Genomic DNA, 70,581 nt, shown 5'->3' with positions numbered 1-70,581 from the left:
GCATGACATAGCTACTCTGGTTGTAGAACAAAGGGATACTGTTACCAGTTTCAGGGTACTGAAACCTGTATGGAGGACATGTACACTTGACTTCACAGTATATAATTCCAGCATGACATAGCTACTCTGGTTTGTAGAACAAAGGGATACTGTTACCAGTTTCAGGGTACTGAAACCTGTATGGAGGACATGTACACTGGACCTCACAGTATATAATTCCAGCATGACATAGCTACCTGGTTGTAGAACAAAGGGATACTGTTACCAGTTTCAGGGTACTGAAACCTGTATGGAGGACATGTACACTTGACTTCACAGTATATAATTCCAGCATGACATAGCTACTCTGGTTGTAGAACAAAGGGATACTGTTACCAGTTTCAGGGTACTGAAACCTGTATGGAGGACATGTACACTGGACTTCACAGTATATAATTCCAGCATGACATAGCTACTCTGGTTGTAGAACAAAGGATACTGTTACCAGTTTCAGGGTACTGAAACTTGTATGGAGGACATGTACACTTGACTTCACAGTATATAATTCCAGCATGACATAGCTATCCTGGTTGTAGAACAAATGGATACTGTTACCAGTTTCAGGGTACTGAAACCTGTATGGAGGACATGTACACTGGACTTCACAGTATATAATTCCCAAAGCATGAGGACAAAAATATAAGAAATATTTCCTAACACAGAACCTGAAGAACGTTATGCCTTTTGCCCCAATTGGATTATACTGTTTAAATCTTAAAATACACTGTTTACTGTATTATGTCATGACCCTCTGAAGAAGAAGGATCCACCTTTAAAAGTGATAGGGTTTTATCATTTTATATCAAGACTTATTAAACCTACATATTTTTATGACTTTGTGAAAGTGTTACTGTGATACGAGTTAGTGTTGCTATTTTAATTTACAAATTAATAATGTATCGTGATAGGTTGTTTGTAGAACATGTTGGTTTGTGTAACATACAAGGCCCTAAGATTCTATTGAGAATGTTGTTCAGCTTATGAATGACTAGAAGAAAATATATAAGTCATGATGAGGTATATCAAACCCATTTAAAATGATAAGAAAGTGATGCCATTTCTTGACATCGTTGAAAAAGTATCCGAAGACTGAGTCCTCAAGGCGAGAAACAAGTTGAAAAGAAAAGTTGACTATTTACACAAACTCAAAAGTTAAATATTGACAAATAAACCATTTTAGCTGTTGTGCTTTCTTTCTCCATAATAGCCCAACAGCCAACGTAAGGATTATATTAAAAAATTCGAGGTTCATTCTCTACAATATATCCACACTGTAGATAGTCCATTGTGCATGAAGAAGAATGATATGAGAATCATGGTGAATTAGTGTTACCTATTATGCAAGAAATAAAGTCATTAGTTAATATTTATTCTAACTCTAGTTTGATAAATACATATTATTTGTTTATTTTATGTTGTATTCATTCTACAGGGTGTTTGGAGAGTCACTGTGCAGTTTTGAAAGCAGTGATAACAGCATTCATTCAGTCTATTTCAAACCAGCAACTGATAGCGGTGTTTAGAAACAAAATAAGAAGGATCCAAGCCTGTACTGATGCCAACGGGGGTCACTTTCAACATTATTTAAAATTGTCATTCATATTTACCTCCTGTATTCTATATTGAAACATGTCTGTTAATAAATATATAAGTGCACAGTAACTTTCCAAACACCCTGTAGTTGTAGTTTCATAAATATAATTATTAATCTTGTATTCATTCTAGATATAGTTTGATAAATGCATTTATTATTTATGTTGTATTCACTCTAGATGTAGTTTTATGAATACATATATTATTATGTTGTATTCATTCTAGATATAGTTTAATGTTTATCTAAGTTATAATGACTTTTTAATTTAGTACTTTGTGTTGTTTTTTTGAAACTGGGATGAGTGAACTGTTGTGAAAAACAGGAATGAATGATGTTGGAAAATGTTAAGATACACTGAGCTACACGGTTCATAACTCTACAAACTGGACTTCAGTCCCTATGATAGGAACAGTTCACACATCCCATTGTTTATTTATCACAAAATATACACACAAACACGTACATATATACTATCCAAAAACTGATAACTCACCTTACTGTAACATCAACATTTTAAATTTAACTGTATTATAATTATTTATAATATTAATTATGTGTATTTATTATCGCACTTAATTTATTAAATAATTATAACTACTAATCTATGAACGGCATATGAAGTGTTTTCAATGTCGTGTATAGCACAAAACGTACTAGAAAGAAAAATATCATAATTTGGTTTTCAAGAGGGTACACAAATATCTTGTTTCTACAGGGTGGCTCGTATGTCCCTACCCATTCATATATCTTATGTATCCAGTGCATCTGTGTGCTGTCCCTCATTCTCGTTGCATAATATTATGCGACGCCATGTTCTGTGAGACATTTTCCTCAACATGGGCTTACATCGGCCATATTTTCTGCAAAAAAGAAACAAATTTATAATACATGCGTAATTGAATATAACATAATAACATATAGATGGGTAGGGACTTACGGGCCACCCTGTACATTGATTGTCTGCTTCCATGAAATGAAAGAATAACCCTGTGGCATGATGACTGTTTATAGCTATACATTGTTTAATAGAAATTCACAACTATACCTACGTGCACATCTATTCAATATGAACTTGTAATGAGCAAGGATAATTAAGTCTGTTGTTCACACTGTCTTACTTGTAATGATCAGAATGTATGGTTTCATTCGTGAGGTATTCACGCTGTTAACGACAGTAAATTTGTGCACAGTTTTTGACAAAAGGACTTGAAATTGTGGTGCTTAAAACCACCAGTGTATGCAAGCGGTAGACTACGTTGTAGGAAGATGAGTTTTAATATACGTATTAACTAGTCACGAGATAACCATAACGATGAAACGGTCTCTATCAGAAACTCCATTTTGACATTGTTTAACATTTTGTAGGTAACGTGTTTCCACCGAAAATCGTTTACTTTTAGAAAGGGTGTGTACTCAGCGGATAATTTAAAATTTACAAGACAGAGGTATTACTTTTAATTAGTGGTATGGTAAACAAATAAAAGCAGGCCCACTTTGAGGGAAAGGACCATACAAACGGAGACCTTGTACACGTCGTACCCCATAATGTGGCGACTAATGGTAGATTAGAGTGTACACTGTACAAATACAGTGGGAAAAGATTTCCACCTGGGAAAATGATACAAGTTATTTCTACGACATATCAGTTGAATCGTTGCATACCTAGAGAATGAAATGGATATTAATGTCATTCTTTATGAAGTGATGAAGCCTTTCTCATATTGCAGATCTTATTTTATCACACCCGTTTCTATTCTTGCCCTCTAGATTTTCCATGGTTCGTGATTTATCGTGAAAAGTCTTTTTTAAGTGATTTCGTTATAATTCTTTTGAAGGTAACAGACTGGGTCTACCTGGTGGAAATTGTGAGCAAGTCGAATGTAATCCAATAGGAGAATCAGTGATATATTGCCACTGAGAAAGTAAAGCCCAATCTTACGAGCACCTAACAATAGAGATAATTTAATTTTTGAATGTAATTTTACACTGACCTGAGAAATATATTTTGTTAGCTTACAATTTTAATGTCGTCCAGTTCTGATAGTTTAATGTTAGAATTCATAATCTTTTCTGAGTGACTTCTCTTGGTTTAGTTAACTATAAAGACTACGATGTTACAATTTGTTTAACACGTTAGGTAATGCTTTACGAATTCTGAAAGTTACCAGAAATATACATTTTATATGTGTAGACAGTTATCTAGTGGTAGAGCCATCATATTCCTCTGAGCACGAAGGAAAAATGCAAATTTGTAAATAGTAAATTATTTTATCTGCCATGGTCTGGTGGTTATAGTGCTCGACTAACACTCTGTGTGTTGCAGTTTCGAATGTAGTTACCAAACATGTTTGTCCTTTAAGTGGTAATGTTACGGCCAATCTCTCCCACTATTCGTTGGTAAAAGATCTGTCCAGAAGTTGGCGGTGGTTATAAGTGGTTATAAAACACTTATACTGAAGCCAGACCAGTTAAATAAAAACAGTTATCGCTCGCTATACTTGTAGATTCGAAGGAGGCTGAATATGGATACTTCATATAACCCAGAATTTAATCTTCAGAAAACATAAAGGATGTTTGTAAGATGTATTGCTATGGAACAGGCCCGGCATGGCCAAGCGTGTTAAGGCGTGTGACTCGTAATCTGAGGGTCGCGGGTTCGAATTACCGTTGCACCAAACATGCTCGCCCTCCCAGCCGTGGGGGCGTATAATGTGACGGTTAATCCCACTATTCGTTAGTGAAAGAGTAGCCCAAGAGTTGGCGGTGGGTGGTGATGACTAGCTGCCTTCCCTCTAGTCTTACACTACTAAATTAGGGACGGCTAGCATAGATAGCCCTCGAGTAGCTTTGTGCGAAATTCCAAAACAAACAAAATGCAATGGAACATTTCCCACCAGCTTAGACTGTCAAAATAACCAACTGGAAAACCTTCCACACCTGCCATTCAAAAAGAGCTAAATTAGTTAGAGGTGTAATTAAATATTCTTATTCATTCGGTATGTCATATAATTTACTTGATATCTTTTCTACCACAAGCCTATTGCATGTCTTTAAAAATAAAATAATACAATTTTTCTTTTATCTGTTACAAAAATTGAGTTGCTTTCGTAATATTTTATTCAAAATCAAAAAGCTAATAGGAATAGCAAAAGAAGCATTCCTTTAGATGAAGACAGCATTCACTAACAAAGAAACTGACAGTTGAAACACAGCTATGAGTGCCACAGTGCTTTGTTCATTCAATATATCTTTATGGTAACGAACGTTGGACTGTACCATCAACAATGGAGAAACGCATCAATGCAGTATAAATGTGGTTCCTAAATATGGAACAGATTGAGAAGTAAAGAAATCGTTTTAAAAAAAAGGTCAAGACAAAAGGAATGTTATGAGAAAGTTTCACAAAAAGACAACATAATTTTATATCATGAGAAAGGAAAAATTGAAATCATCTTATGACAGGAAAAATCCCAGGAAAGAAAAACAAAGGCAGACAAAGACAGATAGTGCTAAGGTACTAGGAATTACAACTATAAAAATCATGAGAGCAACGGTAGAAAGGGATGAATGGAAGGCCACGCTCACTAGATGAACATGTTAGTTAGAGAGAGAAAGAAAATGTTTCGCTAAATAACTTCTACATTAAGTGTGATTTTGACTATAAGAGAAATTTCTCAGGAAAGATAAAGTAAATACTAGAAGTTTAAAATTTTTCGAACGAAAACTTTGCTTATTAGTTCTTTATTTGTTAAAAAGAAATAAGTTAAAAAGTTCTTCAAACTCTTCCATATTTTAGTTAAAAAATATACTTGATAATGTGTTGTGAGCTGCCAGGCATGTCCAGATGGATTAATCCGTAATCCGAGGGTCGTGGCTTCGAATCCCGGTTGCACCAAACATGCTCGCCCTTTCAGCCGTGGGGGCGTTATAATGTGACGGTCAATCACACTATTCGTTGGTAAAAGAGTAGCCCAAGGGTTGGCGGTGGGTGGTGATGACGAGCTGCCTTCCCTCTAGTCTTACACTGCTAAATTAGGGACGGCTAGCGCAAATAAGCCTCGCGTAGTTTTGGGCGAAATTTAAAAAAAAAGAAACAGTTAATGGATTTCCCGCTTTCTGATGGACATGGTCACTTGTTAAATCAAATTTGATAATTCAGTAAAGCACTTAACGAACACAGTACAAAAAAAATTTATATAGTAGTTCAGGAAAACTTACCCATTCTTTTCTATTGAATAAGGTACACTATTGGCCAAAATCTTAAGGCCAATAAACATAAAGAAAAGGTTATCATTTTGCGTTGTTCGACTCAACTACTTATTTCACTAGAGCTTCGAAAGACGAAAATATGAAAAGGGGAAACTGTTGTTGTTGTTTTGAATCAAGCACAAAGCTACACAATGGGCTATCTGTACCCTGCCCACCACGAGTATCGAAACCCAGTTTTTAGCGTTGTAAGTCCGCAGACATACCGCTGAGCCACTGGGGGGCAAAAGGGAAAAAAAATCGTGTTTAATAGGGAAAATGTGAACACTATGAAATTAGTCTAAATACTAGCTGGGGAAAAGTTTAAGACCATACTGAAACGAAGCGTTAATCGGTAAACACGTTACGAAATTCAGTCATTTATGTTCAAGCATTACTGTTGTCAACATCTCCCACTGACATTTCCTGTGTTACATTGGGTAAAAACCATTAATCAGATGACTAATAAAATTTCGTCTATTTCCTCTGTAGTATTTATTCTTTCATCAACATGCGTGTGTAATAATTTATAAGTTCGAAATACGATATCGAATGTTCTGGCATCATTTTAAAATAAACCAAAGGATTGCAGTTTTTGTTTATGAATATTTAATATTTGAAGCCAGAGTACCTGTGGGTTCTAATTTTTTTTTACATTCCTTTTATAAATGTTTTAAATTTGTCAAATAGAACAATAATGCAGGTAATTATGTTTTTAAGATTGTAATTATCCCAATTAAATTACTCGTTATTCATGAATTATAAACAAACAAAACTCAATTGGTGAATCAACGTAACATGTATAATCTTTTCCCTCCTTTGTCCTGATTTACATGTTGAGGTATGCTGTATTTATAACTTACCTACATCTTAAGTATAATTTGTCATTCACACTATGCTGAAATAGCTAGATAATGTAGTTCATTTAACACTTTAATCATTTGTCATTCACACTATGCTGAAATAGCTAGATAATGTAGTTCATTTAACACTTTAATCATTTGTTATTCACACTATGCTGAAATAGCTAGATAATGTAGTTCATTAAACACTTTAATCATTTGTCATTCACACTATGCTGAAATAGCTAGATAATGTAGTTCATTTAACACTTTAATCATTTGTCATCCACACTATGCTGAAATAGCTAGATAATGTAGTTCATTTAACACTTTAATCATTTGTTATTCACACTATGCTGAAATAGCTAGATAATGTAGTTCATTAAACACTTTAATCATTTGTCATTCACACTATGCTGAAATAGCTAGATAATGTAGTTCATTTAACACTTTAATCATTTGTCATTTACACTATGCTGAAATAGCTAGATAATGTAGTTCATTTAACACTTTAATCATTTGTCATCCACACTATGCTGAAATAGCTAGATAATGTAGTTCATTTAACACTTTAATCATTTGTTATTCACACTATGCTGAAATAGCTAGATAATGTAGTTCATTTAACGCTTTAATCATTTGTCATTCACACTATGCTGAAATAGCTAGATAATGTAGTTCATTTAACACTTTAATCATTTGTTATTCACACTATGCTGAAATAGCTAGATAATGTAGTTCATTTAACACTTTAATCATTTGTTATTCACACTGTGCTGAAATAGCTAGATAATGTAGTTCATTTAACACTTTAATCACACATTTTATTTACTTGTATTGAGAAATTTTACTTCAAATTTTGGGGGCGAAAAATTTTGCCAATTTACTATTTCGATCAAAATACAAAACTTAAGTCTAGAAATAAATTTAGGAAAGATCGCGAGGTGACGATTTAAAATTTCAATATCTTGTCAGCTCAGAGTTGTTGGAACGCTATATATAAGCAGCCATCTCATGTTAGTTCTTTCTGTATGGGGTTTTATGTTTCATCACCATAAAATTTTTTAAAATTCACTTCACTATAAGCAAGATTTTAATATTACAGAGTTCATTTAATTTAACCCTACATCATTGTTTATAAAGTAGCAGTGGTTAAACTGGGACTGTAAAACTCCCTTTTGCGATCCACAAATCACAAGACCAGGAAGGCTAATGACTTGTATACGGGAGAAGCTGGACTCTGTTGTAGATTATTTTGCTTCAGTTTAATCCATGGTAACTTAGTGAGTTTCACATTTCATCTCTTGAAAGCAAAAGTACCTCGCATACGTTCAGGAAAATCTATACAGTTATAGATATAAACACGTGGCCAAGAAAACTGTTAAGAATACTGAGTTTTAGTTGCTTTTGTATTTGTGTTCTCTATAGCCAGTTGTATTTACTTTATCCGTGGGAACACAACCGTAACATCACTCAAATGGTGAAATGTTCAATAAACGTAATGTCCTTTAATATGCTGAGCAGGTTATGCCTGTATCTTGCAACAAGCAAATGGCAATATAAAATAACCAATGTTGTAATAATGCTAAGTAAAAAACATTAAAAACACGTAAGGTGTCTTGCTAGATCAAAACAGATACATTCTCCTAGTTTTACTTATTTTATATCGTGTTTAGTTTGATAGAGATCCGTTTTCAAAAATAGAGAGCTGGCAATTTATTAAATCAACCAATGAAAACAAGCATCCATTTGTCTATGAAAGTACGTTGGTTATTGTAGTTGAATGATAAATATTGTATTAATTTGCTATGAAAGTACGTCGGTAATTGTAGTTGAATGATAAATATTGTATTAATTTGTTATGGAAGTACGTTGGTTATTGTAGTTGAATGATAAATATTGTATTAATTTGCTATGAAAGTATCCATTCTATCTAGCTCTCAGTCGAGAAATAAAATTGAAATTAATCTTTCAATTTCCTGTTCGATCCTTCCATTATTAAGCCGAACTATCTGATATTTACGTATAAGTCATTTTATCTGAAAATATCATACTATGAATTCCTTCCTTGACAATAACATCCTAATCTTTTACTTTTTTAACTCCAAAAATGTATTTTATGTGTCAAGTATAATCATCACTCTGAAGTTTGTATCCGTATACTGAGGTTTTCTTAAAGCAAATGTCTATAATAGCCTTGATTAATTGTTTATTAGAACAACTCACTATTGTTTTATTTATTTGTAATTCGTCTAAAGTTGTATAGATGAAAATCTGTAATTGTGTGACTAAATAAAATTAATTAACACTTACATTTTGTGATTACGTGCACATGTGATTTTGTTACTTCAACAACAAGAGATGTGACAAGTAGAATCGTTGATTTGAGATTGCAAACACGTGGAGCAGGCATTTTTTTGGCGAAAAAGCTGACCAGTTTTTACTAGCTTAAAAATTGTCAGAAAACTGGGACACTTTTTGAAAGAAACTCAAATGATAATTTTGTTTCGAGGTTCGCTACAAAAACGTGTTTTTTACTTAAAACATTTGTTCCTGGCCATGAATTGCCATATTTACGTATTGATCTTGTATTAGTTTAATTTTAAACATCTGTAACAATTTTATTGGCTTCCTTTGGACTTTACTCTCCGGAATGAATTACAAATCAAGTAAAGCAGTTTCAACTGAAGTTATGTCCTGTGAATCCAATAAAAATCGCAAAGACTCACATGATGATGTTGAAATGCTTTTGGAAGATGTTCTCACTACGAGTGATTATAACTCAACAAGCGATAACTGGTTTCAAGGTTTGTGTCATTTCGAGATTTTGAATTTCGTCAGAGCTTTACATTAAAGTTATGAAACTTTATTTCAAATAAACGTTAATAGAGAAGCAAAGCTGTTGTTGTTTTTGTTTTGAATTAAGCACAAAGCTACACAATGGGCTATCTGTGCTCTGCCCACCACGGATATCAAAACCCGGGTTTTAGCGTTATAAGTCCGCAGACATACCGCTGAGTCACTGGGGGGCTAAACGCAAAACAAATTGTTTCCTATTATTTGTAAAAAACAATCCCTTACAAAATCTAATTTTTGCACTGTTTCAAAGCTATATTTTTATAAACTTTTTCTAAAGCCTCAAAAGTTCTCCAAAACCCGAACTTTTCAAACTGGAAATTTACGAAAAACTGAAAACGATTATTTGAAGAAACTCAATCAAGACAAAATTATTGTTCCTGAAAATATTGTAAAAAAAGATTTATACATATATATATGACATGAGCATGTTGATGATGTATTTTAAATGGTGTACTCCATTAATTTAAATCTGTGTTGGTAATCTCGTAGATGTTGTGTGTTTTTCAAAATACCTTGAGGGCGTACTTGACAAGTACTTTTGATTGGTCTTTGTAAGTTCTTCTGTGGGTTAAGTTTAGTAAATTAGATTACATTCCTCTTACATCTTGGCAAGTAAATTTTAATTATATCTTGGTTCAAGCTTAGAAACTAATGGGAGGTAAACTTTGGTTAGAACTTAGCAAGTGCTCTTATGGATGTAATTTGGCAAGTAATTTTATGAATAAATTTTAAAAAAAATAATCTTTGGGGATGAGTTTGGAAAGCTATCTTATGGAAATAATTTAAAACGTAACCTCTGAGCTTTCGTAAATAGATTCTGAAAATTGTTAAGTAATTCTGCAGGTAGAGTTTCACAACTTTTATTGTGGTTAGACTTTCTTACAGTGAGATACTAGCAAGTAGCCTTATAGTCAGACCAGCAGCTCCAAACTTGTTTACCGTAAACTACATACCTTGATTTGCACAACACCCCTGCTGTCACATGTCATCACTGCCCACAACCAACCCTTGGGTTACTCTTTTCCCAATGAGTAGTGGTATTGATCGTCACGTTATAAGGTCTCCACGGCAGAAAGGGCTGATATGTTGGTGTGACGGAGATTCAACTCCGCCATTCTCATATTACGAGTCGAACTTCCTAACCATCTGGACATGCCAAGCCAACTGGATTACACCTCAGCAAGTTGTGTTGTGGACAGAGTTTGGAAAATAATATTTTAGTTAGACATCAAATAGTAATCTTATGTGTTAAACTTGACATCTTATCTTGTGGATAAAATTTGGCAATTAATACCGCAAATAGATTATTACTATCAGTCGTTTTGGACTTTTTCAATCTTGAAAAAATATTTAAAAAAGGAGAAAACAAAGGGATATTTAACTTAAGAACGGTGTACCTTATCCATTACTTAAGAACGGTGTACCTTATCCATTCAGTATTTGGTAAATTATAGTCACATTTGGCAATACTTCCGAAGTAGATATTTAATCAACTGGTGTGTTACACATTCATCACAATCTCAATTGAAAGATTGATATATATATATACACGAATAAGGCCCGGCATGGTCAGGTGGGTTAAGGCGTGCGACTCATAATCTGAGGGTCGCGGGTTCGCATCCCCGTCACACCAAACATGCTCGCCTTTTCAGCCGTGGGGCGTTATAAAGTGACGGTCAATCCCACCAACTCTTGGGCTACTCTTTTATCAAATTGTGGTAAATAAGGGACGGATGGCGCAGATAGCCCTTGAGTAGCTTTGCGCGAAATTCGAAAACAAACAAACAATACACCTATAATAATTGACATACGTACCAGTATATCTTGATGTATGATATATATTATCTTAATAGCTGTTCATGATAAACTGAAATTATCAGCTTCCACTGGGATATGTGGTGAATATAACCGGTGGTATTCCTTTCTTTCAGTGGATAACTACATAATGATGTCAGTCACATATCCATTTGTAAAATAAGAACAGAGAAACTTGTAGTTCACCTACGGACCCAAGATTCAAAACACACATAATGTGCATTTGTGAATTAACTTTGCTATAGTTTGTAAATAAAACTTTAATATGATAACATATAGAATCATCATAATGTTCTGTTAGCATAGTTTTAAGATACATTTCTTGAACATTAAGATTCTGAAATATCAATTAATTATGTAATGGTTTGTTTGTTTGTTTGGAATTTCGCGCAAAGCTACTCAGGGCTATCTGTGCCAGCCGACCCTAATTTAGCAGTGTGAAACTAGAGGGAAGGCTGCTAGTCATCACCACCCACCACCAACTCTTGGGTTACTCTTTTACCAACGAATACTGTGATTGACTGTCACATATAATGCCCCTTCGGTTGAAAGGGCGAGCATGTTTAGTGTGATGGAGATTTGAACCCGCGACACTCAGATTACGAGTCGAGCGCCTTAACCACACAGTCATGCCGGACCTTAAGTAATGGAACAGGTTGATATCTAAAGCAATTATTGTCATGTTTGGGAATGGGGTAAATATGGAAAAACACTGTCTTGACCTTCTGGTCATCAGAGAGTTGGTTTATTAATCACATGCGTGTGGGCGTGTATTTATGTTAGAATCTTGAATATATATATAAGGAGAGAGACGATTCTTTTTCCAAAATATATTAGAATTTTCTTTTCTACGCAGATAATATATTTACATTAAACCAAATGTTTTGTTTTTAGTTATAAGATGGTGGATCATTTGTTTACTCCCTTGATATATATATAAGTGTCTGATAAACTTGAAAGTGATAATGTAATTTATATTTTTACTGTTACTTTATTAAGTATATAAAGTTCAGTTCACAATAGTTAATAAAACAGAACATTTATTTGTGTATGACAAACAACAACAACAAAATACTGTACAGTTGATCTCTTTTATATTGTTTCTCATACGAATAATTCAACGTTTTATTGAACAAAATCACAAAATCTTATTTATAAACAACACAGTAATTTGTTTATCTTTCTTCTTATGTTCAAACACCTTGAGACTTCTTCATCCATTTTATAACTCGACAAAGATCGGCAGGTTTGAGGTCAGGTAGAATGGTGACCTCAAAATTTCTTTTATCAAAGGTTAATTCCTCAATGTTACCACCTACCTGAGGAAGGTCCGGATGTGAATTTCTCCTGAAATAAATAATGTTATTTGTAATAACTACTGGAAGGTACACTGAACTTTTTGTCAATGGAATCCTCATAACATTAAGTACAATTTAAATTTTAAGAGCTTTATGTCCTATTTCTTAATGATTTTGTAATTTTCCTTACTCAGTTCAATAACACCTGTAATCGTCTTTATACTGTTATAAAGTTTATTATCCATTTGAACATTGTACATCTGTAAATTAGAAAGTTCTCATTTGTGAATTAGTTTCTCAACAATTTACTTTGCGCCTTACAATTAACTTGTAAAAATAAATTATTTGATCATGAAACAACTGAGCTACTATAAGTTTTATAGTAAACAGTTGTGACAGTTTTAAAATCGTATGATCTGTTTGATCATGAAACTGAAACAACTGTGCTATTAAAAGTTTTATAGTAAACAGTTGTGACAGTTTTAAGAACGTATGATCTGTTTGATCATGAAACTGAAACAACTGTGCTATTAAAAGTTTTATAGTAAACAGTTGTGACAGTTTTAAGAACGTATGATCTGTTTGATCATGAAACAACTGAGCTACTAAAAGTTTTTTAGGAAACAGTTGTGACAGTTTTAAGACCGTATGATCTGTTTGATCATGAAACTGAAACAACTGTGCTATTAAAAGTTTTATAGTAAACAGTTGTGACAGTTTTAAGAACGTATGATCTGTTTGATCATGAAACTGAAACAACTGTGCTATTAAAAGTTTTATAGTAAACAGTTGTGACAGTTTTAAGAACGTATGATCTGTTTGATCATGAAACAACTGAGCTACTAAAAGTTTTTTAGGAAACAGTTGTGACAGTTTTAAAATCGTATGATCTGTTTGATCATGAAACTGAAACAACTGTGCTATTAAAAGTTTTATAGTAAACAGTTGTGACAGTTTTAAGAACGTATGATCTGTTTGATCATGAAACTGAAACAACTGTGCTATTAAAAGTTTTATAGTAAACAGTTGTGACAGTTTTAAGAACGTATGATCTGTTTGATCATGAAACTGAAACAACTGTGCTATTAAAAGTTTTATAGTAAACAGTTGTGACAGTTTTAAGAACGTATGATCTGTTTGATCATGAAACAACTGAGCTACTAAAAGTTTTTTAGAAACAGTTGTGACAGTTTTAAAATCGTATGATCTGTTTGATCATGAAACTGAAACAACTGTGCTATTAAAAGTTTTATAGTAAACAGTTGTGACAGTTTTAAGAACGTATGATCTGTTTGATCATGAAACTGAAACAACTGTGCTATTAAAAGTTTTATAGTAAACAGTTGTGACAGTTTTAAGAACGTATGATCTGTTTGATCATGAAACAACTGAGCTACTAAAAGTTTTTTAGGAAACAGTTGTGACAGTTTTAAAATCGTATGATCTGTTTGATCATGAAACTGAAACAACTGTGCTATTAAAAGTTTTATAGTAAACAGTTGTGACAGTTTTAAGATCGTATGATCTGTTTGATCATGAAACAACTGTGCTACTATAAGTTTTATAGTAAACAGTTGTGACAGTTTTAAGATCGTATGATCTGTTTGATCATGAAACAACTGAGCTACTAAAAGTTTTTTAGGAAACAGTTGTGACAGTTTTAAGAACGTATGATCTGTTTGATCATAAAACAACTGTACTACTATAAGTTTTATAGTAAACAGTTGTGACAGTTTTAAGATCGTATGATCTGTTTGATCATGAAACAACTGTGCTACTATAAGTTTTATAGTAAACAGTTGTGACAGTTTTAAGATCGTATGATCTGTTTCATCATGAAACAACTGTGCTACTAAAGTTTTATAGTAAACAGTTGTGACAGTTTTAAGATCGTATGATCTGTTTGATCATGAAACAACTGTGAAATCATGAAATCTCGTGATATTTCAGCAACATAAAACTTACACAATATTTCATGGGTAACCACTACTGAGGGTAACTAACAAATTTCACTTACCAGAGTTCAATTTCGACAACAACTCACTGTTACACATCATTAACACTGAGTCATCTTGTCCTTGGGTCAAAATCGAAGTTCCTGCCCTACATGTATTACCAGTGGTTTTCGGAGTACAACCTTCTTTAGCTAAGTCTGTGTGGTTCGGTGGTGGAGAAGCAGTAAGTTTTGTCTGTTCTTTTTTGTCTGTTATACAAAGGGAAGTTTGTCTGTGCATGAGCGTTCAAAATTTCAACTTATAATAAACATATTTAACTTAGTTTGTGTCTTAAAACACATTGGACTGGTGTTTAACTCTAGTTTTCTGTGGCAAGGGGATTGAGAAAAGTTTGAACTCCTCTGAACAGGATGCTGGTCCATTTTAGGTAACCACAAATCTTACATCTGGATAAAAATGGCTTATTCAAGGACATATGTGAGCGTGGGTGGGCTTCAGATCTGCAACCTTTTGATTAATACCACAAAATACTAACCACTCGTCACCCTTGTATTATTTAGTCACTGATAAAGTTTAATACGTCAACAAACAATTAATAAACATGACTTCCTAATTTGAATGAATCACTAATTCTAGCTTAGCAGTTATGAATAACTATGACAGAACAGTTCATGTTGAAACAAGCTTTGCACAGAAATGCCCAACATATATACAATTAGGCCTTTACTTCAAGAGTAAGATCAGTGAAGACATACATGAATTATCTTAACTTTTCTAAAAACAACTTGCATATAAATTTCAAATAATTAAGAAAGTGATTGTTCGGATTTGATCCGTTTCTATCCATTCATCTATTTATCTATCTACATCTAATTACAGTAACACTGAAGTATCAGCCTTTCACTAACAATTAAAGCAATTAATAAAACTTTTTACGATATAAAGAAAATAATATTTTTACTAATTTATCATCGATATCACCAGTATATTAACAAAACCTGTTTGATAAACCAACAAGAAATGTCCGAATTCCTAACATGTTAAGAAATTTACATCATTAATTCTGGAAATACAAAATCATAGCTACCTTTATATAAATCATCAGGATATAAACAAAATCTCCCTACAGCTACATTCATAATGTCACCAGATGTCAGACATTCATCGATGTAACAAGCGTCAAATACAGCTACACTGCACCGAAGATACATGTCGCTCATAAACACTCTGTTAAAACCAGAATATATGATATAATTACACAATCAACTTTATTTGATAATCAGATACAAAAAACACCTGGTTCTATAAATATTTGTTTGCTTAGAATTCTAGAAGATTAATTATATAGATAACATCATATTTCTTCGGTCCTTTCTTTTTATTGTCCCTCAGTAACTAGTAGTAAGTACAAAGACTTATAAGACTAAAGTAGGGCTTTAATACCTGCAGAGGACAGAGCAGGTAAGAAAAGCCGTAGTAAGTACAAGGGTTTATAACACTAAAGTAGGGTTTTAATACCTGCAGAGGACAGAGCAGGTAAGAAAAGCCGTAGTAAGTACAAGGGCTTATAACACTAAAGTAGGGTTTTAATACCTGCAGAGGACAGAGCAGGTAAGAAAACCCGTAGTAAGTACAAGGACTTATAAGACTAAAGTAGGGTTTTAATACCTGCAGAGGTCAGAGCAGGTAAGAAAAGCCGTAGTAAGTACAAGGACTTATAAGACTAAAGTAGGGTTTTAATACCTGCAGAGGACAGAGCAGGTAAGAAAAGCCGTAGTAAGTACAAAGACTTATAAGACTAAAGTAGGGTTTTAATACCTGCAGAGGACGGAGCAGGTAAGAAAAGCCCTTTATGTAGCTTTGTGGTTATGAGGACAGAGCAGGTAAGAAAAGCCCTTTGTGTAGCTTTGTGGTTATGAGGACAGAGCAGGTAAGAAAATGCCCTTTGTGTAGCTTTGTGGTTATGAGGACAGAGCAGGTAAGAAAAGCCCTTTGTGTAGCTTTGTGGTTATGAGGACAGAGCAGGTAAGAAAAGCCCTTTGTGTAGCTTTGTGGTTATCAATAAAACAAACAAATCTTTAACCTTTACAACGAACAACATCTTCTATTTTGTTCAGCTTTTGCCATCTATTGAACAAAAGTGACAATTCTTACATACTTGTGAAATATAATTTCTAACCCAGTCACGGTTAAGTTTATTTTACACATAAAAACAAATCAAAACGGGCAAATTTTAACTGTTTGCTTCACTTTATAGCTTAGTTTATATTTGTATTGTATTGACAGAAACAGTGTTATTTGGCAATAATTATTCAATGAAGCGCTTTAAAACAGTCCTGACAAACATACGTGTGAGAATGACAATAGTGGTTTTATTTTATAGAAAGCCACATTAAGCTGTGTCCCCAGCGAGGAATCTAATTCCGGATTCTAGTGTTGTTAGTCCGTAAAATTACTGCTGTTTCATAGAGACATTTTGTTTTGTAATATGGCATATGAACACCACAACAAGCTTTTCTGTTACTATAACCAAACATTACTATTACCAAAAGTTACTATTACCAAACGTTACTATTATTAAACGTTACTATTACCAAACGTTACTATTACCAAAAGTTACTATTACCAAACGTTACTATAACCAAAAGTTACTATTACCAAACGTTACTTGGGTTGAATGAATGTCCTTGAAATGTCTTCTTTCCTTTCTGCAACAAATGGCGTCATTATCAAAAAGTTCCAATTATTCTTACTTGAAAATGTATTATTTTTCGTTTTATCCTAAATGTATACATACATTTAAAGCAAGAAATTAGATTTTGTAAAGATCTCTAAAATCTGATACAAACATATACCGATAAAAATAGTAATTTCTAAAATAAGCCAATTTCGTTATATACTCAGTGAATTTCGCCACTTCATAAAGTTGACTGGAATAATAGTTTTAATTTTTATTTATTACTACGTGTCCAGCCTCCTGAAAGACGCAGCTAATTAGACACAAGATTTTGCAGCCTATATTGGGAAACTAATATAATAAATATCTATATAAAAATCCCTCACATTTCACTCTTTCAAGATGCACATATATAAAAGAGCTAAAACTAGATGAACAACGCTTATAATCAGCATTACCTATTTAGCTACCGTGTTTTCATTCTGTTTACCCTCCCCTCAGTGTTTTGGTATATTTTAAAGCTTAATGGGGAACAATATTTAAATGATGTCTTAATTTATTTTCAGTCTTTGTAGAAAGATGTTCCAGTGACTCCAAATTTTCCGAAAGTTACCTGACGTTCATCACTGTCTTTCCAAAAGGTAGTGCACTGATTAGCCAATCTCAAATGGCACAGTCTCATATTTACGTTCTTACAACGCTAGAAACTGAGTTTTGATACCCGTGGTGGGTAGAGCACATTGTGTAACTTTGTGCTTACAAGCAAACTGTGCTGATTGAGGAAACGTTTTGTTTTTTCGTTCGAACAGAATAGCTCGAAACATTTTAAGATTATCAATTTGTAGCTCTTTGCTGGTAAAGTCAATCTCTATACAGTGAGTTGTGCTGGTCAATCTCTATACAGTGAGTCCTGCTGGTCAATCTCTATACAGTGAGTCCTGCTGGTCAATCTCTATACAGTGAGTCCTGCTGGACAATCTCTATACAGTGAGTTGTGCTGGTCAATCTCTATACAGTGAGTCCTGCTGGACAATCTCTATACAGTGAGTTGTGCTGGTCAATCTCTATACAGTGAGTCCTGCTGGTCAATCTCTATACAGTGAGTTGTGCTGGTCAATCTCTATACAGTGAGTTGTGCTGGTCAATCTTATACAGTGAGTCCTGCTGGTCAATCTCTATACAGTGAGTTGTGCTGGTCAATCTCTATACAGTGAGTTGTGCTGGTCAATCTCTATACAGTGAGTTGTGCTGGTCAATCTCTATACAGTGAGTTGTGCTGTTCCACAGCAGTAGGCGTGTATTTTTTGTAGCTGTTTGCTGGTAAAGTCAATCTCTATACAGTGAGTCCTGCTGGTCAATCTCTATACAGTGAGTCGAGCTATTCCACAGGAGTAGGCGTGTATTTGAAACTAAGCATACTGGCAGTGATTGTTTTGCTTTAGGACAAAGGTTTGTTCCACTGGCTCCTATGATAGCGGTATTTTCTAAAGCAGAGACCCCTTCGCATGAATTTATTTGAATGTATGTATTAACAGCTTCAATTCCTTTTTTTTTCCTCTTCATGTGTCATTTTTATCCATAGGTGTGAAGAGCTCCATGTGGCTCCCACGAAGAGTAAAACTTTCATAAACTCTTTAAAAAAGAATGTTTTTCAAGTACAGCTTACTTTACAAGGATCACTCTCTTGCATATCAGTAACATATGTCATCTGATTATTGTTCAGTTAATTATGTCTTTACAGGGGATTGTTCGTTTTGTTTTGAATTTCGCGCAAAGCTACACGAGGACCATCTGCGCTAGGCGTCCCTAATATAGAAGTATAGGAATAGAAAAATAGCAGCTAGTCATCGCCACCCACCGCCAACTCTTGGCCTACTCGTTTAACAACGAATAGTGGGATAGAACGTCATATTACAACGCTCCCATGGCTGAAAGGGTGAGCATGTTTGGTGCGACTGGGATTCGAACCCGCGACCCTCAGATTACGAGTTCAGTGCCTTAACATAAAATAACTAAAATATGTATATTTTGGATTCCTTTGCGGTCGTATTTTCAGAAAACAAAGTGAAAATTAGAACAAACATAAATTTTCAAGTGCTAAACATATTAACATAAACATTGGATGTACCCATTTTAACATTTTATGGGGGTCAGAGCTCACCAAAAGACATACTTTTGGAGTTTTGGGTCAATTATTCTGACATATTTTGACCAATTTATCTGGTATTTGGGACGAAGATACTTTTGTATCATTCCAAGCATCGAAGAAAAAGGTGACATGCCCTATTTTAGTAATAATAGACGGGGTCAAAATGACACAAAATAAATAATTTTAGGATTTTGACAAACAATTATCCTTCTGTGTTTTGAGCAGTTTACATGGAATTTAATAAATATACTTTTATACACGCCCCATACATACGCATATAAAAACATGGAATATACCGTTTTGGTCATTTGGTGAGGAAGGTAAAAATATTAAATAGACCCACAATCGTAGGGGTTTTGAACATTTACTTCGCCATGTTTCAACAAATTTACATAGAATGGGATTCAGAGATCCTTTTCTGCAGGCAATATATAATAATAAACAAAAGTTGAATTTACTTATTTGCAGTAATTATACGGGTAAAGATGACGCAAAAAAGCGTAATTTTAGGATTTTGCCAGTAGTCTTCCATATTTCGGTCATTTAAAATGGGATTTGGTTCAAAATAGTTTTTTGTTTCACAGGTCCCAGACACACATATAGATGAATATGAAAGTTTTAACTTTTACTCAATTGTTTAGCGAAGAAAGCAGAATTTCAAGTTTTATTCAACTATTCATGAGTGGGTGTCAACCAAGTAACATTCAATTCGGTACAAATATACCTTTCTGTAGTGATATAGACAGTGGTGTATCTTACAATTTTGAACAAATATACCTTTCTGTAGTGATAAAGACAGTGGTGTATCTTACAGTTTTGTACAAATATACCTTTCTGTAGTGATATAGACAGTGGTGTATCTTACAGTTTTGTACAAATATACCTTTCTGTGAGTGATATAGACAGTGGTGTATCTTACAGTTTTGTACAAATATACCTTTCTGTAGTGATATTGACAGTGGTGTATCTTACACTTTTGTACAAATATACCTTTCTGTAGTGATACAGACAGTGGTGTATCTTACACTTTTGTACAAATATACCTTTCTGTAGTTCCTAAGTAGTGATATAGACAGTGGTGTATCTTACAGTTTTGTACAAATATACCTTTCTGTATTGATATAGACAGTGCTGTATCTTCCAGTTTTGTACAAATATACCTTTCTGTAGTTCCTAAGAAGCGATATAGACAGTGCTGTATCTTACAGTTTTGTACAAATATACCTTTCTGTAGTTCCTCAGTAGCGATATAGACAGTGCTGTATCTTACAGTTTTGTACAAATATACCTTTCTGTAGTTCCTAAGTAGTGATATAGACAGTGTGTATCTTACAGTTTTGTACAAATATACCTTTCTGTAGTTCCTAACTAGCGATATAGACTGTGCTGTATCTTACAGTTTTGTACAAATATACCTTTCTGTAGTTCCTAAGTAGTGATATAGACAGTGCTGTATCTTACAGTTTTGTACAAATATACCTTTCTGTAGTTCCTAAGTAGCGATATAGACAGTGCTGTATCTTACAGTTTTGTACAAATATACCTTTCTGTAGTTCCTAAGTAGTGATATAGACAGTGGTGTATCTTACAGTTTTGTACAAATATACCTTTCTGTATTGATATAGACAGTGCTGTATCTTCCAGTTTTGTACAAATATACCTTTCTGTAGTTCCTAAGAAGCGATATAGACAGTGCTGTATCTTACAGTTTTGTACAAATATACCTTTCTGTAGTTCCTCAGTAGCGATATAGACAGTGCTGTATCTTACAGTTTTGTACAAATATACCTTTCTGTAGTTCTAAGTAGTGATATAGACAGTGTGTATCTTACAGTTTTGTACAAATATACCTTTCTGTAGTTCCTAAGTAGTGATATAGACAGTGCTGTATCTTCCAGTTTTGTACAAATATACCTTTCTGTAGTTCCTAACTAGCGATATAGACTGTGCTGTATCTTACAGTTTTGTACAAATATACCTTTCTGTAGTTCCTAAGTAGTGATATAGACAGTGCTGTATCTTACAGTTTTGTACAAATATACCTTTCTGTAGTTCCTAAGTAGCGATATAGACAGTGCTGTATCTTACAGTTTTGTACAAATATACCTTTCTGTAGTTCTAAGTAGTGATATAGACAGTGCTGTATCTTACAGTTTTGTACAAATATACCTTTCTGTAGTGACATAGACAGTGGTGTATCTTACAGTTTTGTACAAATATACCTTTCTGTAGTTCCTAAGTAGCGATATAGACAGTGCTGTATCTTACAGTTTTGTACAAATATACCTTTCTGTAGTTCCTAAGTAGTGATATAGACAGTGCTGTATCTTACAGTTTTGTACAAATATACCTTTCTGTAGTGACATAGACAGTGGTGTATCTTACACTTTTGTACAAATATACCTTTCTGTAGTGATATAGACAGTGGTGTATCTTACAATTTTGTACCAATATACCTTTCTGTGGGTCCTACGTAGTGATATAGACAGTGGTGTATCTTCCAGTTTTGTACAAATATACCTTTCTGTAGTGATACAGACAGTGGTGTATCTTACACTTTTGTACAAATATACCTTTCTGTAGTTCCTACGTAGTGATATAGACAGTGGTGTATCTTACAGTTTTGTACAAATATACCTTTCTGTAGTGATACAGACAGTGCCGTATCTTACAGTTTTGTACAAATATACTTTTCTGTAGGTCCTACGTAGTGATATAGACAGTGGTGTATCTTACAGTTTTGTACAAATATACCTTTCTGTAGTGATATAGACAGTGGTGTATCTTACACTTTTGTACAAATATACCTTTCTGTAGTGATATAGACAGTGGTGTATCTTACAATTTTGTACCAATATACCTTTCTGTGGGTCCTAAGTAGTGATATAGACAGTGCTGTATCTTCCAGTTTTGTACAAATATACCTTTCTGTAGTTCCTAAGTAGTGATATAGACAGTGCTGTATCTTACAGTTTTGTACAAATATACCTTTCTGTAGTTCCTAAGTAGCGATATAGACAGTGCTGTATCTTACAGTTTTGTACAAATATACCTTTCTGTAGTTCCTAAGTAGTGATATAGACAGTGGTGTATCTTACAGTTTTGTACAAATATACCTTTCTGTATTGATATAGACAGTGCTGTATCTTCCAGTTTTGTACAAATATACCTTTCTGTAGTTCCTAAGAAGCGATATAGACAGTGCTGTATCTTACAGTTTTGTACAAATATACCTTTCTGTAGTTCCTCAGTAGCGATATAGACAGTGCTGTATCTTACAGTTTTGTACAAATATACCTTTCTGTAGTTCCTAAGTAGTGATATAGACAGTGTGTATCTTACAGTTTTGTACAAATATACCTTTCTGTAGTTCCTAAGTAGTGATATAGACAGTGCTGTATCTTCCAGTTTTGTACAAATATACCTTTCTGTAGTTCCTAACTAGCGATATAGACTGTGCTGTATCTTACAGTTTTGTACAAATATACCTTTCTGTAGTTCCTAAGTAGTGATATAGACAGTGCTGTATCTTACAGTTTTGTACAAATATACCTTTCTGTAGTTCCTAAGTAGCGATATAGACAGTGCTGTATCTTACAGTTTTGTACAAATATACCTTTCTGTAGTTCCTAAGTAGTGATATAGACAGTGCTGTATCTTACAGTTTTGTACAAATATACCTTTCTGTAGTGATATAGACAGTGGTGTATCTTACAATTTTGTACCAATATACCTTTCTGTGGGTCCTACGTAGTGATATAGACAGTGGTGTATCTTCCAGTTTTGTACAAATATACCTTTCTGTAGTGATACAGACAGTGGTGTATCTTACACTTTTGTACAAATATACCTTTCTGTAGTTCCTACGTAGTGATATAGACAGTGGTGTATCTTACAGTTTTGTACAAATATACCTTTCTGTAGTGATACAGACAGTGCCGTATCTTACAGTTTTGTACAAATATACTTTTCTGTAGGTCCTACGTAGTGATATAGACAGTGGTGTATCTTACAGTTTTGTACAAATATACCTTTCTGTAGTGATATAGACAGTGGTGTATCTTACACTTTTGTACAAATATACCTTTCTGTAGTGATATAGACAGTGGTGTATCTTACAATTTTGTACCAATATACCTTTCTGTGGGTCCTAAGTAGTGATATAGACAGTGCTGTATCTTACAGTTTAGTACAAATATACCTTTCTGTAGGTCCTAAGTAGTGATATAGACTGTGCTGTATCTTCCAGTTTTGTACAAATATACCTTTCTGTAGGTCCTACGTAGTGATATAGACAGTGGTGTATCTTACAGTTTTCTACAAATATACCTTTCTGTGGGTCCTAAGTAGTGATATAGACAGTGGTGTATCTTAGAGTTTTGTACAAATATACCTTTCTGTAGTGATATAGACAGTGCTGTATCTTACAGTTTAGTACAAATATACCTTTCTGTAGGTCCTAAGTAGTGATATAGACTGTGCTGTATCTTCCAGTTTTGTACAAATATACTTTCTGTAGTTCCTAAGTAGTGATATAGACAGTGCTGTATCTTACAGTTTTGTACAAATATACCTTTCTGTAGGTCCTAAGTAGTGATATAGACAGTGGTGTATCTTACACTTTTGTACAAATATACCTTTCTGTAGTGATATAGACAGTGGTGTATCTTACAGTTTTGTACAAATATACCTTTCTGTAGTGATATAGACAGTGGTGTATCTTACAGTTTTGTACAAATATACCCTTCTGTAGGTCCTAAGTAGTGATATAGACTGTGCTGTATCTTCCAGTTTTGTACAAATATACCTTTCTGTAGGTCCTACGTAGTGATATAGACAGTGCTGTATCTTACAGTTTAGTACAAATATACCTTTCTGTAGTGATACAGACAGTGCCGTATCTTACAGTTTTGTACAAATATACCTTTCTGTGGGTCCTAAGTAATGATATAGACAGTGCTGTATCTTACAATTTTGTACCAATATACCTTTCTGTGGGTCCTAAGTAGTGATATAGACAGCGGTGTATCTTACAGTTTTCTACAAATATACCTTTCTGTGGGTCCTAAGTAGTGATATAGACAGTGGTGTATCTTAGAGTTTTGTACAAATATACCTTTCTGTAGTGATATAGACAGTGCTGTATCTTACAGTTTAGCACAAAGATACCTTTCTGTAGGTCCTAAGTAGTGATATAGACTGTGCTGTATCTTCCAGTTTTGTACAAATATACTTTCTGTAGTTCCTAAGTAGTGATATAGACAGTGGTGTATCTTACAGTTTTGTACAAATATACCTTTCTGTAGGTCCTACGTAGTGATATAGACAGTGGTGTATCTTACAGTTTTGTACAAATATACCTTTCTGTAGGTCCTACGTAGTGATATAGACAGTGGTGTATCTTACAGTTTAATACAAATATACCTTTCTGTGGGTCCTAAGTAGTGATATAGACTGTGCTGTATCTTACAGTTTTGTACAAATATACCTTTCTGTAGTGATACAGACAGTGGTGTATCTTACAGTTTTGTACAAATATACCTTTCTGTAGTGATACAGACAGTGGTGTATCTTACAGTTTTGTACAAATATACCTTTCTGTAGGTCCTACGTAGTGATATAGACAGTGGTGTATCTTCCAGTTTTGTACAAATATACCTTTCTGTAGGTCCTACGTAGTGATATAGACAGTGCTGTATCTTACAGTTTAGTACAAATATACCTTTCTGTAGTGATACAGACAGTGCCGTATCTTACAGTTTTGTACAAATATACCTTTCTGTGGGTCCTAAGTAATGATATAGACAGTGCTGTATCTTACAATTTTGTACCAATATATACCTTTCTGTGGGTCCTAAGTAGTGATATAGACAGCGGTGTATCTTACAGTTTTCTACAAAAATATACCTTTCTGTGGGTCCTAAGTAGTGATATAGACAGTGGTGTATCTTAGAGTTTTGTACAAATATACCTTTCTGTAGTGATATAGACAGTGCTGTATCTTACAGTTTAGTACAAAGATACCTTTCTGTAGGTCCTAAGTAGTGATATAGACTGTGCTGTATCTTCCAGTTTTGTACAAATATACTTTCTGTAGTTCCTAAGTAGTGATATAGACAGTGGTGTATCTTACAGTTTTGTACAAATATACCTTTCTGTAGGTCCTACGTAGTGATATAGACAGTGGTGTATCTTACAATTTTGTACCAATATACCTTTCTGTGGGTCCTAAGTAGTGATATAGACAGCGGTGTATCTTACAGTTTTCTACAAATATACCTTTCTGTGGGTCCTAAGTAGTGATATAGACAGTGGTGTATCTTAGAGTTTTGTACAAATATACCTTTCTGTAGTGATATAGACAGTGCTGTATCTTACAGTTTAGTACAAAGATACCTTTCTGTAGGTCCTAAGTAGTGATATAGACTGTGCTGTATCTTCCAGTTTTGTACAAATATACTTTCTGTAGTTCTAAGTAGTGATATAGACAGTGGTGTATCTTACAGTTTTGTACAAATATACCTTTCTGTAGGTCCTACGTAGTGATATAGACAGTGGTGTATCTTACAGTTTTGTACAAATATACCTTTCTGTAGGTCCTACGTAGTGATATAGACAGTGGTGTATCTTACACCATATAGATAAAATCTGTGATGTGTGACACCAGTGAATAATCATGACCAATGGACTAATATCTAGATAAAAACTGTGATGTGTGCCACCAGTGAATAATCATGACCATTGGACTAAACACAAATTATAAAGTATGATGTAATTTCAAGAGCAACATGAAACTTGGCACATCATTAAACATCATGGTTACACTTATTAGATGCAGAGCTTTCTTGGTTTCATATATCATGCTACTAAATCTTTATATCTAATTTCTCTGTAAATAAGCCTAGTATTATGCCAGATGTATTTTAGATGCAACTTGTAGAAAGATGTTTTTAGCTATGAAGTAGTTGCCTGTAAAATCAAACAAAATTAATTTACTGAAAATTCGCTTTGTGCAGAACTCCAACATTCTTATACTATATGTGTGATGAAAGATTTAATAGTGTGAAATTTAAAGACTGATATTGAATGAATACCTCTTGGATTGTAGCTATACCATTGAACATAAAAAGTATAAATTCCTTACACCTAAAGCAGTGAGAAGATATATTACAGTTTCTAAAATAATAACTGTGTATAGAGTGAAATGTGGTAAAGATGTCTGTGATTTTGAGGAAAAAGTATTTAGTTGACTTAAGCATGATATAGCTATCCTGGTTGTAGAACAAAGGGATACTGTTACCAGTTTCAGGGTACTGAAACCTGTATGGAGGACATGTACACTTGACTTCACAGTATATAATTCCAGCATGACATAGCTACTCTGGTTGTAGAACAAAGGGATACTGTTACCAGTTTCAGGGTACTGAAACCTGTATGGAGGACATGTACACTGGACTTCACAGTATATAATTCCAGCATGACATAGCTACTCTGGTTGTAGAACAAAGGGATACTGTTACCAGTTTCAGGGTACTGAAACCTGTATGGAGGACATGTACACTGGACTTCACAGTATATAATTCCCAAAGCATGAGGACAAAAATATAAGAAATATTTCCTAACACAGAACCTGAAGAACGTTATGCCTTTTGCCCCAATTGGATTATACTGTTTAAATCTTAAAATACACTGTTCACTGTATTATGTCATGACCTTCTGAAGAAGAAGGGTCCACCTTTTAAAAGTGATAGGGTTTTATCATTTTATATCAAGACTTATTAAACCTACATATTTTTATGACTTTGTGAAAGTGTTACTGTGATACGAGTTAGTGTTGCTATTTTAATTTACAAATTAATAATGTATCGTGATAGGTTGTTTGTAGAACATGTTGGTTTGTGTAACATACAAGGCCCTAAGATTCTATTGAGAATGTTGTTCAGCTTAGGAATGACTAGAAGAAAGTATATAAGTCATGATGAGGTATATCAAACCCATTTAAAATGATAAGAAAGTGATGCCATTTCTTGACATCGTTGAAAAAGTATCCGAAGACTGAGTCCTCAAGGCGAGAAACAAGTTGAAAAGAAAAGTTGACTATTTACACAAACTCAAAAGTTAAATATTGACAAATAAACCATTTTAGCAGTTGTGCTTTCTTTCTCCATAATAGCCCAACAGCCAGTGTAAGGATTATATTAAAAAATTCGAGTTTCATTCCCTACAATATATCCACACTGTAGATAGTCTATTGTGCATGAAGAAAAATGATATGAGAATCATGGTGAATTAGTGTTACCTATTATGCAAGAAATAAAGTCATTAGTTAATATTTATTCTAACTGTAGTTTGATAAATACATATTATTTGTTTATTTTATGTTGTATTCATTCTACAGGGTGTTTGGAGAGTCACTGTGCAGTTTTGAAAGCAGTGATAACAGCATTCATTCAGTCTATTTCAAACCAGCAACTGATAGCGGTGTTTAGAAACAAAATAAGAAGGATCCAAGCCTGTACTGATGCCAACGGGGGTCACTTTCAACATTATTTAAAATTGTCATTCATATTTACCTCCTGTATTCTATATTGAAACATGTCTGTTAATAAATATATAAGTGCACAGTAACTTTCCAAACACCCTGTAGTTGTAGTTTCATAAATATAATTATTAATGTTGTATTCATTCTAGATATAGTTTGATAAATGCATTTATTATTTATGTTGTATTCACTCTAGATGTAGTTTTATGAATACATATATTATTATGTTGTATTCATTCTAGATATAGTTTAATGTTTATCTAAGTTATAATGACTTTTTAATTTAGTACTTTGTGTTGTTTTTTTTGAAACTGGGATGAGTGAACTGTTGTGAAAAACAGGAATGAATGATGTTGGAAAATGTTAAGATACACTGAGCTACACGGTTCATAACGCTACAAACTGGATTTCAGTCCCTATGATAGGAACAGTTCACACATCCCATTGTTTATTTATCACAAAATATACACACAAACACGTACATATATACTATCCAAAAACTGATAACTCACCTTACTGTAACATCAACATTTTAAATTTAACTGTATTATAATTATTTATAATATTAATTATGTGTATTTATTATCGCACTTAATTTATTAAATAATTATAACTACTAATCTATGAACGGCATATGAAGTGTTTTCAATGTCGTGTATAGCACAAAACGTACTAGAAAGAAAAATATCATAATTTGGTTTTCAAGAGGGTACACAAATATCTTGTTTCTACAGGGTGGCTCGTATGTACCTACCCATTCATATGTCGTATGTATCCAGTGTATCTGTGTGCTGTCCCTCATTCTCGCTGCATAATATTATGCGACGCCATGTTCTGTGAGACATTTTCCTCAACATGGGCTTACATCGGCCATATTTCTCTGAAAAAAAGAAACAAATTTATAATACATGCGTAATTGAATATAACATAATAACATATAGATGGGTAGGGACTTACGGGCCACCCTGTACATTGGATTGTCTGCTTCCATGAAATGAAAGAATAACCTTGTGGCATGATGACTGTTTATAGCTATACATTGTTTAATAGAAATTCACAACTATACCTACGTGCACATCTATTCAATATGAACTTGTAATGAGCAAGGATAATTAAGTCTGTTGTTCACACTGTCTTACTTGTAATGATCAGAATGTATGGTTTCATTCGTGAGGTATTCACGCTGTTAACGACAGTAAATTTGTGCACAGTTTTTTGACAAAAGGACTTGAAATTGTGGTGCTTAAAACCACCAGTGTATGCAAGCGGTAGACTACGTTGTAGGAAGATGAGTTTTAATATACGTATTAACTAGTCACGAGATAACCATAACGATGAAACGGTCTCTATCAGAAACTCCATTTTGACATTGTTTAACATTTTGTAGGTAACGTGTTTCCACCGAAAATCGTTTACTTTTAGAAAGGGTGTGTACTCAGCGGATAATTTAAAATTTACAAGACAGAGGTATTACTTTTAATTAGTGGTATGGTAAACAAATAAAAGCAGGCCCACTTTGAGGGAAAGGACCATACAAACGGAGACCTTGTACACGTCGTACCCCATAATGTGGCGACTAATGGTAGATTAGAGTGTACACTGTACAAATACAGTGGGAAAAGATTTCCACCTGGGAAAATGATACAAGTTATTTCTACGACATATCAGTTGAATCGTTGCATACCTAGAGAATGAAATGGATATTAATGTCATTCTTTATGAAGTGATGAAGCCTTTCTCATATTGCAGATCTTATTTTATCACACCCGTTTCTATTCTTGCCCTCTAGATTTTCCATGGTTCGTGATTTATCGTGAAAAGTCTTTTTTAAGTGATTTCGTTATAATTCTTTTGAAGGTAACAGACTGGGTCTACCTGGTGGAAATTGTGAGCAAGTCGAATGTAATCCAATAGGAGAATCAGTGATATATTGCCACTGAGAAAGTAAAGCCCAATCTTACGAGCACCTAACAATAGAGATAATTTAATTTTTGAATGTAATTTTACACTGACCTGAGAAATATATTTTGTTAGCTTACAATTTTAATGTCGTCCAGTTCTGATAGTTTAATGTTAGAATTCATAATCTTTTCTGAGTGACTTCTCTTGGTTTAGTTAACTATAAAGACTACGATGTTACAATTTGTTTAACACGTTAGGTAATGCTTTACGAATTCTGAAAGTTACCAGAAATATACATTTTATATGTGTAGACAGTTATCTAGTGGTAGAGCCATCATATTCCTCTGAGCACGAAGGAAAAATGCAAATTTGTAAATAGTAAATTATTTTATCTGCCATGGTCTGGTGGTTATAGTGCTCGACTAACACTCTGTGTGTTGCAGTTTCGAATGTAGTTACCAAACATGTTTGTCCTTTAAGTGGTAATGTTACGGCCAATCTCTCCCACTATTCGTTGGTAAAAGATCTGTCCAGAAGTTGGCGGTGGTTATAAGTGGTTATAAAACACTTATACTGAAGCCAGACCAGTTAAATAGAAAACAGTTATCGCTCGCTATACTTGTAGATTCGAAGGAGGCTGAATATGGATACTTCATATAACCCAGAATTTAATCTTCAGAAAACATAAAGGATGTTTGTAAGATGTATTGCTATGGAACAGGCCCGGCATGGCCAAGCGTGTTAAGGCGTGTGACTCGTAATCTGAGGGTCGCGGGTTCGAATTACCGTTGCACCAAACATGCTCGCCCTCCCAGCCGTGGGGGCGTATAATGTGACGGTTAATCCCACTATTCGTTAGTGAAAGAGTAGCCCAAGAGTTGGCGGTGGGTGGTGATGACTAGCTGCCTTCCCTCTAGTCTTACACTACTAAATTAGGGACGGCTAGCATAGATAGCCCTCGAGTAGCTTTGTGCGAAATTCCAAAACAAACAAAATGCAATGGAACATTTCCCACCAGCTTAGACTGTCAAAATAACCAACTGGAAAACCTTCCACACCTGCCATTCAAAAAGAGCTAAATTAGTTAGAGGTGTAATTAAATATTCTTATTCATTCGGTATGTCATATAATTTACTTGATATCTTTTCTACCACAAGCCTATTGCATGTCTTTAAAAATAAAATAATACAATTTTTCTTTTATCTGTTACAAAAATTGAGTTGCTTTCGTAATATTTTATTCAAAATCAAAAAGCTAATAGGAATAGCAAAAGAAGCATTCCTTTAGATGAAGACAGCATTCACTAACAAAGAAACTGACAGTTGAAACACAGCTATGAGTGCCACAGTGCTTTGTTCATTCAATATATCTTTATGGTAACGAACGTTGGACTGTACCATCAACAATGGAGAAACGCATCAATGCAGTATAAATGTGGTTCCTAAATATGGAACAGATTGAGAAGTAAAGAAATCGTTTTAAAAAAAGGTCAAGACAAAAGGAATGTTATGAGAAAGTTTCACAAAAAGACAACATAATTTTATATCATGAGAAAAGGAAAAATTGAAATCATCTTATGACAGGAAAAATCCCAGGAAAGAAAAACAAAGGCAGACAAAGACAGATAGTGCTAAGGTACTAGGAATTACAACTATAAAAATCATGAGAGCAACGGTAGAAAGGGATGAATGGAAGGCCACGCTCACTAGATGAACATGTTAGTTAGAGAGAGAAAGAAAATGTTTCGCTAAATAACTTCTACATTAAGTGTGATTTTGACTATAAGAGAAATTTCTCAGGAAAGATAAAGTAAATACTAGAAGTTTAAAATTTTTCGAACGAAAACTTTGCTTATTAGTTCTTTATTTGTTAAAAAGAAATAAGTTAAAAAGTTCTTCAAACTCTTCCATATTTTAGTTAAAAAATATACTTGATAATGTGTTGTGAGCTGCCAGGCATGTCCAGATGGATTAATCCGTAATCCGAGGGTCGTGGCTTCGAATCCCGGTTGCACCAAACATGCTCGCCCTTTCAGCCGTGGGGCGTTATAATGTGACGGTCAATCACACTATTCGTTGGTAAAAGAGTAGCCCAAGGGTTGGCGGTGGGTGGTGATGACGAGCTGCCTTCCCTCTAGTCTTACACTGCTAAATTAGGGACGGCTAGCGCAAATAAGCCTCGCGTAGTTTTGGGCGAAATTTAAAAAAAAAGAAACAGTTAATGGATTTCCCGCTTTCTGATGGACATGGTCACTTGTTAAATCAAATTTGATAATTCAGTAAAGCACTTAACGAACACAGTACAAAAAAAATTTATATAGTAGTTCAGGAAAACTTACCCATTCTTTTCTATTGAATAAGGTACACTATTGGCCAAAATCTTAAGGCCAATAAACATAAAGAAAAGGTTATCATTTTGCGTTGTTCGACTCAACTACTTATTTCACTAGAGCTTCGAAAGACGAAAATATGAAAGGGAAACTGTTGTTGTTGTTTTGAATCAAGCACAAAGCTACACAATGGGCTATCTGTACCCTGCCCACCACGAGTATCGAAACCCAGTTTTTAGCGTTGTAAGTCCGCAGACATACCGCTGAGCCACTGGGGGGCAAAAGGGAAAAAAAATCGTGTTTAATAGGGAAAATGTGAACACTATGAAATTAGTCTAAATACTAGCTGGGGAAAAGTTTAAGACCATACTGAAACGAAGCGTTAATCGGTAAACACGTTACGAAATTCAGTCATTTATGTTCAAGCATTACTGTTGTCAACATCTCCCACTGACATTTCCTGTGTTACATTGGGTAAAAACCATTAATCAGATGACTAATAAAATTTCGTCTATTTCCTCTGTAGTATTTATTCTTTCATCAACATGCGTGTGTAATAATTTATAAGTTCGAAATACGATATCGAATGTTCTGGCATCATTTTAAAATAAACCAAAGGATTGCAGTTTTTGTTTATGAATATTTAATATTTGAAGCCAGAGTACCTGTGGGTTCTAATTTTTTTTTACATTCCTTTTATAAATGTTTTAAATTTGTCAAATAGAACAATAATGCAGGTAATTATGTTTTTAAGATTGTAATTATCCCAATTAAATTACTCGTTATTCATGAATTATAAACAAACAAAACTCAATTGGTGAATCAACGTAACATGTATAATCTTTTCCCTCCTTTGTCCTGATTTACATGTTGAGGTATGCTGTATTTATAACTTACCTACATCTTAAGTATAATTTGTCATTCACACTATGCTGAAATAGCTAGATAATGTAGTTCATTTAACACTTTAATCATTTGTCATTCACACTATGCTGAAATAGCTAGATAATGTAGTTCATTTAACACTTTAATCATTTGTTATTCACACTATGCTGAAATAGCTAGATAATGTAGTTCATTAAACACTTTAATCATTTGTCATTCACACTATGCTGAAATAGCTAGATAATGTAGTTCATTTAACACTTTAATCATTTGTCATCCACACTATGCTGAAATAGCTAGATAATGTAGTTCATTTAACACTTTAATCATTTGTTATTCACACTATGCTGAAATAGCTAGATAATGTAGTTCATTAAACACTTTAATCATTTGTCATTCACACTATGCTGAAATAGCTAGATAATGTAGTTCATTTAACACTTTAATCATTTGTCATTTACACTATGCTGAAATAGCTAGATAATGTAGTTCATTTAACACTTTAATCATTTGTCATCCACACTATGCTGAAATAGCTAGATAATGTAGTTCATTTAACACTTTAATCATTTGTTATTCACACTATGCTGAAATAGCTAGATAATGTAGTTCATTTAACGCTTTAATCATTTGTCATTCACACTATGCTGAAATAGCTAGATAATGTAGTTCATTTAACACTTTAATCATTTGTTATTCACACTATGCTGAAATAGCTAGATAATGTAGTTCATTTAACACTTTAATCATTTGTTATTCACACTGTGCTGAAATAGCTAGATAATGTAGTTCATTTAACACTTTAATCACACATTTTATTTACTTGTATTGAGAAATTTTACTTCAAATTTTGGGGGCGAAAAATTTTGCCAATTTACTATTTCGATCAAAATACAAAACTTAAGTCTAGAAATAAATTTAGGAAAGATCGCGAGGTGACGATTTAAAATTTCAATATCTTGTCAGCTCAGAGTTGTTGGAACGCTATATATAAGCAGCCATCTCATGTTAGTTCTTTCTGTATGGGGTTTTATGTTTCATCACCATAAAATTTTTTAAAATTCACTTCACTATAAGCAAGATTTTAATATTACAGAGTTCATTTAATTTAACCCTACATCATTGTTTATAAAGTAGCAGTGGTTAAACTGGGACTGTAAAACTCCCTTTTGCGATCCACAAATCACAAGACCAGGAAGGCTAATGACTTGTATACGGGAGAAGCTGGACTCTGTTGTAGATTATTTTGCTTCAGTTTAATCCATGGTAACTTAGTGAGTTTCACATTTCATCTCTTGAAAGCAAAAGTACCTCGCATACGTTCAGGAAAATCTATACAGTTATAGATATAAACACGTGGCCAAGAAAACTGTTAAGAATACTGAGTTTTAGTTGCTTTTGTATTTGTGTTCTCTATAGCCAGTTGTATTTACTTTATCCGTGGGAACACAACCGTAACATCACTCAAATGGTGAAATGTTCAATAAACGTAATGTCCTTTAATATGCTGAGCAGGTTATGCCTGTATCTTGCAACAAGCAAATGGCAATATAAAATAACCAATGTTGTAATAATGCTAAGTAAAAAACATTAAAAACACGTAAGGTGTCTTGCTAGATCAAAACAGATACATTCTCCTAGTTTTACTTATTTTATATCGTGTTTAGTTTGATAGAGATCCGTTTTCAAAAATAGAGAGCTGGCAATTTATTAAATCAACCAATGAAAACAAGCATCCATTTGTCTATGAAAGTACGTTGGTTATTGTAGTTGAATGATAAATATTGTATTAATTTGCTATGAAAGTACGTCGGTAATTGTAGTTGAATGATAAATATTGTATTAATTTGTTATGGAAGTACGTTGGTTATTGTAGTTGAATGATAAATATTGTATTAATTTGCTATGAAAGTATCCATTCTATCTAGCTCTCAGTCGAGAAATAAAATTGAAATTAATCTTTCAATTTCCTGTTCGATCCTTCCATTATTAAGCCGAACTATCTGATATTTACGTATAAGTCATTTTATCTGAAAATATCATACTATGAATTCCTTCCTTGACAATAACATCCTAATCTTTTACTTTTTTAACTCCAAAAATGTATTTTATGTGTCAAGTATAATCATCACTCTGAAGTTTGTATCCGTATACTGAGGTTTTCTTAAAGCAAATGTCTATAATAGCCTTGATTAATTGTTTATTAGAACAACTCACTATTGTTTTATTTATTTGTAATTCGTCTAAAGTTGTATAGATGAAAATCTGTAATTGTGTGACTAAATAAAATTAATTAACACTTACATTTTGTGATTACGTGCACATGTGATTTTGTTACTTCAACAACAAGAGATGTGACAAGTAGAATCGTTGATTTGAGATTGCAAACACGTGGAGCAGGCATTTTTTTGGCGAAAAAGCTGACCAGTTTTTACTAGCTTAAAATTGTCAGAAAACTGGGACACTTTTGAAAGAAACTCAAATGATAATTTTGTTTCGAGGTTCGCTACAAAAACGTGTTTTTTACTTAAAACATTTGTTCCTGGCCATGAATTGCCATATTTACGTATTGATCTTGTATTAGTTTAATTTTAAACATCTGTAACAATTTTATTGGCTTCCTTTGGACTTTACTCTCCGGAATGAATTACAAATCAAGTAAAGCAGTTTCAACTGAAGTTATGTCCTGTGAATCCAATAAAAATCGCAAAGACTCACATGATGATGTTGAAATGCTTTTGGAAGATGTTCTCACTACGAGTGATTATAACTCAACAAGCGATAACTGGTTTCAAGGTTTGTGTCATTTCGGGAGATTTTGAATTTCGTCAGAGCTTTACATTAAAGTTATGAAACTTTATTTCAAATAAACGTTAATAGAGAAGCAAAGCTGTTGTTGTTTTTGTTTTGAATTAAGCACAAAGCTACACAATGGGCTATCTGTGCTCTGCCCACCACGGATATCAAAACCCGGGTTTTAGCGTTATAAGTCCGCAGACATACCGCTGAGTCACTGGGGGGCTAAACGCAAAACAAATTGTTTCCTATTATTTGTAAAAAACAATCCCTTACAAAATCTAATTTTTGCACTGTTTCAAAGCTATATTTTTATAAACTTTTTCTAAAGCCTCAAAAGTTCTCCAAAACCCGAACTTTTCAAACTGGAAATTTACGAAAAACTGAAAACGATTATTTGAAGAAACTCAATCAAGACAAAATTATTGTTCCTGAAAATATTGTAAAAAAAGATTTATACATATATATATGACATGAGCATGTTGATGATGTATTTTAAATGGTGTACTCCATTAATTTAAATCTGTGTTGGTAATCTCGTAGATGTTGTGTGTTTTTCAAAATACCTTGAGGGCGTACTTGACAAGTACTTTTGATTGGTCTTTGTAAGTTCTTCTGTGGGTTAAGTTTAGTAAATTAGATTACATTCCTCTTACATCTTGGCAAGTAAATTTTAATTATATCTTGGTTCAAGCTTAGAAACTAATGGGAGGTAAACTTTTGGTTAGAACTTAGCAAGTGCTCTTATGGATGTAATTTGGCAAGTAATTTTATGAATAAATTTTAAAAAAAAATAATCTTTGGGGATGAGTTTGGAAAGCTATCTTATGGAAATAATTTAAAACGTAACCTCTGAGCTTTCGTAAATAGATTCTGAAAATTGTTAAGTAATTCTGCAGGTAGAGTTTCACAACTTTTATTGTGGTTAGACTTTCTTACAGTGAGATACTAGCAAGTAGCCTTATAGTCAGACCAGCAGCTCCAAACTTGTTTACCGTAAACTACATACCTTGATTTGCACAACACCCCTGCTGTCACATGTCATCACTGCCCACAACCAACCCTTGGGTTACTCTTTTCCCAATGAGTAGTGGTATTGATCGTCACGTTATAAGGTCTCCACGGCAGAAAGGGCTGATATGTTTTGGTGTGACGGAGATTCAACTCCGCCATTCTCATATTACGAGTCGAACTTCCTAACCATCTGGACATGCCAAGCCAACTGGATTACACCTCAGCAAGTTGTGTTGTGGACAGAGTTTGGAAAATAATATTTTAGTTAGACATCAAATAGTAATCTTATGTGTTAAACTTGACATCTTATCTTGTGGATAAAATTTGGCAATTAATACCGCAAATAGATTATTACTATCAGTCGTTTTGGACTTTTTCAATCTTGAAAAAAATATTTAAAAAGGAGAAAACAAAGGGATATTTAACTTAAGAACGGTGTACCTTATCCATTACTTAAGAACGGTGTACCTTATCCATTCAGTATTTGGTAAATTATAGTCACATTTGGCAATACTTCCGAAGTAGATATTTAATCAACTGGTGTGTTACACATTCATCACAATCTCAATTGAAAGATTGATATATATATATATACACGAATAAGGCCCGGCATGGTCAGGTGGGTTAAGGCGTGCGACTCATAATCTGAGGGTCGCGGGTTCGCATCCCCGTCACACCAAACATGCTCGCCTTTTCAGCCGTGGGGGCGTTATAAAGTGACGGTCAATCCCACCAACTCTTGGGCTACTCTTTTATCACCAAATTGTGGTAAATAAGGGACGGATGGCGCAGATAGCCCTTGAGTAGCTTTGCGCGAAATTCGAAAACAAACAAACAATACACCTATAATAATTGACATACGTACCAGTATATCTTGATGTATGATATATATTATCTTAATAGCTGTTCATGATAAACTGAAATTATCAGCTTCCACTGGGATATGTGGTGAATATAACCGGTGGTATTCCTTTCTTTCAGTGGATAACTACATAATGATGTCAGTCACATATCCATTTGTAAAATAAGAACAGAGAAACTTGTAGTTCACCTACGGACCCAAGATTCAAAACACACATAATGTGCATTTGTGAATTAACTTTGCTATAGTTTGTAAATAAAACTTTAATATGATAACATATAGAATCATCATAATGTTCTGTTAGCATAGTTTTAAGATACATTTCTTGAACATTAAGATTCTGAAATATCAATTAATTATGTAATGGTTTGTTTGTTTGTTTGGAATTTCGCGCAAAGCTACTCGAGGGCTATCTGTGCCAGCCGACCCTAATTTAGCAGTGTGAAACTAGAGGGAAGGCTGCTAGTCATCACCACCCACCACCAACTCTTGGGTTACTCTTTTACCAACGAATACTGTGATTGACTGTCACATATAATGCCCCTTCGGTTGAAAGGGCGAGCATGTTTAGTGTGATGGAGATTTGAACCCGCGACACTCAGATTACGAGTCGAGCGCCTTAACCACACAGTCATGCCGGACCTTAAGTAATGGAACAGGTTGATATCTAAAGCAATTATTGTCATGTTTGGGAATGGGGTAAATATGGAAAAACACTGTCTTGACCTTCTGGTCATCAGAGAGTTGGTTTATTAATCACATGCGTGTGGGCGTGTATTTATGTTAGAATCTTGAATATATATATAAGGAGAGAGACGATTCTTTTTCCAAAATATATTAGAATTTTCTTTTCTACGCAGATAATATATTTACATTAAACCAAATGTTTTGTTTTTAGTTATAAGATGGTGGATCATTTGTTTACTCCCTTGATATATATATAAGTGTCTGATAAACTTGAAAGTGATAATGTAATTTATATTTTTACTGTTACTTTATTAAGTATATAAAGTTCAGTTCACAATAGTTAATAAAACAGAACATTTATTTGTGTATGACAAACAACAACAACAAAATACTGTACAGTTGATCTCTTTTATATTGTTTCTCATACGAATAATTCAACGTTTTTATTGAACAAAATCACAAAATCTTATTTATAAACAACACAGTAATTTGTTTATCTTTCTTCTTATGTTCAAACACCTTGAGACTTCTTCATCCATTTTATAACTCGACAAAGATCGGCAGGTTTGAGGTCAGGTAGAATGGTGACCTCAAAATTTCTTTTATCAAAGGTTAATTCCTCAATGTTACCACCTACCTGAGGAAGGTCCCGGATGTGAATTTCTCCTGAAATAAATAATGTTATTTGTAATAACTACTGGAAGGTACACTGAACTTTTTTGTCAATGGAATCCTCATAACATTAAGTACAATTTAAATTTTAAGAGCTTTATGTCCTATTTCTTAATGATTTTGTAATTTTCCTTACTCAGTTCAATAACACCTGTAATCGTCTTTATACTGTTATAAAGTTTATTATCCATTTGAACATTGTACATCTGTAAATTAGAAAGTTCTCATTTGTGAATTAGTTTCTCAACAATTTACTTTGCGCCTTACAATTAACTTGTAAAAATAAATTATTTGATCATGAAACAACTGAGCTACTATAAGTTTTATAGTAAACAGTTGTGACAGTTTTAAAATCGTATGATCTGTTTGATCATGAAACTGAAACAACTGTGCTATTAAAAGTTTTATAGTAAACAGTTGTGACAGTTTTAAGAACGTATGATCTGTTTGATCATGAAACTGAAACAACTGTGCTATTAAAAGTTTTATAGTAAACAGTTGTGACAGTTTTAAGAACGTATGATCTGTTTGATCATGAAACAACTGAGCTACTAAAAGTTTTTTAGGAAACAGTTGTGACAGTTTTAAGACCGTATGATCTGTTTGATCATGAAACTGAAACAACTGTGCTATTAAAAGTTTTATAGTAAACAGTTGTGACAGTTTTAAGAACGTATGATCTGTTTGATCATGAAACTGAAACAACTGTGCTATTAAAAGTTTTATAGTAAACAGTTGTGACAGTTTTAAGAACGTATGATCTGTTTGATCATGAAACAACTGAGCTACTAAAAGTTTTTTAGGAAACAGTTGTGACAGTTTTAAAATCGTATGATCTGTTTGATCATGAAACTGAAACAACTGTGCTATTAAAAGTTTTATAGTAAACAGTTGTGACAGTTTTAAGAACGTATGATCTGTTTGATCATGAAACTGAAACAACTGTGCTATTAAAAGTTTTATAGTAAACAGTTGTGACAGTTTTAAGAACGTATGATCTGTTTGATCATGAAACTGAAACAACTGTGCTATTAAAAGTTTTATAGTAAACAGTTGTGACAGTTTTAAGAACGTATGATCTGTTTGATCATGAAACAACTGAGCTACTAAAAGTTTTTAGGAAACAGTTGTGACAGTTTTAAAATCGTATGATCTGTTTGATCATGAAACTGAAACAACTGTGCTATTAAAAGTTTTATAGTAAACAGTTGTGACAGTTTAAGAACGTATGATCTGTTTGATCATGAAACTGAAACAACTGTGCTATTAAAAGTTTTATAGTAAACAGTTGTGACAGTTTTAAGAACGTATGATCTGTTTGATCATGAAACAACTGAGCTACTAAAAGTTTTTTAGGAAACAGTTGTGACAGTTTTAAAATCGTATGATCTGTTTGATCATGAAACTGAAACAACTGTGCTATTAAAAGTTTTATAGTAAACAGTTGTGACAGTTTTAAGATCGTATGATCTGTTTGATCATGAAACAACTGTGCTACTATAAGTTTTATAGTAAACAGTTGTGACAGTTTTAAGAACGTATGATCTGTTTGATCATGAAACAACTGTGCTACTATAAGTTTTATAGTAAACAGTTGTGACAGTTTTAAGATCGTATGATCTGTTTGATCATGAAACAACTGAGCTACTAAAAGTTTTTTAGGAAACAGTTGTGACAGTTTTAAGAACGTATGATCTGTTTGATCATAAAACAACTGTACTACTATAAGTTTTATAGTAAACAGTTGTGACAGTTTTAAGATCGTATGATCTGTTTGATCATGAAACAACTGTGCTACTATAAGTTTTATAGTAAACAGTTGTGACAGTTTTAAGATCGTATGATCTGTTTCATCATGAAACAACTGTGCTACTAAAAGTTTTATAGTAAACAGTTGTGACAGTTTTAAGATCGTATGATCTGTTTGATCATGAAACAACTGTGAAATCATGAAATCTCGTGATATTTCAGCAACATAAAACTTACACAATATTTCATGGGTAACCACTACTGAGGGTAACTAACAAATTTCACTTACCAGAGTTCAATTTCGACAACAACTCACTGTTACACATCATTAACACTGAGTCATCTTGTCCTTGGGTCAAAATCGAAGTTCCTGCCCTACATGTATTACCAGTGGTTTTCGGAGTACAACCTTCTTTAGCTAAGTCTGTGTGGTTCGGTGGTGGAGAAGCAGTAAGTTTTGTCTGTTCTTTTTTGTCTGTTATACAAAAGGGGAAGTTTGTCTGTGCATGAGCGTTCAAAATTTCAACTTATAATAAACATATTTAACTTAGTTTGTGTCTTAAAAACACATTGGACTGGTGTTTAACTCTAGTTTTCTGTGGCAAAGGGGATTGAGAAAAGTTTGAACTCCTCTGAACAGGATGCTGGTCCATTTTAGGTAACCACAAATCTTACATCTGGATAAAAATGGCTTATTCAAGGACATATGTGAGCGTGGGTGGGCTTCAGATCTGCAACCTTTTGATTAATACCACAAAATACTAACCACTCGTCACCCTTGTATTATTTAGTCACTGATAAAGTTTAATACGTCAACAAACAATTAATAAACATGACTTCCTAATTTGAATGAATCACTAATTCTAGCTTAGCAGTTATGAATAACTATGACAGAACAGTTCATGTTGAAACAAGCTTTGCACAGAAATGCCCAACATATATACAATTAGGCCTTTACTTCAAGAGTAAGATCAGTGAAGACATACATGAATTATCTTAACTTTTCTAAAAACAACTTGCATATAAATTTCAAATAATTAAGAAAGTGATTGTTCGGATTTGATCCGTTTCTATCCATTCATCTATTTATCTATCTACATCTAATTACAGTAACACTGAAGTATCAGCCTTTCACTAACAATTAAAGCAATTAATAAAACTTTTTACGATATAAAGAAAATAATATTTTTACTAATTTATCATCGATATCACCAGTATATTAACAAAACCTGTTTGATAAACCAACAAGAAATGTCCGAATTCTAACATGTTAAGAAATTTACATCATTAATTCTGGAAATACAAAATCATAGCTACCTTTATATAAATCATCAGGATATAAACAAAATCTCCCTACAGCTACATTCATAATGTCACCAGATGTCAGACATTCATCGATGTAACAAGCGTCAAATACAGCTACACTGCACCGAAGATACATGTCGCTCATAAACACTCTGTTAAAACCAGAATATATGATATAATTACACAATCAACTTTATTTGATAATCAGATACAAAAACACCTGGTTCTATAAATATTTGTTTGCTTAGAATTCTAGAAGATTAATTATATAGATAACATCATATTTCTTCGGTCCTTTCTTTTATTGTCCCTCAGTAACTAGTAGTAAGTACAAAGACTTATAAGACTAAAGTGGGGCTTTAATACCTGCAGAGGACAGAGCAGGTAAGAAAAGCCGTAGTAAGTACAAGGGTTTATAACACTAAAGTAGGGTTTTAATACCTGCAGAGGACAGAGCAGGTAAGAAAAGCCGTAGTAAGTACAAGGGCTTATAACACTAAAGTAGGGTTTTAATACCTGCAGAGGACAGAGCAGGTAAGAAAACCCGTAGTAAGTACAAGGACTTATAAGACTAAAGTAGGGTTTTAATACCTGCAGAGGTCAGAGCAGGTAAGAAAAGCCGTAGTAAGTACAAGGACTTATAAGACTAAAGTAGGGTTTTAATACCTGCAGAGGACAGAGCAGGTAAGAAAAGCCGTAGTAAGTACAAAGACTTATAAGACTAAAGTAGGGTTTTAATACCTGCAGAGGACGGAGCAGGTAAGAAAAGCCCTTTATGTAGCTTTGTGGTTATGAGGACAGAGCAGGTAAGAAAAGCCCTTTGTGTAGCTTTGTGGTTATGAGGACAGAGCAGGTAAGAAAATGCCCTTTGTGTAGCTTTGTGGTTATGAGGACAGAGCAGGTAAGAAAAGCCCTTTGTGTAGCTTTGTGGTTATGAGGACAGAGCAGGTAAGAAAAGCCCTTTGTGTAGCTTTGTGGTTATCAATAAAACAAACAAATCTTTAACCTTTACAACGAACAACATCTTCTATTTTGTTCAGCTTTTGCCATCTATTGAACAAAAGTGACAATTCTTACATACTTGTGAAATATAATTTCTAACCCAGTCACGGTTAAGTTTATTTTACACATAAAAACAAATCAAAACGGGCAAATTTTAACTGTTTGCTTCACTTTATAGCTTAGTTTATATTTGTATTGTATTGACAGAAACAGTGTTATTTGGCAATAATTATTCAATGAAGCGCTTTAAAACAGTCCTGACAAACATACGTGTGAGAATGACAATAGTGGTTTTATTTTATAGAAAGCCACATTAAGCTGTGTCCCCAGCGAGGAATCTAATTCCGGATTCTAGTGTTGTTAGTCCGTAAAATTACTGCTGTTTCATAGAGACATTTTGTTTTGTAATATGGCATATGAACACCACAACAAGCTTTTCTGTTACTATAACCAAACATTACTATTACCAAAAGTTACTATTACCAAACGTTACTATTATTAAACGTTACTATTACCAAACGTTACTATTACCAAACGTTACTATAACCAAAAGTTACTATTACCAAACGTTACTTGGGTTGAATGAATGTCCTTGAAATGTCTTCTTTCCTTTCTGCAACAAATGGCGTCATTATCAAAAAGTTCCAATTATTCTTACTTGAAAATGTATTATTTTTCGTTTTATCCTAAATGTATACATACATTTAAAGCAAGAAATTAGATTTTGTAAAGATCTCTAAAATCTGATACAAACATATACCGATAAAAATAGTAATTTCTAAAATAAGCCAATTTCGTTATATACTCAGTGAATTTCGCCACTTCATAAAGTTGACTGGAATAATAGTTTTAATTTTTATTTATTACTACGTGTCCAGCCTCCTGAAAGACGCAGCTAATTAGACACAAGATTTTGCAGCCTATATTGGGAAACTAATATAATAAATATCTCAGTGATGACGAGAAACCCACTTGTTGAGAAATTTATATGCATATGCGAGCCGTTTTTGCATATAAATAATAAATATCTATATAAAAATCCCTCACATTTCACTCTTTCAAGATGCACATATATAAAAGAGCTAAAACTAGATGAACAACGCTTATAATCAGCATTACCTATTTAGCTACCGTGTTTTCATTCTGTTTACCCTCCCCTCAGTGTTTTGGTATATTTTAAAGCTTAATGGGGAACAATATTTAAATGATGTCTTAATTTATTTTCAGTCTTTGTAGAAAGATGTTCCAGTGACTCCAAATTTTCCGAAAGTTACCTGACGTTCATCACTGTCTTTCCAAAAGGTAGTGCACTGATTAGCCAATCTCAAATGGCACAGTCTCATATTTACGTTCTTACAACGCTAGAAACTGAGTTTTGATACCCGTGGTGGGTAGAGCACATTGTGTAACTTTGTGCTTACAAGCAAACTGTGCTGATTGAGGAAACGTTTTGTTTTTTCGTTCGAACAGAATAGCTCGAAACATTTTAAGATTATCAATTTGTAGCTCTTTGCTGGTAAAGTCAATCTCTATACAGTGAGTTGTGCTGGTCAATCTCTATACAGTGAGTCCTGCTGGTCAATCTCTATACAGTGAGTCCTGCTGGTCAATCTCTATACAGTGAGTCCTGCTGGACAATCTCTATACAGTGAGTTGTGCTGGTCAATCTCTATACAGTGAGTCCTGCTGGACAATCTCTATACAGTGAGTTGTGCTGGTCAATCTCTATACAGTGAGTCCTGCTGGTCAATCTCTATACAGTGAGTTGTGCTGGTCAATCTCTATACAGTGAGTTGTGCTGGTCAATCTCTATACAGTGAGTCCTGCTGGTCAATCTCTATACAGTGAGTTGTGCTGGTCAATCTCTATACAGTGAGTTGTGCTGGTCAATCTCTATACAGTGAGTTGTGCTGTTCCACAGCAGTAGGCGTGTATTTTTTGTAGCTGTTTGCTGGTAAAGTCAATCTCTATACAGTGAGTCCTGCTGGTCAATCTCTATACAGTGAGTCGAGCTATTCCACAGGAGTAGGCGTGTATTTGAAACTAAGCATACTGGCAGTGATTGTTTTGCTTTAGGACAAAGGTTTGTTCCACTGGCTCCTATGATAGCGGTATTTTCTAAAGCAGAGACCCCTTCGCATGAATTTATTTGAATGTATGTATTAACAGCTTCAATTCCTTTTTTTTCCTCTTCATGTGTCATTTTTATCCATAGGTGTGAAGAGCTCCATGTGGCTCCCACGAAGAGTAAAACTTTCATAAACTCTTTAAAAAAGAATGTTTTTCAAGTACAGCTTACTTTACAAGGATCACTCTCTTGCATATCAGTAACATATGTCATCTGATTATTGTTCAGTTAATTATGTCTTTACAGGGGATTGTTCGTTTTGTTTTGAATTTCGCGCAAAGCTACACGAGGACCATCTGCGCTAGGCGTCCCTAATATAGAAGTATAGGAATAGAAAAATAGCAGCTAGTCATCGCCACCCACCGCCAACTCTTGGCCTACTCGTTTAACAACGAATAGTGGGATAGAACGTCATATTACAACGCTCCCATGGCTGAAAGGGTGAGCATGTTTGGTGCGACTGGGATTCGAACCCGCGACCCTCAGATTACGAGTTCAGTGCCTTAACATAAAATAACTAAAATATGTATATTTTGGATTCCTTTGCGGTCGTATTTTCAGAAAACAAAGTGAAAATTAGAACAAACATAAATTTTCAAGTGCTAAACATATTAACATAAACATTGGATGTACCCATTTTAACATTTTATGGGGGTCAGAGCTCACCAAAAGACATACTTTTGGAGTTTTGGGTCAATTATTCTGACATATTTTGACCAATTTATCTGGTATTTGGGACGAAGATACTTTTGTATCATTCCAAGCATCGAAGAAAAAGGTGACATGCCCTATTTTAGTAATAATAGACGGGGGTCAAAATGACACAAAATAAATAATTTTAGGGATTTTGACAAACAATTATCCTTCTGTGTTTTGAGCAGTTTACATGGAATTTAATAAATATACTTTTATACACGCCCCATACATACGCATATAAAAACATGGAATATACCGTTTTGGTCATTTGGTGAGGAAGGTAAAAATATTAAATAGACCCACAATCGTAGGGGTTTTGAACATTTACTTCGCCATGTTTCAACAAATTTACATAGAATGGGATTCAGAGATCCTTTTCTGCAGGCAATATATAATAATAAACAAAAAAGTTGAATTTACTTATTTGCAGTAATTATACGGGTAAAGATGACGCAAAAAGCGTAATTTTAGGATTTTTGCCAGTAGTCTTCCATATTTCGGTCATTTAAAATGGGATTTGGTTCAAAAATAGTTTTTGTTTCACAGGTCCCAGACACACATATAGATGAATATGAAAGTTTTAACTTTTACTCAATTGTTTAGCGAAGAAAGCAGAATTTCAAGTTTTATTCAACTATTCATGAGTGGGTGTCAACCAAGTAACATTCAATTCGGTACAAATATACCTTTCTGTAGTGATATAGACAGTGGTGTATCTTACAATTTTGAACAAATATACCTTTCTGTAGTGATAAAGACAGTGGTGTATCTTACAGTTTTGTACAAATATACCTTTCTGTAGTGATATAGACAGTGGTGTATCTTACAGTTTTGTACAAATATACCTTTCTGTAGTGATATAGACAGTGGTGTATCTTACAGTTTTGTACAAATATACCTTTCTGTAGTGATATTGACAGTGGTGTATCTTACAATTTTGAACAAATATACCTTTCTGTAGTGATAAAGACAGTGGTGTATCTTACAGTTTTGTACAAATATACCTTTCTGTAGTGATATAGACAGTGGTGTATCTTACAGTTTTGTACAAATATACCTTTCTGTAGTGATATAGACAGTGGTGTATCTTACAGTTTTGTACAAATATACCTTTCTGTAGTGATATTGACAGTGGTGTATCTTACACTTTTGTACAAATATACCTTTCTGTAGTGATACAGACAGTGGTGTATCTTACACTTTTGTACAAATATACCTTTCTGTAGTTCCTAAGTAGTGATATAGACAGTGGTGTATCTTACAGTTTTGTACAAATATACCTTTCTGTATTGATATAGACAGTGCTGTATCTTCCAGTTTTGTACAAATATACCTTTCTGTAGTTCCTAAGAAGCGATATAGACAGTGCTGTATCTTACAGTTTTGTACAAATATACCTTTCTGTAGTTCCTCAGTAGCGATATAGACAGTGCTGTATCTTACAGTTTTGTACAAATATACCTTTCTGTAGTTCCTAAGTAGTGATATAGACAGTGTGTATCTTACAGTTTTGTACAAATATACCTTTCTGTAGTTCCTAACTAGCGATATAGACTGTGCTGTATCTTACAGTTTTGTACAAATATACCTTTCTGTAGTTCCTAAGTAGTGATATAGACAGTGCTGTATCTTACAGTTTTGTACAAATATACCTTTCTGTAGTTCCTAAGTAGCGATATAGACAGTGCTGTATCTTACAGTTTTGTACAAATATACCTTTCTGTAGTTCCTAAGTAGTGATATAGACAGTGGTGTATCTTACAGTTTTGTACAAATATACCTTTCTGTATTGATATAGACAGTGCTGTATCTTACAGTTTTGTACAAATATACCTTTCTGTAGTTCCTAAGAAGCGATATAGACAGTGCTGTATCTTACAGCTTTGTACAAATATACCTTTCTGTAGTTCCTCAGTAGCGATATAGACAGTGCTGTATCTTACAGTTTTGTACAAATATACCTTTCTGTAGTTCCTAAGTAGTGATATAGACAGTGTGTATCTTACAGTTTTGTACAAATATACCTTTCTGTAGTTCCTAAGTAGTGATATAGACAGTGCTGTATCTTCCAGTTTTGTACAAATATACCTTTCTGTAGTTCCTAACTAGCGATATAGAGTGTGCTGTATCTTACAGTTTTGTACAAATATACCTTTCTGTAGTTCCTAAGTAGTGATATAGACAGTGCTGTATCTTACAGTTTTGTACAAATATACCTTTCTGTAGTTCCTAAGTAGCGATATAGACAGTGCTGTATCTTACAGTTTTGTACAAATATACCTTTCTGTAGTTCCTAAGTAGTGATATAGACAGTGCTGTATCTTACAGTTTTGTACAAATATACCTTTCTGTAGTGACATAGACAGTGGTGTATCTTACAGTTTTGTACAAATATACCTTTCTGTAGTTCCTAAGTAGCGATATAGACAGTGCTGTATCTTACAGTTTTGTACAAATATACCTTTCTGTAGTTCCTAAGTAGTGATATAGACAGTGCTGTATCTTACAGTTTTGTACAAATATACCTTTCTGTAGTGACATAGACAGTGGTGTATCTTACACTTTTGTACAAATATACCTTTCTGTAGTGATATAGACAGTGGTGTATCTTACAATTTTGTACCAATATACCTTTCTGTGGGTCCTACGTAGTGATATAGACAGTGGTGTATCTTCCAGTTTTGTACAAATATACCTTTCTGTAGTGATACAGACAGTGGTGTATCTTACACTTTTGTACAAATATACCTTTCTGTAGTTCCTACGTAGTGATATAGACAGTGGTGTATCTTACAGTTTTGTACAAATATACCTTTCTGTAGTGATACAGACAGTGCCGTATCTTACAGTTTTGTACAAATATACTTTTCTGTAGGTCCTACGTAGTGATATAGACAGTGGTGTATCTTACAGTTTTGTACAAATATACCTTTCTGTAGTGATATAGACAGTGGTGTATCTTACACTTTTGTACAAATATACCTTTCTGTAGTGATATAGACAGTGGTGTATCTTACAATTTTGTACCAATATACCTTTCTGTGGGTCCTAAGTAGTGATATAGACAGTGCTGTATCTTCCAGTTTTGTACAAATATACCTTTCTGTAGTTCCTAAGTAGTGATATAGACAGTGCTGTATCTTACAGTTTTGTACAAATATACCTTTCTGTAGTTCCTAAGTAGCGATATAGACAGTGCTGTATCTTACAGTTTTGTACAAATATACCTTTCTGTAGTTCCTAAGTAGTGATATAGACAGTGGTGTATCTTACAGTTTTGTACAAATATACCTTTCTGTATTGATATAGACAGTGCTGTATCTTCCAGTTTTGTACAAATATACCTTTCTGTAGTTCCTAAGAAGCGATATAGACAGTGCTGTATCTTACAGTTTTGTACAAATATACCTTTCTGTAGTTCCTCAGTAGCGATATAGACAGTGCTGTATCTTACAGTTTTGTACAAATATACCTTTCTGTAGTTCCTAAGTAGTGATATAGACAGTGTGTATCTTACAGTTTTGTACAAATATACCTTTCTGTAGTTCCTAAGTAGTGATATAGACAGTGCTGTATCTTCCAGTTTTGTACAAATATACCTTTCTGTAGTTCCTAACTAGCGATATAGACTGTGCTGTATCTTACAGTTTTGTACAAATATACCTTTCTGTAGTTCCTAAGTAGTGATATAGACAGTGCTGTATCTTACAGTTTTGTACAAATATACCTTTCTGTAGTTCCTAAGTAGCGATATAGACAGTGCTGTATCTTACAGTTTTGTACAAATATACCTTTCTGTAGTTCCTAAGTAGTGATATAGACAGTGCTGTATCTTACAGTTTTGTACAAATATACCTTTCTGTAGTGATATAGACAGTGGTGTATCTTACAATTTTGTACCAATATACCTTTCTGTGGGTCCTACGTAGTGATATAGACAGTGGTGTATCTTCCAGTTTTGTACAAATATACCTTTCTGTAGTGATACAGACAGTGGTGTATCTTACACTTTTGTACAAATATACCTTTCTGTAGTTCCTACGTAGTGATATAGACAGTGGTGTATCTTACAGTTTTGTACCAATATACCTTTCTGTAGTGATACAGACAGTGCCGTATCTTACAGTTTTGTACAAATATACTTTTCTGTAGGTCCTACGTAGTGATATAGACAGTGGTGTATCTTACAGTTTTGTACAAATATACCTTTCTGTAGTGATATAGACAGTGGTGTATCTTACACTTTTGTACAAATATACCTTTCTGTAGTGATATAGACAATGGTGTATCTTACAATTTTGTACCAATATACCTTTCTGTGGGTCCTAAGTAGTGATATAGACAGTGCTGTATCTTACAGTTTAGTACAAATATACCTTTCTGTAGGTCCTAAGTAGTGATATAGACTGTGCTGTATCTTCCAGTTTTGTACAAATATACCTTTCTGTAGGTCCTACGTAGTGATATAGACAGTGGTGTATCTTACAGTTTTCTACAAATATACCTTTCTGTGGGTCCTAAGTAGTGATATAGACAGTGGTGTATCTTAGAGTTTTGTACAAATATACCTTTCTGTAGTGATATAGACAGTGCTGTATCTTACAGTTTAGTACAAATATACCTTTCTGTAGGTCCTAAGTAGTGATATAGACTGTGCTGTATCTTCCAGTTTTGTACAAATATACTTTCTGTAGTTCCTAAGTAGTGATATAGACAGTGCTGTATCTTACAGTTTTGTACAAATATACCTTTCTGTAGGTCCTAAGTAGTGATATAGACAGTGGTGTATCTTACACTTTTGTACAAATATACCTTTCTGTAGTGATATAGACAGTGGTGTATCTTACAGTTTTGTACAAATATACCTTTCTGTAGTGATATAGACAGTGGTGTATCTTACAGTTTTGTACAAATATACCCTTCTGTAGGTCCTAAGTAGTGATATAGACTGTGCTGTATCTTCCAGTTTTGTACAAATATACCTTTCTGTAGGTCCTACGTAGTGATATAGACAGTGCTGTATCTTACAGTTTAGTACAAATATACCTTTCTGTAGTGATACAGACAGTGCCGTATCTTACAGTTTTGTACAAGTATACCTTTCTGTGGGTCCTAAGTAATGATATAGACAGTGCTGTATCTTACAATTTTGTACCAATATACCTTTCTGTGGGTCCTAAGTAGTGATATAGACAGCGGTGTATCTTACAGTTTTCTACAAATATACCTTTCTGTGGGTCCTAAGTAGTGATATAGACAGTGGTGTATCTTAGAGTTTTGTACAAATATACCTTTCTGTAGTGATATAGACAGTGCTGTATCTTACAGTTTAGCACAAAGATACCTTTCTGTAGGTCCTAAGTAGTGATATAGACTGTGCTGTATCTTCCAGTTTTGTACAAATATACTTTCTGTAGTTCCTAAGTAGTGATATAGACAGTGGTGTATCTTACAGTTTTGTACAAATATACCTTTCTGTAGGTCCTACGTAGTGATATAGACAGTGGTGTATCTTACAGTTTTGTACAAATATACCTTTCTGTAGGTCCTACGTAGTGATATAGACAGTGGTGTATCTTACAGTTTAATACAAATATACCTTTCTGTGGGTCCTAAGTAGTGATATAGACTGTGCTGTATCTTACAGTTTTGTACAAATATACCTTTCTGTAGTGATACAGACAGTGGTGTATCTTACAGTTTTGTACAAATATACCTTTCTGTAGTGATACAGACAGTGGTGTATCTTACAGTTTTGTACAAATATACCTTTCTGTAGGTCCTACGTAGTGATATAGACAGTGGTGTATCTTCCAGTTTTGTACAAATATACCTTTCTGTAGGTCCTAACGTAGTGATATAGACAGTGCTGTATCTTACAGTTTAGTACAAATATACCTTTCTGTAGTGATACAGACAGTGCCGTATCTTACAGTTTTGTACAAATATACCTTTCTGTGGGTCCTAAGTAATGATATAGACAGTGCTGTATCTTACAATTTTGTACCAATATACCTTTCTGTGGGTCCTAAGTAGTGATACAGACAGCGGTGTATCTTACAGTTTTCTACAAATATACCTTTCTGTGGGTCCTAAGTAGTGATATAGACAGTGGTGTATCTTAGAGTTTTGTACAAATATACCTTTCTGTAGTGATATAGACAGTGCTGTATCTTACAGTTTAGTACAAAGATACCTTTCTGTAGGTCCTAAGTAGTGATATAGACTGTGCTGTATCTTCCAGTTTTGTACAAATATACTTTCTGTAGTTCCTAAGTAGTGATATAGACAGTGGTGTATCTTACAGTTTTGTACAAATATACCTTTCTGTAGGTCCTACGTAGTGATATAGACAGTGGTGTATCTTACAATTTTGTACCAATATACCTTTCTGTGGGTCCTAAGTAGTGATATAGACAGCGGTGTATCTTACAGTTTTCTACAAATATACCTTTCTGTGGGTCCTAAGTAGTGATATAGACAGTGGTGTATCTTAGAGTTTTGTACAAATATACCTTTCTGTAGTGATATAGACAGTGCTGTATCTTACAGTTTAGTACAAAGATACCTTTCTGTAGGTCCTAAGTAGTGATATAGACTGTGCTGTATCTTCCAGTTTTGTACAAATATACTTTCTGTAGTTCCTAAGTAGTGATATAGACAGTGGTGTATCTTACAGTTTTGTACAAATATACCTTTCTGTAGGTCCTACGTAGTGATATAGACAGTGGTGTATCTTACAGTTTTGTACAAATATACCTTTCTGTAGGTCCTACGTAGTGATATAGACAGTGGTGTATCTTACAGTTTAATACAAATATACCTTTCTGTGGGTCCTAAGTAGTGATATAGACTGTGCTGTATCTTACAGTTTTGTACAAATATACCTTTCTGTAGTGATACAGACAGTGGTGTATCTTACAGTTTTGTACAAATATACCTTTCTGTAGTGATACAGACAGTGGTGTATCTTACAGTTTTGTACAAATATACCTTTCTGTAGGTCCTACGTAGTGATATAGACAGTGGTGTATCTCACAGTTTTCTACAAATATACCTTTCTGTAGGTCCTAAGTAGTGATATAGACTGTGCTGTATCTTCCAGTTTTGTACAAATATACTTTCTGTAGTTCCTAAGTAGTGATATAGACAGTGGTGTATCTTACAGTTTTGTACAAATATACCTTTCTGCAGGTCCTACGTAGTGATATAGACAGTGGTGTATCTTACAGTTTTGTAAAAATATACCTTTCTGTAGGTCCTACGTAGTGATATAGACAGTGGTGTATCTTACAGTTTAATACAAATATACCTTTCTGTGGGTCCTAAGTAGTGATATAGACTATGCTGTATCTTACAGTTTTGTACAAATATACCTTTCTGTAGTGATACAGACAGTGGTGTATCTTACACTTTTGTACAAATATACCTTTCTGTAGTGATATAGATAGTGGTGTATCTTACAATTTTGTATCAATATACCTTTCTGTGGGTCCTACGTAGTGATATAGACAGTGGTGTATTTTCCAGTTTTGTACAAATATACCTTTCTGTAGGTCCTATGTAGTGATATAGACAGTGCTGTATCTTCCAGTTTTGTATAAATATACATTTCTGTGGGTCCTAAGTAGTGATATAAACAGTGCTGTATCTCACACTTTTGTACAAATATACCTTTCTGTGGGTCCTAAGTAGTGAAAAAGACTGTGCTGAATCTTACAGTTTTGTACAAATATACCTTTGTGTAGGTCCTAAGTAGTGATATAGACAGTGCTGTATCTTCCAGTTTTGTATAAATATACATTTCTGTGGGTCCTAAGTAGTGATATAGACAGTGCTGTATCTTACACTTTTGTACAAATATACCTTTCTGTAGGTCCTAAGTAGTGATACAGACTGTGCTGTATCTTCCAGTTTTGTACAAATATACCTTTCTGTGGGTCCTATTTAGTGAAAAAAACTGTGCTGAATCTTACAGTTTTGTACAAATATACCTTTCTGTGGGTTCTAAGTAGTGAAAAAGACTGTGCTGTATCTTCCAGTTTTGTACAAATATACCTTTCTGTGGGTCCTAAGTAGTGATATAGACAGTGCTGTATCTTACAGTTTTGTACAAATATACCTTTCTGTAGGTCCTAAGTAGTGATATAGACAGTGCTGTATCTTACACTTTTATACAAATATACCTTTCTGTACTTCCTAAGTAGTGAAAAAGACTGTGCTGTATCTGACAGTTTTGTACAAATATACCTTTCTGTATTGATATAGAGAGTGCTGTATCTTACAGTTTTGTACAAATATACCTTTCTGTATTGATATAGACAGTGGTGTATCTTACAGTTTTGTACAAATATACCTTTTTGTATTGATATAGACAGTGGTGTATCTTACAGTTTTGTACAAATATACCTTTCTGCAGTTCCTAAGTAGTGATATAGACAGTGCTGTATCTTACACTTTTGTACAAATATACCTTTCTGCAGTTCCTAAGTAGTGATATACACTGTGCTGTATCTTACAGTTTTGTACAAATATACCTTTCTGCAGTTCCTAAGTAGTGATATAGACTGTGCTGTATCTTACAGTTTTGTACAAATATACCTTTCTGCAGTTCCTAAGTAGTGAAAAAGACTGTGCTGAATCTCACAGTTTTGTACAAATATACCTTTCTGCAGTTCCTAAGTAGTGATATAGACAGTGCTGTATCTTACAGTTTTGTACAAATATACCTTTCTGCAGTTCCTAAGTAGTGAAAAAGACTGTGCTGAATCTCACAGTTTTGTACAAATATACCTTTCTGCAGTTCCGAAGTAGTGATATAGACTGTGCTGTATCTTACAGTTTTGTACAAATATACCTTTCTGTAGTTCCTAAGTAGTGATATAGACAGTGCTGTATCTTACAGTTTAGTACAAATATACCTTTCTGTAGTTCCAAAGTAGTGATATAGACAGTGCTGTATCTTACAGTTTAGTACAAATATACCTTTTTGCAGTTCCTAAGTAGTGATATAGACAGTGCTGTATCTTACAGTTTTGTACAAATATACCTTTCTGTATTGATATAGACAGTGCTGTATCTTACAGTTTTGTACAAATATACCTTTCTGTATTGATATAGACAGTGGTGTATCTTACAGTTTTGTACATATATACCTTTTTGTATTGATATAGACAGTGGTGTATCTTACAGTTTTGTACAAATATACCTTTCTGTATTGATATAGACAGTGCTGTATCTTCCAGTTTTGTACAAATATACCTTTCTGTAGGTCCTACGTAGTGATATAGACAGTGCTGTATCGTAAAGTTTTGTACAAATATACCTTTCTGTAGTTCCTAAGTAGCGATATAGACAGTGCTGTATCTTACAGTTTTGTACAAATATACCTTTCTGTATTGATATAGACAGTGCTGTATCTTACAGTTTTGTACAAATATACCTTTCTGTATTGATATAGACAGTGCTGTATCTTCCAGTTTTGTACAAATATACCTTCTGTAGGTCCCACGTGAGTGATATAGACAGTGCTGTATCGTAAAATTTTGTACAAATATACCTTCTGTATTTCCTAAGTAGTGATATAGACAGTGCTGTATCTTACAGTTTTGTACAAATATACCTTTCTGCAGTTCCTAAGTAGTGATATAGACAGTGCTGTATCTTACAGTTTAGTACAAATATACTTTCTGTAGTTCCTAGGTAGTGATATAGACAGTGCTGTATCTTACAGTTTTGTACAAATATACCTTTCTGTAGGTCCTACGTAGTGATATAGACAGTGCTGTATCTTACAGTTTTGTACAAATATACTTTTCTGTAGGTCCTACGTAGTGATATAGACAGTGCTGTATCTTACAGTTTTGTACAAATATACCTTTCTGTAGTTCCTAAGTAGTGATACAGACAGTGCTGTATCTTACAGTTTTGTACAAATATACCTTTCTGCAGTTCCTAAGTAGTGATATAGACAGTGCTGTATCTTACAGTTTAGTACAAATATACTTTCTGTAGTTCCTAAGTAGTGATATATACAGTGCTGTATCTTACAGTTTAGTACAAATATACTTTCTGTAGTTCCTAAGTAGTGATACAGACAGTGCTGTATCTTACAGTTTTGTACAAATATACCTTTCTGTATTGATATAGACAGTGGTGTATCATACAGTTTTGTACAAATATACCTTTCTGTAGTTCCTAAGTAGTGATATAGACAGTGCTGTATCTTACAGTTTAGTACAAATATACTTTATGTAGTTCCTAAGTAGCGATATAGACAGTGCTGTATCTTACAGTTTAGTACAAATATACTTTCTGTAGTTCCTAAGTAGTGATATAGACAGTGTTGTACTAATAGTGTGGGGAGAAAACAATTGTATCTCATTTTAAAATTTGGACAATGCATCTACCTCAACTCTTGATTCCTAACTGCATGCTAACTGCTCTGTAATAAAGTGATTATCACACTGTCTTTGACGCATTCTTCTATAAACCATCATCTAACAGCTTGAAACAAGGAAAGTTACTTCTTTTCAGACTATTATTTACGATTCAACAAACTATACTAACTGCTAATTGAACAACTACCAATGCCATACAAGTAACAACAGAATCTTGTCCAATAATCATAGTTGTGAAACTGATCCTCTATTAATTAATGTTACTTTATCTGGTTCCTCATGGACCGTCAGATATGCACCATCAGCATCTTTCCTATTACAAATGAGATCAATAAAATGGCTGTTTAGTGTAGATGCATACCAGAGATATACACACTCAGCAGACTTTTATTTCACTACTGTCATTTTACTCAATTTCTGATGGACAATTATGTGTACATCAACTATTATAAAATGCGGCTGCATTTCATATTTCTGTGAGTACTGTGATGCACCTGCATTTGGTGGAGAGCTGTGCATTAGACTAACAGCCGTACCTCTCATCTGAAAATCAGATGATCTGGATAACATCCAAATGCACAACAGTCGTGTATTATGTTAAAATATCGACTAACTGATAATCTCTGGCTCACATTGTGAAATAATCGATAGCAATCAGTACATAACGTATACATTTATAAGTCTTGGGAGGACAACCAATATCCATGGAAATTAGTTGCAAAGGAAAGCATACAATCATCAGCTGAATATTACATATGATAAAATTTGTATAGTATTTTCAACGTTTTTACACAACTGTAGAAAATCTACGTCTCCAAATTTGCAATGATGCAAAATACTTCCAGGTGCTCTCCTTAAGGCCATTACAAAATATAAAGAAATTTCTTCCAGAAAATGCTAGGGACCATTAACTAAAGTACATTTTTATGGTTCATAATGATAGTACCTGATGATTAAAATATCGGATGTCATATGCATCAGCACTGTATATGCCAGTTTGTAATGATAATGCTGCCAAACAAATAACACCCAAATTGTAAAAGGCTCTTGTAATAGCTGCTGATCAGTTCTTTTTAGTATCATTTTAAAAACACAATTATTACTGCTTATACGTTTTGCATTCACTGCTGCTGTTTATACTTGACTACTGCACAGTGACTAGGGCAAGATCATTAAACATATAAACATTTTCTTAGTGTTTGGTAATATAATCTGGCAGCATTTCTATGCTGATGACACAAAGGATGTTCTGCGATGAAGTCATAATCTATGCAGCGTTGTTATCCAAAGCACAATCATACCTTTTAGATTTTTTATGTTTATTATTCACTTCAGTGACTCATTGTCCAAAGCCATAGTACACTTCTTACTATACAAGTACTGACAGTAATGTTTGACAAATGCTACAACTGTAAGTGGTTTCTTCTTTTTATTAGTATTGGCATACTAGAGCTGTTAATAGATATTAAGAAGCTCTAAAAATATGAATAGTTTTACTGTGAATTGTTTTGTTTTCATTAATCTTTGTTTTAAGTAAACTTAAAATTACAAAAATGATTGTTTTCACTATAACTGAATTATACTAAAGGGATACCAACTGTTAAAACTCAGTAAGTTATTTGCTTCTCAACTACAATTTGTGTCACATTACAGAAGTTATATTTTGTAATATGGCTAGAAGGAAAAATCAAACATCACTTGAGTTAGGAAACACATCGCGGTAAGACAATAACAGATACAAAAACAACGATTTATAAAGCAGGCAAAGTTTTATCGTTTTATCGGTGATGGAACATACTACATCAAAAAAGACAAACCAAAGTTGTGTTCAAAAATGTATATGTTCCATCATCAATAAAACGGTTCAAATATGTATATGTTCCATCATCAATAAAACGGTTCAAAAATGTATATGTTCCATCATCAATAAAACGGTTCAAAAATGTATATGTTCCATCATCAATAAAACAGTTCAAAAATGTATATGTTCCATCATCAATAAAACGGTTCAAAAATGTATATGTTCCATCATCAATAAAACGTTCTTGTTATACTTCTAAATCGTTGATTTCCTACCTATTATCAAATATCACATACTTTTAAAAGTAGTTGTATCTTATATTATCCTATAATGGTAATTGTAGTTAAGCTTGTTCACAACAGCACCTGGATTCAGTTGTTTATCTAAGGCACATTCCATAGTTATAGATCAGAAACGGTGTCGTTGTTTATTTGATTTTACATATGTATCTTGAAACATTTCATGCATAAAAATGTATGCTGAACAATAATACTAGATGGCGGCGGGAGGATAATACAACAACACAATGGATAATGAATGATAGGTATTTCTTGTGTAGAGGTGCCTAGTAAATCTCCTTTGTATTTTCACTATCTCTTCGGCAATCTGAGATGCATGACAATAAACCAAAGTCTGAATGTCATGATAAATAATTAACAATTCTTTCTAAATGTTAGAATCAGAACTGGAGTATACTTTTATTCTCCATTTTGATTTGCCAATGCTAAGAAGCTACGACTAACGTACTGAACCAATCGGCTCCTTTCAATTCGTTTAAACACTCATCTATCGATGTCAAATGATGTGTGTTATCACGTTCATTCACCTACTTAATGTCTCTTTCTTCTTCTGGAGACAGTTAAACAACCTCCAAAGCTTATATTATTTTGTCCTTTTATACCCATTCATTTTCAGCATTGGCAACATCTGTTGTACTCCAAAGAAGCCTTACATTAGTTGCTTTATGGAATGCTCATCATTTGTATCTACGAACGCTTCACTTAGTTTCTGTTTCTGGGTTGAGTTAAAATTATTAGCAGAATCCTCAACTAGCAAGTTCAGACGTTCGAAAAACAACTATAACACACCAAAGAACATCACTTGCACATTTGTAAGTTCTACAACCTCTTTTCAACATATATTCATTCATTGGTTTCGGGCTCAACATTGGGTGGTATTTCCGCAGAGATTAGTTCACATTTTGTGCATGAAAAACTAGTTGGCCACTTTCATTATAAGTTCACCTTTAAAATACCAATACATGATATTCGAATAGATATGTTTGCTCAATGAATAAATAATAGTGTCAAACCAAAATCTGAGATGTAGCTCTTCACTCAAATATTGCTTGTAACCATTTTGTATAAACAAATTTGAACTATTATATACTAATGTCTGATACAGAGCAAAGATGAGCAAGTTCCTGATTCATCCAGAGCACACTTGAAGCTCAATTTTGATCATAAATGACATTTGCTTTGCGATGCTAAGCCCAGTATTATTTGAACTAGACATCAAACCTATGAATGCATCTTGACTACTCAATCTACATGAGGTAATGACTAAACTCAACTCAGAGTATATTTGTTTAAAACAGTTGGAATTTCTTCAGCCATTGATGCAGAAGTTATGTTCATACTTTTTTTTTGTTTTTTTGACAGAGGCTATTACAAATTCAGTGACCTGGAAAGCCATAGTAAAAACAGTATTCATCCTTCATGCTATAGACACCTTCTTGAGGGAATTTGCTGTGTTTTTGTAATGTAGCCATGGTAACTGAGCCTAGGAAGCTATGTTCTCCAACAGAGAATTATGATGATTGCATCACAACATTTTGTGCTTTCTATGGCTTTGGAGTTGTTGGTCAAATTTTTGTTAAGCTTTGAGACCACCACAGACTTGAAGTTGCTTTAGAGCTGAATCCATCACAAAACAATAAACCTGATTCCAAGACGAATGCTCCTGAGATCTATGTGATAAAACTTGGTTTCACCCAGTAGTCCTCCAAAAACATGTCAATAAGAATCTCCTCATGTCCAATCGATGACACGCTTGAGAAAGATTTTTGTGCAATCTTCTCAGCACATTCGCACAAATAGCCAAGTTCTCGCAAGGCCTTTTTCACTTTTGTTAAGTGATAGTAATTAGTCATTCAAATATCTGAAGGTACAGATTTAATAATAAAGAAGTTATAAAAACTACCATAGAAAAATTCATATTTATTAACAGTAATCAACGTAGGAAAAAGGAATGTAAAATATAAACACAAACAAGTTAGAGTAGGAAGCTGCATCAGCATGCAGCCTGGAAAAGGAGCATGTACAAAATAATTCAATACTGAAAAGAGAACAGTAAGAATCTGTTTGAGTGTAGTCAAACACAAAGCTACATAATGGACTGTTTGTGGTGTGCCCAATACAGGTATTGAAATCAGACTTCTGACACTATAAGTTTGCATACTTAACGTTGTGCCAACAGGAGGAAAACAGGGAAGTTACACAGCTTTAAAAGTTGTGTATTCCATTCTATTTTCACTTCTTCATTATGAAATTAGACCTTCATATACAAAAGAATAATTTTGTATTCAAACAGTTTCATATAAAGAAGCAAACAACTTCTCGCTTCAGGCGTAGGAAATTTATTACATTATGTTTTCTTGTTAGTGGCTGCAAGTTGTTCTTAGACACTGCTGTTTCTTTACAATAACTTGAAATATGTAAGTCATGAAACAAGGAAGTTGCTCTACCAACCACTGATTGTTTTACTGTTAGATATACACGACTGTTAATTTTAAGTTTAATATGAGAGTATTATTTAGTTTGTATTGTGTAAGCATTAAAGTAACGTATTTTAAAATATAGTTATAGGAAATTTTATTACGTAATTGTTTGCATAGTTCAATTGTTGTGAACTGACATCAAGTATTAAAACCTTCTGAATTGTTCTCTTAATTTAAGTGAGTATTTTATAACATCTCGTACTTTGTAGAAAGTTCTAGGCCTCAGTTGGGCAATATATATATATAGGCAACCAAGTTAGTGAAAGTAAAATTAAAGTAAAGGTAGACTGCATGTAAGTTTAGTCGTAACAAGCGATTTTAAAGTGAGTTTCACATTTCTATCGCAATAACAGAGATATAGGAGAAGAATTTGTCTTGTCAATTATGTTTTAAAGTAACTAAACCAGTCTGTGTGTACTTTTGACAAAGAGGCGTACATGAAATCAAAAACTACAGTGCATAAGTATTAGAAAGATTATTTAGAATTTGATTTCACTTACAGAATTATTAATAATGAGGAACAACTGTAATGCTTTATTTGTCCACAAATTTTACTTAGTGGACAATGAGAACATAGGCAAAACCATTAAGTTTTTCAAATAACAATTGAAACATAAAGCAACTTGCTTTAAAACCATGTAATTATTACATCAATAGCCTTAAAATATTCTTTAGAAGCCCATTATTTAACTTGGAAATGATGAAACGACATAATATTGGAGAGTCATTATTCTTCCTACTGCCATAAAAACATGTGAAATCTTTCATGGTGAGGCCCTAAAAACAAGTCTATCCCTTTATCATGTGACTATCATGAAGCATGTACATGTAAATTTCTCCTGATATGAGAATGCAGTTGATAACATGCATCTTGAACAGTCAGAAATTAATCATACAGCTTGAAGAAACTACAGATGTTGCGCATGTATTTTAGATTCTTGTAGTCTATTACGTTATTACGAAAATGAATTTGTGAATTTTGGTTTGCCAAGCATTGGATAGGAGAGCTAAGAAGAAGCCATTTTCTTTCTTGTTTGTTAGATTTTCACCACAAACAACGTTTCTTGGATTAATTATGTTGAGATATGCAATGATGATCCAGATTTATTTTCAGAAACAGCTAAAGTAATTGAGTGCTCTGAATCCAACTGCAATATTTACATATTGCATCATACATAAAAAAACACAAACTTCAAATAAATTTTAGCCTAAACCAAAATGGTAATTTTAAATTTCAATGTTGTGAACTTTTTGAAATTAAGAGCTTTGTACCCCAAGCTGTCTTGTGGATAAATACGGTCCCTATATAATAAGTTCTTGCACTGGTTGTCTCTCAGGAATGTATTCAATTACATTGTGCATCTAAAAGACAAACCTCTGTATATTTTTGTTAGACTGCAGTCTCACATTAGAAGAGTATTTTATAAACTAAAATATATTTTAATACTAGCTGATATTCTAAATAAACTCAACAACCTTAACTTGTCACTGCAAACTTAATATAGCAATGTGTGTATTTCACTAAAAACTTGAAACATTTGCTGTTGAAAAATGACTTTGAAAATGGAAAGTGTAAAAATGTTCCTTGACACTGCGAAATCTGGGAAGAAAATTATTTAAATCATTGTGTATTATTTGTGATGTCGTTTATAATTCATCCGAAAAAGCTTTATTGTTAATTTGTAGATTAATTCAAAAAGAGAAAACAATTGCATCTGGAATCCATCTAATGGCAGCATATATTCTCATCTGTTAACGACAACTTAAGAAAAGCTCATAGTGATAAAACTCGTTGATCATAATTCAATACAAAACCTCTTGGAAACTACTGAATGCCAATTCACGAAGAATACCAAGATCTCTCGAGTACATTAATGGACGTGTTTTTGTTTTTTACATAAATAAACCACTGAAAATTAACTATTTTTGACAGCAACCAAAACAAATCAGGTACAATCCGAGTTGCCAAGAAATGACTTCATCTTATCCCAAGTTCAAGCTAATTCTTCATATTAAATTGGTGAGTAAATTTAAACAGTCAAACTGCTCTGTAAAGTTCTAAGACTTATTTTACCTTTATAAAGGGTACAGGGTACAACGATATGTAGCTTTAACAGAGAGATGCCATAAAAAAAGTTTGTACGTCACTATAGTAAGATGTCGAGCATTTCAACTCATCATAAAGCATTGCACAGATTGTCCCTATGCCCAATAATAACTTATATTGGTCTGTTATTCTGTAACAATATCATTAAAATATTGTTTAGGAATGTTTCATTTTAATTGTTTGTCATTATTGTCTTATTGTTATCTGAAAATTACTTGAAACATTATTTTTCTTAACAAACATTCGGCATTTTCAAATTTTTTTATGTAGATATTTATATTCGATGATTTCATACGCATGATAAATCAGTATCTCACATTTTTTATGAACAAATCTGGAATGACACCGTCAAAATTGAAGTAAACATTATAATACACGGCACACTGAAAATAGCCATTTTTGTGTATATTAATGTATCCAAAAAGTAAGATGAGGTTCTTGTTGGTGTTATTTTATAAACTTTACACTGCCACATTGACAATTAAAATTCTTCCAAACTGGTCAACTGGTCAACATGTTCAAGGCCAATGGAAACGATAAAATTATCATAAACATTCCTCTGTTAATATACAGGCTTGAAACTCGCAGGATAATCATAAACATTCCTCTGTTAATATACAGGCTTGAAACTCGCAAGATAATCATAAACATCCCTCTGTTAATATACAGGCTTGAAACTCGCAGGATAATCATAAACATTCCTCTGTTAATATGCAGGCTTGAAACTCGCAGGATAATCATAAACATTCCTCTGTTAATATACAGGCTTGAAACTCGCAGGATAATCATAAACATTCCTCTGTTAATATACAGGCTTGAAACTCGCAGGATAATCTTTCACTCACACATTTTCATAAGCTGGCAAGTGACAATATTTACATTGACAATGACAGATGCAGAAATCTCCTTGAGAATTAGCTGCATCGTATGATTTTGTTAAAGAATATTTTTTTTAATTAGACAGAAAAAAGGTTTAGTTTGCTTTGAATTTCGCGCACAGCTACACGAGGGATATCCGCGCTAGCCGTCCATAATTTAGCAGTGTAAGATTAGAGGGAAGGCAGCTAGTCATCCCCACCCACCGCCAACACTTGAGCAACTCTTTTACCAACGAATAGTGGAGTTGACCGTCACATTATAACGACCTCCATGGCTGAAGCAGCGAGCATGTTTAGTGTGATGGGGATTCGAACCCGCAACCCTTGGATTACGAGTCGAGTGCCTTAACCACCTGGCCATGCCGGGACACGAAAAAAGGCACTGTACTCTTCAAAATGTCTAAACAAATTTTACACCAGAAATTTCTAACTGTATGTTTCTTATATTTCACATCATAATAAAGCAAAATGTAACTGGTTGGGTACCAAGTAATTAAGTTATTCCTCCTAAAATGTATCTGATATTATGAATATGGTGAGGTGATGCTGGATAGCAGATATAAATACTGATTTTGCTTTGTGAGTTTGTATACTGCATTCCATGATTAAGGTTATTTGCTGTAATGCATAAATAATAAACAGTTATAAAACTTACATTAATTAAACATTGTTGCTTTCTATTATGTTTTAGGTGCTTTGAATGTGTGAAATTAATTTAAAGCTTTGATTCTACCCTATATCCCCGTTCCATTTTAATTGTTTAGAAATATTGTTTTACTTTTGTCACCAATGTTGTCTGGAACAACATTTGTGAGCATGAGCTAGCCCTGTATTAGAACTCTATATTTCAAATATGGCATATTGGGTCATGTGTCCAACATCACTAAATATCCCCCCCCCCTTAAATTGTGGATGTTTTATAAAAGAGATAGTAAATCCCTTAACAAGAATGGTGGATGATAGGAGTGCTGCTGACTGGCTGCCTACCCTCCGGTTTATATTAGGGATTAATAGTAGATAGTGATAAATAAACAAACATCAGTTTTAAAAACATCACTATACCATTTCAGATTATAATAGTTATTTTTATATACTTTTTATGATTATTAATTAATTTTCTTTACTTATACCTCCCCAGTGCTTGGAATAATCAGTATGCACCTTGGTATCTCATATTGTATGCAAAGCATATTAGTTGTTCATTTTCTTTGAGATTTACACAAGTTAAGATTATCACCAAAAACTTGTTCACTCAAAGGCAAAATACAGTGTGCATGTAGGTTTCAATAACAGTTAACTGGCCGTGCAATGTAGCTAGTGTGCTAGTGTTCATGTTACTGTCTCTTAAAGGGTAATCCTCTTATACGTTATTCACTGTTACGGGAAGTGTCACCGGAAGACAGTAAGTTTTAATATGAAGCAGTATTTTACTGAGGTCACTGTGTACATGCTTGAGTGCCATAGAGAATATGTCATTCCTATTTTAATGTAAGGGAAGATCAGTGAGTAGTACATGCACTGAGAAATAGATGACCCTAACATGACACCTATACAGTGGTTTAACACTGTTTCATTCTTTACTCAGAATTCCTCCTGGTAAGAACTATACACATTTGACAGCAGTACTGTCAATCGTTTCTATTTGTGTTTTAACTGAGTAAAGATTAATTTTCACTTTATTTTACTTCGTCTTTTGTTTCTTCATATCAGTCACAGTTGGAAATTATAATTTAGTTCTATTTAACTTTTTTTTTTTCATTCCTCCTATAATCTTTCTATGATTTTCTTTCATAAGTTAGTAAAGAAAAGGCTCGAATATATGCGTAAAATAAAAACATAGTATTTTTTGTTCACACACATGCAGATATCAGTGGTATCTTTAACATCTAAAGCATTAACAACAACTTGAACATTTTTTGTTTTAACTACTGCTGACCTATAGCTACTATATTACACCAGAAACATGATTTAATAAAAACTCTGTGTCTGTCTCAACTTTTCAACCAAACTGAAGTGTTAATACGGTACCCAAAATACCGATGACAGCCACCAATGTCATCATAAATATTCAAAGGTATATTAATGTTAAACTAATAAAACTGAACAAACCACCATCATGGGGTTATTACCCCTAACTCATATAAATTACAAATTCTCCTGAAAGACCAGCGTGATACGCAACCTTAAAAAGCTCAGGACTGTCTATGTCCTGGTTACAATGAAATTAAGTGCAGATAACCTCTATAAATAAAGGTATAGCACTTTCACTTTACAGAATAGAAAACTCAACACTTATAACTTGCTATAACTTACAGTTTGGTCATATGATCTAACATCTGTAAGTTACAGACTTACAACATTAAAACCTTTGGCATATATTAAATTATACATTTATTTTAATATTTACGTTTATTTTAATACCTATGTATGTTCCCGTATAGTTTTTCTCACAGAGGTAACGTATATTGCTGAATGTGTATTGCCAAAGTATAATCTGTTCTCTAAGTTTGTAGAAGATTCTCGACACCAAGAATCAACAATATGTGGTTTACGTGTTTTCCAGCAGTGTTTAACGTTCAAGAATCTCGCTTTAAACTATACAAACCAACGCACCAAAAGACAGGTTATATTATTACTTGATCAGGAACATTTATAAATTTCAAACATTACAAGTCATTCAACTTCACTAAATTAAGTTCGGACATTAGTATTTCTAGGAGGACATTAAATATCATCATCGGTAAAAAGTGAGCGACGTAAGGCCAACCAAGCTAGCTAGCTTAAGTGAAGTGTAACACTAACAAATTAGAATTAATTTGCCTGTTGTATACCTGGATCATCGATAAAATATTTATTTCTAGACTGGATATAAGACTCAGCATTGTCTGTAAGTTTATAAAACCCTTGTATATAAACCAATATTATTAACTATTTGTTATAACCAAGTGTTATAAGGAACACCTTAATGCCTATGTTAATTAAAAACCTAGCATATAACTGCAACGCCTTCTGTAGTCTAGTATCCGTTTATACTCTCGTCCCTAAGATATGTGCTCGGCAACGGTCAGTTTCAAACTTTGTTAACGTGAAGATGACCTAAGAAGGTCAAAAAGTTGTTTTGTACTTTATTTTAATTAAAGTTTTAACAACCATATCAACCGTCTTTAGAATACATTTTTACTTCCAGTGGTTTTCGTCATTACGAAAATACATTTATGTTAAGAATAAAAGTTTATTGACATATACCATAAATTTAATACATATCAACGTTTAATTATCTTCTAAATTAAAATTTCCAACTATTTGAAATCTTAATACGTAACGTAAGTAACATAAATCGGAGACACGTCCGAGATAAATTGCAATACATAACAGATAAGATTCCCAATAGTGGACAGAGCAGTTAGCACAACGTGACTCTGCACCAAAATAAACAAACAGTCATATTGTTTGATGACTTACTCAAAACTTACCTTATATACAGTATTATCTTATATCGAAAAATGTGTTACGTGTTATATATATATATATGTTTGTGTGTATAAAATGGCTGCGTAAGTTCAGTTGTATACTTATTATACATACAAATGAAACGAGTTGAAATACTTTTAAACCATAATGTTGTTCACTAAATTATTTCAGATACAAAGTACATCGCTATTAAAACAGCTAATGTAGTATACTACTATACTCAACCTTTATTACACACATGGATACACCAGTTCAACTACGAGTTAGTTTTGACTAGCATGACATGTGAATTACTCAACGTTTAACACACATGGATACACCAGTTCAACTACGAAGTTGGTTTTGACTAGCATGACATGTGAATTACTCACGTTTAACACACATGGATACACCAGTTCAACTACGAGTTGGTTTTGACTAGCATGACATGTGAATTACTATGGACACTAGCATGACATGTGAATTACTCAACGCTTAACACACATGGATACACCAGTTCAACTACGAGTTGGTTTTGACTAGCATGTGAATATCAGAATTACTCAACATTTAACACACGCCTTAGGTAAGTGAGGCAGAAACTAGCGGTACTGAGAACTTACTTCTATGACGGTACAAGTATAGGGAATTATTTGATTTGCTTTTCCGTTTTTTATGTTTATCCGCAGATTTCTTCTTTGTTTAAAAACAAGTCCACTTCACCCTATTGTGAATCTGACCTTTTTTTTAGAATTTGTTTGTTTTTGAATTTCGCACAAAGCTACACAAGGGTTATCTGCACTAGTCATCCCCAATTTAGCAGTGTAAGACTAGAAGGAAGGCAGCTAGTCATCACCACCCACCGCCAACTCTTGGGCTACTCTTTTACCAACGAATAGTGGGATTGACCGTAATATTATAATATCCCCACGGATGAAAAGGCGAACATGTTTGGTGTGACAGGGATTCGAACCTGCAACTCTCATATTACAAGTCGAATGCCCCTAACCATTGGGCGATGCCGGGACGATTTTCAAAATTTCATCTCTGGTGTGATATATTATTGAAACTGATGACTGCAGTCTCTGTAGGAAAGAAAGTTTGATAAACGATAGAGTGCGGCCACAACTCAATCCAGTATTGAATCTGTTAGATACGACCATAAAGTTATGATGTACAATATTAAACTTTAAAGAGAATGACACAGAATACGCTTTCTTATAACGTCAAACTATGAATCTTTCTCTTATTTATGTTAATAATAATGTAGGCACTAATGTAACTGAAAACCATTTGTTTAAATTACTTGTACCTAAAAATTATTTACAACAGTGATAAAAATATCCTCTTCCGTATCACTTACACAAAGCTAAATATTAAAACAAAACTTATTAGTTTAATGAACAGAAATGTATTACACATAAAAATCAAAATAAACTAAAATTATATGTGAAGATTTAAACATTCACAATATTATTTTTTTACCAAATCATGATCAAGTATAATAGCCTACTAAAACGTAACAAAATGTAATTATTATCTTGGAAAGCGCAACATACAGACATAGATTTTAATTATTGTGCTAAAGAATAGAAAACATATTTTAATTAAAAAGACAATTTCTGCTCAGGGGAAAAAATACAAAAAGTTGGATTCTAAAAGTTTATCTCATCAGCTCAACGCGTAGGGGGAAGAAACCAACTGACAAACAACAACAAAGATAAAAGTTATTTTATTACAACTGAAGTTAACAGTTTCGTTATCTGTTTAATATGGCCTCCAAATAGCGAGCTGTAACAAGAATTGTTTTGAATTTCGTGCAAAGTTACACGAAGGCTATCTGCCCTAGCTGTCCATAATTTAGCAGTGTAAGACTAGAAGGAAGGCAGCTAGTCATCACCACTCACCTCTAACTCTTGAGCTGGTCTTTACCAACGAGTAGTGGGACTGACCGTTACATTATAACGCCCCATGACTGAAATGGAGAGCATGTTTGGTGTGACGGCATGAACCCGCTACATTCAGATTACAGTCGAGTGCCTTAACCACCTGGCCATGCTGGGACCGTAACAAAGAAGCCCAGAGTAAACATCACAGTTGTCCTCTTCTTTATCAAGTGTTCCCCGCTAGTACAGCGGTATGTCTACGGATTTACAACTTTAAAATCAGGGGTTCGATTCCCCTCGGTGGACTCAGCAGAGAGCCCCATATGGCTTTGCTATAAGAAAAACACACACCTTTTCACGCATACCTAGTCACGCCCGCGGTGATTGTTATCGTGATTTAGGTAGAACTATGGTAAAACTGCTTTCTGTGCATTATGTGTATGAACAAGTATTTTCATCTCGTGTAAGACTGTAAGCTATAAATAATTTCAAGCTCTAATTGGATCTGGTGAATATTAAATGTACTTTATATACAATGCGCTATGATACTTCATGTTTGTTAACAACGAACACAATAATACATTGCAGTAATAATTAAACCTATTGTGCGTGAACTTACTTTATTGTGTCTTCAGCTGTTATGCCACTGAAGAGAGAAACATGGCTTTGTCTACCTCTTCTTCTGAACCACCATTACTTTCTAGAAATACAGTTAATACATTCTGAGAGATATATAGCAAATAATACGTTAATATAGCAAATAATCAGTTGTATATCAAAGAAACGTATACACTGGAGTTCTAAAACAATCGAAAGAATTAAAAGCAACTTCATATCTAACTGGGTGATACTACTACAGAGAATACGCATACGAACTGGAGTGATACTCACTACAGAGAATAATGCACTAACTGGAGTGATACTACTGCAGAGATTAGTACTAACTGGAGTGATACTACTGCAGAGATTAATACTGGGTGCATACTCAACTGGAGAGATGACTGCACAACAGAGATTACGTACTAACTGGAGTGATACTACTACAGAGAATACATGCACTAACTGGAGTGATACTACTGCAGAGACATACGCGCACTAACTGGGTGATACTACTGGAGTGATACTACTGTACAGATAATGCTGCAGAGTATTATAACTGGAGTGATACTACTGCAGAGATTACGTACTCAACTGGAGTGATACTACTGCAGAGATTACGTGACTAACTGGAGTGATAC

At 33.7% G+C, this 70,581-nt stretch overlaps 2 protein-coding genes across 4 annotated transcripts; both read right to left on the bottom strand.

Moving 5' to 3' along the window:
• Window positions 1-12,547: 12,547 nt before the first annotated feature.
• On the bottom strand, window positions 12,548-17,565 carry LOC143238629 (uncharacterized). Of its 2 annotated transcripts, none has more exons than XM_076479020.1 (4): window positions 17,316-17,565; window positions 15,735-15,874; window positions 14,710-14,895; window positions 12,548-12,741 (listed from the first exon to the last, which is right to left on the bottom strand). In XM_076479020.1, exons 1-4 carry the CDS (start codon window positions 17,372-17,374, stop codon window positions 12,710-12,712), a joined length of 417 nt encoding a protein of 138 aa, XP_076335135.1. In that variant the 5' UTR covers window positions 17,375-17,565; the 3' UTR covers window positions 12,548-12,709. The 2 variants fall into 2 exon arrangements, with proteins under 2 accessions (XP_076335135.1, XP_076335136.1); XM_076479021.1 differs by having other exon boundaries at window positions 17,306-17,559.
• Window positions 17,566-38,945: 21,380 nt separating this feature from the next.
• Window positions 38,946-44,019, bottom strand: LOC143237694 (uncharacterized). Of its 2 annotated transcripts, none has more exons than XM_076477215.1 (4): window positions 43,792-44,019; window positions 42,229-42,368; window positions 41,201-41,386; window positions 38,946-39,156 (listed from the first exon to the last, which is right to left on the bottom strand). In XM_076477215.1, the coding sequence occupies exons 1-4, from the start codon at window positions 43,848-43,850 to the stop codon at window positions 39,002-39,004; spliced, it is 540 nt and encodes a 179-aa protein (XP_076333330.1). In that variant the 5' UTR covers window positions 43,851-44,019; the 3' UTR covers window positions 38,946-39,001. The 2 variants fall into 2 exon arrangements, with proteins under 2 accessions (XP_076333330.1, XP_076333331.1); XM_076477216.1 differs by having other exon boundaries at window positions 38,948-39,156; window positions 43,782-44,014.
• Between the last annotated feature and the right edge of the window lie 26,562 nt (window positions 44,020-70,581).

This window comes from Tachypleus tridentatus, chromosome 13 (assembly GCF_004210375.1).
Source record: "Tachypleus tridentatus isolate NWPU-2018 chromosome 13, ASM421037v1, whole genome shotgun sequence".
In the NCBI taxonomy this organism is placed as follows: Eukaryota; Metazoa; Arthropoda; class Merostomata; order Xiphosura; family Limulidae; genus Tachypleus; species Tachypleus tridentatus.
Note: the sequence above shows the minus strand (reverse complement) of the source record. Positions and strands in the feature narration are given on the sequence as shown.

Bases quoted from the DNA above. Each gene is read 5' to 3' on its own strand.
- LOC143237694 (XM_076477215.1), bottom strand. From the start codon at position 43,850: ATGACGCCATTTGTTGCAGAAAGGAAAGAAGACATTTCAAGGACATTC. The intron at 42,369-43,791 runs GTAACGTTTGGT...TGGTTTTAACAG, and splicing joins AGGACATTCATTCAACCCAA to AGTGTTTATGAGCGACATGT. The intron at 41,387-42,228 runs GTAGCTATGATT...TTTGTATAACAG, and splicing joins TCCTGATGATTTATATAAAG to ACAAAAAAGAACAGACAAAA.
- LOC143238629 (XM_076479020.1), bottom strand. From the start codon at position 17,374: ATGACGCCATTTGTTGCAGAAAGGAAAGAAGACATTTCAAGGACATTC. The intron at 15,875-17,315 runs GTAACGTTTGGT...TGGTTTTAACAG, and splicing joins AGGACATTCATTCAACCCAA to AGTGTTTATGAGCGACATGT. The intron at 14,896-15,734 runs GTAGCTATGATT...TTTGTATAACAG, and splicing joins TCCTGATGATTTATATAAAG to ACAAAAAAGAACAGACAAAA.